This window comes from Spea bombifrons, chromosome 1, assembly GCF_027358695.1.
Source record: "Spea bombifrons isolate aSpeBom1 chromosome 1, aSpeBom1.2.pri, whole genome shotgun sequence".
Classification (NCBI taxonomy): Eukaryota; Metazoa; Chordata; class Amphibia; order Anura; family Pelobatidae; genus Spea; species Spea bombifrons.
Genome location: NC_071087.1, coordinates 31,992,203 through 32,043,492, shown reverse-complemented (window position 1 = coordinate 32,043,492; position 51,290 = coordinate 31,992,203). Strand labels below are relative to the sequence as shown.

Here is a 51,290-nt window from a genome sequence, read left to right as displayed (position 1 = left end):
CTCATGAGCTCTCTGTCTGTTCACTGTTTGCTGTGGGCAGTTCGATGAACCTGCACCTTGCTCTGAACCATATGAGCCTGTAGCCTGCAGGATTCTATTGCCCTTGTGTTTTGCTCTGGCTACCAAGTGCGTTTCCATGTTCCTGATTTTCCTGTGTGTGACTTGGCGTCATGTCACTACCCTTCTGGCTCCTGCTTCCTGGCTATTGCACCCTAAAACCACTGACTTCCATGGCTCGTCTGACTACCCGTTCCGATTCTTGACCCCAGGTTGTTTGCATTATGTTTTTGCTACTTTACTGTTTATTCAATAAAGGATCTTTTCATTTCACATTGGTCCCTAACACTCTGTCCCCTGACCCTCGATGACTTGGTGTCACCCTTGACTCTGACCTTTCATTCAACCCGCACAAAAAACAAAATACTGTCTGCGCTTCTCACCCTAATAAAGTTGGCAACAAATATATAAACATAATATAAATGAGAGGTTTTGGTTATATGAATTGGCCAAAGCATAATTAAGCTCACCCGCCACGTCAAGGCACACTCTCAATAGGGTGAGAACCTACTCTCACCTCCTACGTAGTGGACACACAAAGCAGTTTATACTGCTACCAAAACCTTATTAACGTGTTGGGGGAGGTGCAATTAAAATTAATTGCACCTCCCCCAACACATTAATAAGGTTTTGGTAGCAGTTTAATTAATGTGTTGGGGGAGGTGCAATTAAAATTAATTGCACCTCCCCCAACACATTAATAAGGTTTTGGTAGCAGTATAAACTGCTTTGTGTGTCCACTACGTAGGAGGTTAGAGTAGGTTCTCACCCTATTGAGAGTGTGCCTTGACGTGGCGGGTGAGCTTAATTATGCTTTGGCCAATTCATATAACCAAAACCTCTCATTTATATTATGTTTATATATTTGTTGCCAACTTTATTAGGGTGAGAAGCGCAGACAGTATTTTGTTTTTTGTACACATTGTACAGCCAACACACTGTATTTGCAGCATGCTTACACTGTTTGGTAGGATACATATTATACATATGTATTATCTGAGCCTGAGACTAGCTTAGCGCACCGACATTTTTTCTTTTCCCTATTCAACCCGCACATCCAGTCTGTCTCCAAAAACTGCAGTCTCCATCTTAAACACATTGCCCACATTTGTCACTTCCTAACTCAAGATGATCTTGTCCATGCCCTCATTATCTCCCGCCTTGACTATTGTAACCCTGTCTTAGCTGGTCTCACTCACACACGTCTCGTTCCTCTATAATCCACCATGAATGCTGCCGACAGACTTTTCTCCCTCATCCGCTTTACCAATACCTCTGCCATCTGTCAACCTATTTACTGACTGTCTGTGCACTTACTTTCAAATTTCGTCATAGGTGTTACCCCACTTACATCTCCTCGCTCATCTCTAAATACACTCCTAACCGGTCTCATCAAATGATCTCTGTTTACCGTCTCATCTAATTTCTAGTTCTCATTCACACTTGTGAGATTTCTCAAGGGCTGCCCCTATACTATCCACCTTTCCTCTTGCCTTCGGTCCTTCAAAAAGTCCCTCAAGGACGCCTTTACTACTGCTGAATCTTGCAAGATCTATAGCCGGACATATATACAATGCACTGTACACTGCAGATGTGCTTGCTTCTAAATGAGTGCTTTTGGTTAGACATATAGCAGGAAGATACATATAAACAATACATATGGCAGGGTGGTTTAAGAGAACTGAAATTCAAATGAGGATGTCCTCTCTCATCTTTATTTTGGTCATGGGCATTGATCACACAGAATTAATTAAGTTCTATAGAACCCGGGGGAAAAGTTCCAAAATACAGCAAGTGGTGTGCAGCTGTCTAAAGAAATTAGATCTGGTAAAATCAAACTGTTTCAGTCTGCAATGATTTCTAGTGACATATTTCAACACAGCAAAATACATTTTACTGAACAGATCTATTAGAAAGAAAAAGACATGATTTAACTTTTTATTTTTTACTACTATTAAAAGTGTTTTTTTCTCTATCCACATTATACATAATGAGGTTAATGCAATGGCCTTATGAAACCTTAATTGGCAACAATGGCTAAAAAAGCAATTCAATGGCCTGAAAAAACCTCTTAGAATGATCATATAGTTGACAGCACAAACACACAGAAAATGCTACATTGGAATCATAAAAAGCCTTCCCTAAAAACAATTCAGGTATACAGTTTATAAGAGAACCTAAAATGCATAAACTTTTGCCAGTACCTTTCAGATCATTACATTTTTCGTTTAACCTCTACTAGACCTGATTAAACGAAGTGTGGGCACCACACAAGAACCAATTAAGCACAATGCACATGCACACTCAAACATTTTTAATGCTAACATCATAAGATATCATGTGCTCACCCCTGGCTAAAATGTCCCATTACACTGTTTACAGGTCATAAGTTTTGTCCTGCAGATTCTTTTTAGCTCTTTTTAGAATACTCATGCATTCAGATTCATAAGAATTTCAACTAAACTTGCCAGTTTCGTTCATTTCTAAAGGAAAGGTGAAAGTGCCCATTTTCCGTTTGAATTTAGTTCTTAATTTTCTTATTTAGTTTCCAGTGATCAGCTGAGTTACCCTGGCTTCCTGAATTGCTCCAGGACACCGGAAAAATGCAGACAGATCCGTAGAGAAATAGAAGCATTTCTGTTCCATGACAGCACTGATGTGCACATGCAACACATTCAAAAGCATAGTCATTGTTTCTGGAGTGACTGTGCTGCTAGAGGCAAGGCCTCCAAATAACACGTTACAATTTTATTTCAAAGAGAAGGCAAAGAATCAAAGACCACACTTTAACAATGTGCAAGAAAGCCAGGGTTTAAATTGTATATAAATTGCTGTGTATTTTTTTCATTAATAATTCAACTATCAGTAACACTAACACCTTTTCTGTAGGTGTTATTTCTATTGTCAGTAGGGTACTTGGCAATCTGTGCTAAATATGCTTTTGAAGCACAAGAAAGTTCATGTAAAGCTTTGCAAGTGACTTGTTTTCCGAGTGTGACTTTTCCCCAGTACATCCAACGTTCGCTACAGTTGAAACTTGCCTTTCCTAAATAGACTTCAGAAAAAAATAATTTCCAATGGTAAATATGAACTTGATTTATCTTTGACATTGAATCTTTTAACTCACAACTGCTCTATTATAAGTCTTCTGGATAGTTAACATCTGGCATAAGATGTATTTGTGTATTATTTGTACTTTTGATATTTGTAAAAACATGAATAAACACAAAGTTTGTGACATACAGTTATGTGAAAAAAAAAGTATTTGTCCCTTCCTGATTTCTTCTTTTTTGGCTTTTTGTCACATTTAAATGTTTCACATCATCCAACTTTTCATTTATAGCATTGGTGCTTAAAAAGGACATTATGGAACTAGAAAAAGTGCAAAGTATGGCTACAAAATGAAGGGGATTAGAAGATCTTAGTTAAGAAGAGAGACTAAAAAAGTTGCATTTATATATATGCTAAAACGGCATCTTAGAGGGGATAATATTACATTATAAAAATTTGTGCAGGGCCAACATAAAGTGCTCTCCTGTGACTTGTACATTAACAGAAATGTGCAAAGAAAGAGGCCATCTCTTGAGACTGGAGGATCAAAGATTCCGTAGAAAGCAAAGGAAATGATTATTTACAGAAAGGACAATAAAGGTATGTAATTCACTGCCAAGAGAGGTGGTGTTATCAAATGTAATAGATCCCTTCAAATAGGTCTGGATATTTTTAAAGAACACTTAACATACAGGGATATAAATAATAGAATAAACATTAATATTTTAGAGCTTCTTAATGCAAGGAGAAATCTGATTGCATTTTGGGGTGCAGAAGAAACGTTTTCTACTAAGTGGAACTTTTGAACCACTCTTCTTGGTATAATTTTTTAATTCAGTTACATTGGAGGTTTTTTAAGCATGAATTTTTTTTTTTAAAGGTTATGTCACAGAATCTCAATAGGAGTCAAGTCAGGGCTTTGACTAGGTCACTCTCAAAACTTCATTTTGTTTGTTTTGAGCCATTCAGAGATAGGCTTGCTTTTGTGCTTTGGATAATTGTCCTGCTGCATAACCCAACTGCGCTTGAACTTTAGGTCACAAACTTATGGACAGATATTTTCCTTCAGGATTTTCTGGTAGACCACAAAATCACTTGAACTCGGGCAATATGGCAGCGCATACGGTAACATGCTCTTTTCAATCATCCAATCAAGGATGTCACCACAAACGCAGCCATTTTGGTGGAGGTTCTTGCCAGGTTATGTCCGCAGAGATGAGGACCAAGATAGAAGACAGTAGACTAAAGATGGAGAGAGAGGATAAAAGCTAGAAGACAGAAGATGAAGAAGATGCCAAAGTGTTCAGCAGAAGCACAAATGGTCGGCAGAGAATGTGGGCAACAGACAACAAATTTCATTCCTGAATAAAAACTGCCTTTGAATTTTCAGCAGAACTGAATGGGCAGGGAATGAAACAACAAACAATGCCAAAGCAAAAGAAGATAAATCTGGAGGCTGTTCCAGAACTAGATTTATGGAAAAACAATAGGAAGGAAGACTTTGACAGATGTTTCCCTGAAAAAATAAGTACTATCTGTCACCAAACAACAAGATTTGCAACAAGGGTAACATTTCCACAACAAGATTTCCAATAACATATTTGATTACAAGCAAAGAGGTCAAGGATACTCTAGATTTACATTCATATCTTGTTTATGTTTTTACAAAATGATGTCCGTCCTTGTAGCTTCTGGAGCAAGGTCATAAGAATCATTGCACTTTAATAGAAGCACTCATAAGAAAAACCCCTACAACTAATTCTCCTGCCATGTTAACTAACAAAAAAAATGTGCAATGTCCCAGTTGAATATAACATTAGTGGGAATGCGTACCTTTATTCCATTGCAGGTAAAAGGTGAAGGACTATGAGCGATAGAACATGTTTATGCAGAGAGGCACTGTCCGAACCATTAGATACTACAAAGCATGAGGAGCAAATAGATTCTGCACATTTTTAAAATTCAGACCTGCCATGTCTGCCATAATGTTCTGCCTATTGTTTTATTTATGAAAGGGTGTTTAGCAATTCTTATGAACGAACACAGTGCAACTATTTACACAATCGTTGGGGATGATCATTTTCCAATAACATTTTCTTTAAATAAAATCCATTTTGAGGACAGCATATAATAAAACACTACTGGGTCAATGGAGAATAAGCAGTCTGTTAAAAAAAAATATGTAAAAGTGTGCCAGTGATATAAGGTTGTGAATGCAAGTGGGAAAAAGATGAAAAACTGTTAATTAAAATATATTACATAGGTGTTAAATGTTATCCATGATCTGTTAAATAAATCGTTTGCAGTCTTATTAAAAAGCTAATATATGTAACTTTACTTAGTCTTATCTGTTGATGTTAGTGCAACCTGACACCATGGTTCCCAAACCATGTGAAAACAATATTCTTCATCACTAAGTAACAATTTTAACCAGTGAAAAAGGCTACTACAGTCTTGTATTTTTTATTTGTGTGTTTTATTTTGGAAGCAGCGCTTGAAAATGGCCATTTAAAGAAACTATATATATAGAAGCAAATAATATTTAATGAAATATCATTCAGGTGCTTTACAGATGATACTCAAATGAATCCACCCTTTCATTTTATAATGCCAGTGACCTGCACAGAGCCCTGACCTTAACACCACCTGACCCGACACATTTGGGATTAATTGGAACATTGATTGGAGCCAGGCCTTCTAGTCCACCATCAACGCCTGTCCTCTCAATTGCTCTTTTGGTTGAATGAGTAGAAATTCCCACAGACACACTCCAAAATGAGATGTCCAACAGGCTCACTTATTAAATGGATCTTATATACATAATGTACAAATAATAAAACTAGAGCATTTTCTACATGTGGTGTACAATGAGAATGATGATGGAATGTCATATTCTCAGTGCTTGAGGTACATTGTGGACTATATTTAACCGTTTTCAAAACGTTTTGCCTCATTACACTGCAGTTTGCCTGAATGAAATAAATATGTAATGCATGGTATAAGATCACAAATATATGCACACATAGAGCCCTGTGCCTATTATATTTTATCATTTAAGTTTAAACAAATATGCATGGTTTGTTATCCTTTAGTAATATCTGTGAGTAGAATCGTTGTATTTCAGGAGAATCATTGTAGGTTACATTTAATTCATTTCTTCATAGGAATGATTAAAAAATGAATATGGTATACTATGATTTTTCTTTTGTGTCAACTGTTTTTTTTCTTTACATCTGTTTTTCTTTTGAATATTTGAAAAATTGAAGATCAAGTGACATATGGGGTTGGAGTGGTTAGGTTTTTTAAATGTATTATTGTCTTTATTAAATTAAGCTTAACTTAAATGTATTTTTATATATTTATACATGTTACATCTACATTCATGTATTCCCTCCTATATATAGTGGGGCAGACATAAGGAGGCATTTTATGTGAGTAGCAGGTTGGAACACTCTTTATTTGCAGTACCTTGTTCAGATGAAGGTAATGAACTTAGACTGCAAATGTTTACACAGCATCTAATTGATGGGAAGTGGATTAGATGGTCAGTTGATAGAATTACTGCCTAGTTAGTCTACAAACTGAATTTAAGGTGTTTTTGTATGTTTTTCACACTGTTAAAGCATTAAATCACTGTAAAACTGCATCATGACAGCTATTTTTGAAAATCTTGGCCATTCTGCCACAAATAGTATAAGAAGTGGGATTAACGTTGCTTGGAACCCTTTATCAACAATCAAAACAGCAGTTCAAAACCAATCAAAGCAAACTAGTATCTGCAAAAAATGATGCAACAAAATGATATGGGAGCTTACCTCATAGCCTTTGAGAGTACTGCAACCAGGAAACAATACAGCCCAGCAAAGCCTTAGTTACTTGCTTTTGAGTGTGTTTTTGAGTTTGATGCCCATAATTACAGGAACCATCTCTACCATTTATTAAGACACATTTTGAGCACATCACTATGGATTTGGTGGGACCTCTGTAAAAATAATCTTAGGGTAATCAATACATTCTGGTTATATTCGGTTATGTCACCCTCTATCTGGAAGTTATACCACTTCTCAACACTCCTTGTGTTTTCTCTGGTTGGACCAACCAGGATACTCCCTTTGTAGCCCGATTTATGAAAGAAGTATGGTGATTATAACAGATAAAAGCTGTGAACCACCCTCAAACTAAATGGCACGTAGAGAGAATTAATAGAAAGTCATGAGTCTGCATGTAATCTGGGTGCTGGGCAAATCATGTGGTCGAAATCTGGGTGCTCAGGCAAGCCTTATAGGTGCAATCTTGTGCCAAGGCTGGCATTTGGGGTGTCTTATAGGTGCAACCTAGATGCCAAGGCTGGCCTTTGGGGTGTGGGACCTGTGATCTATGTCTGCAATTTAGGGTTTAAAAATAGTGCACTATTTATTTGATCTATACCTTCAACAATTAATTTGCATGTGATTTTTCAGTTGATCTATACCGGCAAGACTGGTTTTGTAGGCTATCAGAGGAGACTGGTGGTCTCAGAAGAGAAGACTGGTGGTCTCAGAAGAGTCCTTTGTACTCCAAGTGGATTCGTGTTTTTTTTTCGTTGGAAAAATGTTCTTCATATTTACCGAAATGCGATCAACATTTTCGTTTTCAGAAATCCCATTTGTTCGTCCGATTACCATGGAAACAAGAAATAAACCTTAGAAGAAGTTCAATAGGGAATTTGAGACCAAGTGATGGAAAAAGGGTTATAGAGTTAAGATTAAGGATAATAGTGGACTGGTTAAATGATGCTAATTAAATTAATGAATTCAATTCAATATTAATTAAATCAGTTTTAAACACTTTGAGGAATGGCAGGCTGAGGCTCACCAAGTCTCACAGAGAAGACTCTTACTCTGTAAAATTCTCAGATGCAGCACAGCAGTATCACATAAAGCTGTCACAATCAAATGAATGGTTCCCCTGTCTGCTCTGCTCTTATATAGGCTATCTTCATACTAGTCAGCTTTTTCTTTTACGAAAGATGCAGCACTGCTATTGGACAAGCCCTCAGCATGATATGACAGGAGTGAGCTGATTGGACAAACGAAGATCAGCTCACTCAATGCCCCTTCTCTAAATGCATAAATGGCAAAATGGAGATATTCTCCTCCTGTGTAGTGCAGTTAAAATGGCGGACGTGGTGAAGGAACAAATTAACGAAGATCATCACGGGTTGCCGGCCCTTCTTGTGGCAGCAGTTGCCTTCCTCCTTCCCCAGTTCTTCACTCCCTGCGTCCTCGCTGGGAGCTGGAGACAGCGGCGCTTCTGTGTGCCGTGAGGATAACTCCTCCCTTAATCCCTTTGTTGACGGACCGAGTGGGGGCGGAGCTATAAAGGGAATACCTGACGGCCCTACAAAAGCTCCGGGAACCATGATGTGCCCAGGCATTCAGAGCTGTTTAGTTGCAGTCTGTGTCTCCCTGCTGCTGTTTCCCTGTCCTTTTGAACCTTGTTTTTTGACCCGGTGTGTGCCCCGGTTTTTGTTTTCTCGACTACAGCCTGCCTCTGACCCCTGGACCGTGACCTGGATTACTCTTGTCTGCAGCCTGCCTCTTTACTCTTTGGACTGGTTCTTTCTATTGGTATCACCACATTGTGGTGCTGCCTTTACTCCCGCATATCAGTTTCCTACTCCTGAAACCTACCCCGGGTGTTACAGCGCAAGTCTATTAAACGCTTGAGAATTGAGAATGCAGATCATTGTTTAGAGTGCATGGCCGCTTCACACTTCAGTGTTAATCTGGAAGTAGGATAAATTAAAGAAGGCAATTTATGTGAGTTGAAGCACACTTTAGTCCCAGTATCATAGGGTTAATAGATTGAATGCAGCCTCTTCCAGCTAGTGGCAAATAACCAGCACTGCAAGTGTTTAAAACATAGCCTCTGGGAGCTGTAGTGGGGGGATTAGGCAATTAATATGTGGAAACCTGCTGAATAGATGTTACTTGGAACTGGGAGGTCGATAAGATGGCCACTTGGTAGATAGAATTACTTTATAGTTAATTTACAGATTGGAGTAGGATTTATGATGTTTTTGTTGGTTTTTCACAGTGCTAAAACAGTACTAATGAATTTGTGAATAAATCACTGGGCATTGCATTTTTAACCTGTTTAGCTATAATTTTCCTCTTTCGCATGAAGGTTACCTATCTATTTATTACATGTAACACATAATTATATATTGTATTTTTCATGACAAATAGGGCTTTGTTTAGAAAATATATGTAGCTATATAGTAGGTGTGTGCGTGTCATACCAAGTTAACCGAACATATGATTCTGAATCATTGGGTTTGAATATATTCTATCTAAAACATTTTAATTATTAACCTTCAACTATTCTGAGGCACATTTCTGTTGATAGTCACAATAAAACATTACCCAATCTACTGAACATGACAGATGTGTTTAGTGTGTATTAAGCTGTCTTCTCTATATTGAATGTGGGTATTCACTCATATAAACATTTTTTTAAAGATACTGCTATGAAGCTTATCCCAAAGCTTAAATATTTCAATTTAGGAACAAGGACCAGATTATTGAATAACAGACTACCAGATGACTGCATCATAAGTAAAAATGTAACAATGAAAGAGCGTAAAAGCTAGAGGAGGTCATATTTGCTCTTATGAACCTTGGTTTTGCTGCGTGAGGTCTGAACAGAATGAGTACTTCTGCTGCACAGAACCATGGCAAGATTCTTTCTGGAAACAATCTTATTAGTGTAGCTTCCCTGCTGTTGAGTTAAAGATACATGAAAAAAAAACAAGGTATGAGTACATTATGAGCATCTGGAAAATAACTACTATTGATAATAAAATGATGACTGACACTAAAATTTCTTGTTCTTCCTGAGGAAGAAGTATATTTTCATTGAATGCATTACTTTAAGTAAACCTTAATACAAACCTTTATTATTTATTGTTTACACTGTCTTCCATAATATACTTATTCTACTTGATTATGGTCTGCTTCTACTATTCTTTCCTAATAAATCTGGTATTAGTTCTAGGATTACAGTATACGGCTGCTAAAGAACAAGTCATCTGTGTGGGCGGAAAGTATAAATTGATATTCACTACTCTAGCGACAGCATAGAAAACAGTAGGAGTTGTTCTCAATTGTTAATGGTCAACAGTCAAATCCGAGAATCAGCGTTCAGTAGAGACTATTTATAAATCTCTTAATAGACTTCATCCAAAAGTCTGCATTCTTTAGTTAAAAAAAGCAATCTAGCGAATGTAGCAATACATTGGCTTGATAAGATATTTCACATTATAAAGTTAATTACATATTCTGTATCCAAAATAGTATTTTAACAAACTGAACTCTGTTGTGCAAAAATGTAAAGTAAAGTTAATTTAATATGTTTTACAGAGATATTTTGTAGCAGCACAACAAATGGTTATATACCTAATAGGTAAAGTTGACACAATTATGGTAAAACAGAGAGCAGCTCAGGAGAACAGTGAACTACAGCTAGGTAGTGATCTGGTTATAAGCTTTGGTTGCTTCTTATTTCACAGTGATATTTGGTATCACTGCTGCCACCTTTCCCTTGCCTTCCCTCCAGTAACTCACAAATGTACACATTTTTTACACACTCCATTTCCACAGACTTACACACTCATGTCAACACACATGCGCTAACACACACTTATACATACATATTAATGCTCACAAACATTTACACATCCATGCCCATGCTCACACATACATGTGCACACGCTTGTATATACACAATCATGCTCACACTTACGCATACACTTCCATGCTCACACACAAACACACACATACATGTCCATGCTCACAAACATACACGTCTGTGCTCACACATACATATAAACACAGGCATTCATGCTCACAAGTGCTTGTACACTTTCTCATTCCCCTCTTATCCTTCCCTCACTCACCTCCCTTAGCTCAGCTGCGAGCAGGCCCTTTGTGAACAATTGTGGCCCAGCCTGAGGGGCAATTGTGGCTCCCCCGTGAGATGCACGTGGGGCCAAGGGCATCGCTAGGGTTGGCTACTGGGCCTGAATCCCTGAGTCTCAACTTCATAGCCCTGAATGGAGACTCTGCATACTTTAGCCCTAAAGTCTCTATTAGGGGCTATGTGCCTGCTTGGGAGATCATAGATCTCCCTTTAACCGCCCCCAAACTAATGAAGAGAGCCGGGATACAAAGCCATATCCCAGTGCTGGGCACCAGGGGTGCCATTGACCGCGTCACCACGATCTGTTCCAGGAGCGTTCCAAAATTGTTCATAAAGCCTCTCCCACTAAAAATATAGATTTAAAAAACCTTCCTGTCCCCAATCAAAAGTTAAGAAAAAAATTTGTACAACATAAGGGAGTATTGTACCCCCTTTGGAGAGAAAAATCATGAATGTAGGGTATTATTCTACCCAGGGAATGGGGTTTATCAGTGGGACTTAATTTGTGGAAGAAAAAGAAAAGTAAAACTGCACTAAACATGGAAAAGAGAAATCATGGTTGAACAAAGATATGCTAAAAAAGAAATAAAAAATTGGTCATTTAGAAGGATAAACCTCTCTGTCACAAAGAGGCTACCGCAGACTGCATAAGACAAATTGGGCTTGTTTACTTTGTTGAAAAAACGCCAGGAAGTATGATTAACAAATACAAAATGACAATAAGACATTCTTTTTCGGGGTCTTTCCATTTATATCACTTTACACACAGCCCAGTAATGTCCTCAATGGTTAGATGAAAAGCTCTTTCATCTTAAGCAAAGGAAATGTTTTTTGTTTTGCACTCAGGGCAGTTAAAACATGGAACGCGCTTCCCATGAAGTGGTTTCGTGAATTTTGTTACTACTGTTATTATTGTAGCGAACACATCTATTAATGGTAATAAACAATGCAGGATAAACATTTACTGTTACTAGGAGGAGTTGAACTAGACCAAAGTTTACAGGTCTGTTAACCAAAAGGCTTGACAGTTCCATTCTTACAGTGGCTAACCAAAAAAGCTTTCTACAGGCTACAAAAAATGAGATATATGTCACAATTACTTCATGACAACTGAGAAGAAAAAAATACACACACAATTATCTTTACAGGAAATTTGTGGTGTTATTCAAATTTCAGTCAGACACCATGAACAACTCTACATTCTATAATAATTCATACTGCCGCTAAAAGTATATATTAGATGCGTGTGTAGTGCGAGCAAGATTTTATGAAAAATAGCACATATGAATTTGCCTCAGCTTCACGCGTCTTTCATCCCAGTCTGTAGAGGAACTGTTTGTTCGGTCTGTGGTGTTCGATCGGACTGTTATTCGGAGAGCACTCGTTCACTTCCGGTAACCCACGTGTGAACAGTCTGATGTACCCTACCGTACTTTGCTGCGGAGATCAAGCGCAATTTGGAATTGTTACCGGAAATCGTCAGAATGGTGAGTGAAGTGTCTTTATAGACATTATTAACTGCATTTCACGCTATTATCTCTTTCTATCTCATATAGCGCTGTATTAAGAAACGAAAGGGGATTTAACATTAGGCAGGATTAGTTAAATAGAATGTTATGAAGCTCAGAGGTTTCATTTTGCTACCCTCTTTTTAACTAAACACATGTTTAGATACAAATAATCCATTTAGCAACAATGTCTTATTGTATACAACACTTACAGCTACTTGGGGCTTTGCCGTTAAACCTTTTCATTTAGCAGGCTCAGAGGTTCTTTTTGGAACATATTCCCAAATAATAACAAGATATTTGCATATGCCTATACTGTAAGCTTGATTGAGCACGGCCCTCCTTACCTGTTGTTTCTGTAAGTTAAATTGTTATATTGTTTCTGTAAGTCAAATATTATTTGTACAATTGTTAGGCAGGACATACAAGTATCTCACAGAAGTGAGTACACCCCTCACTTTTGTAAATATTTTATTATATCTTTTCATGTGACAACACTGAAGAAATGACACTCTGATACAATGTAAAGTAGTGAGTGTACAGCCTATATAATTTGCTGTCCCCTCCCTCAAAATAACCCAACACACAGCCAATGTCTTAACCTTGGCAACAAAAGTGAGTACATTCTGTCACTAAATACCGTATTTGCTCGATTATAAGACGAGGTTTTTTTCCCCAGAGCAAATGCTCTGAAAAATACCCCTCGTCTTATAATCAGGGTCGTCTTATAATCAGACTTCAACTAGGTCTGACTATAAGACTAAGATCCAGATTCCCCTCAGCGATGCAGGGGACCTAGATCCTCCTGTCTCCCCCCCACACACACACACACACACACACACTTAACGGCGCTTCTGAGTCCCCGGGGCTTAGTCCGGGCAGCGTGTAGAGTGCTACGCGATTCGCATAGAGCTCTACACACTGCCTGGACTAAGCACCGGGCAGCGTGTAGAGCTCTACGCGATTCACGTACACAGCTTCCGCTGCAGCCTGGAGGAGGTGTGGTTAGTAGCGGGGGTTGTCTGCGTCCATCGCGCATACCTTCCCCGGCTGTCAGAGATCAGAGTTCCCCGTGATCTCTGACAGCCGGGGTAGGTCTGCGCGATGGACGCAGACAACCCCCGTTGCTAACTGCACCTCCTCCCGGCTGCAGCGGAAGTTGGCTACGCGAATCGCGTAGAGCTCTACACGCTGCCCGGTCTGCGCACCGGGGACTCAGGTAAGCTCACGTAAGTTTGGAGGAGTGAGGGAGTGTTAAATGGGGGGCATAAGGCAGAGTGCTCTGTGAAATGCCTTTTAACCCCCTTAATGCCACTCTGCCTCCAGAAATGCCCTTTAACCCTTTATACGCCACTCTGCCTCCTGAAATGCCTTATACCTCCCTATATGCCACTCTGCCCCATAATATGCCTTTTAACCCTCTAAATGCCAGAGTGGCATATAGGGGTATAAGGCAATTCTGGAGGCAGAGTGGCACATAGGGGGTCAAAAGGCATATCATGGGGCACAGTGGCATTTAGAGGGTTAAAAGGCATATCATGGGGCACAGTGGCATATAGGGGGTATAAGGCATTTCTGGGGCAGAATGGCAAGCCAGGGGGCAGATGTGCATAAATGGGGGGGGCAGGTTGAAAAAAAGGAAATAAAAACAAAATATTTTTCTCAATCATAGCTTTTATTAAAAAAAAATGTTCACATAGTTTACATGAATTAACATTTACTGGTAAAACTTTTTTCCTACAGGGTCGTCTTATATTCAGGCTTTTTCTTTTTTTCATTAATATTCAGATTTTGCCCTCTCGAGCAAATACGGTATATAAAACAAACCGATGGTTGTAAGTGATGTGCAGACCCCATACTGCTGGCAGCATCAATACACTGACAGCTAGCCAGGTTTCAGCATGTACTGGCTGACTTGGCATGATAGGAGTATAACAGCAATCACCCTCCTATCATGCCCAGGTAACCAGTACATGCTGGAACCTGGGTATGTCTGTGCATGATAGGAGTGTGATTGCTGTTATACTAAGTAACACACCACAATTGGAGAAAAAAATACAATAACAATATTAATGATTGTTAACAGCAATCACACTTCTATTATGCCCATGGTTGACTACCAGTACATTTTGGAATCTGGGTATATTTTATATATATATATATATATATATGTGTGTGTGTGTATGTAAATTTTTTGGACAATTTTGGTGTGTTACTTTTATTAAAAGTATGGTTATTTGTTTTAAAGGTGTTTGGGGGGGGTCATTTTTGGTTTCGGCTAAGTGAACCCTGAATTTTCGGTTTCGGTCCAGGACTTTAATTTCGGTGCATCCCTAGAATAAATAGAACTATTTCATTTTTACTTATCCTGAATCTGTAGTAACTTCAGAGGATAAGACTTTCTAGGCCCAGAATTCAGTGAGAGGAAAAATAAAGGTTCTGTGTCTTTTACATTATTTCAATCTGCATTTCTTATTAAAGGCCATATTTTCTCTCAGTGAAAAATGCGTGCGGCCCACGCACATATACAATGTCATATTACTTAAGCATCATGCAGAGCCAACCCATGATGCATCTTTAGCTGGCTTTTGTTAACTTTTACTATATACCTGTTATCTAACTGTAAGAGATATTAATACAAATAAAATGTTATTAGATGATGTAAAACCATGTACAGTGCAGTTGTACTTATTATTGGTATGAGTTAACATAGGGAATAATTCAGACTATATTAGACTATACCAGGTGGACCTTTTTTCATCAAAACAACCATGTAATTCGAAAGTCTCTGAAGTGTTTGTTGCAGACAATTGAGTCTCCTCCTTTAATTAGAACTGGGGTTTTGTTTCGCTGGTAAACTAAAAGCCTCTGTACCATTTTAGTAGAAACAAATGGATGAGGTATTCATCGCAGATACATTTTGATCTAGTATAATTAGACAAGGAAATCTTCCATCCGTTTTCATTCTGTCCTTTAAATTTATTGCAGAGCACATCACTGTAATCCCTTTAATCCACGATCTCTTCTGTTTTCTGGTTGAATCAGTCAAAAGAAAATAAGTAAAATCCATATTCTCTTAAATCGTTGCCAGCATTGATGCTCAATTTATACCAGGTTATACAAAATAGTATGTTGTACTGCTTATTAAAAAATATATATATATATTTAGAACTCTTACATTGAAACTTGAAATCTATTGCTGTTGAGTTACTGTTTTATCTTGGTAAAATTTTATGGCCAATATAGTTTATATTGAGAAAATAAATTAATTGACATAGTTACTTTACCATAAATTTCCATCTGTGAACCATGAAAATTACTATCAAATGTCAAGATACAAACTCCATTATTAAAGGATGAGCTACAGAGATCAATAGCTGAGACAGGAGTAATGGTGCACCAATGAACATCATAACTGCTCTGCTTAACAGTAGTCTATAGGGCAGTGTGGCAAGACAGAAGCTGATACTTAAGAAATATCATATGATAACATGTCTGGAATTTGTTAGGAAGCACGAGGGGGTGTCTAGCCGCGATGTGGGCAAAGTTTTTTTTTTTTTTGCCCAAAATGCAAAGCAGAGTTTGTACCGTGTTCATCCAAGCACACCATCTCTGGCAGTGTAATATGTTTATGGTTATGTTCAGAGCCGGCCTTAAGTGTTCTGGCGCCCTGTGCGGACTACTCTTCTGGCACTCCCTTCTCACTATCCCCCCCCTCTGCCCCTTCTCACTATCCCCCCCCTCTGCCCCTTCTCGCTATCCCCCCTCTGCCCCTTCTTGCTATCCCCCCTCTGCCCCTTCTTGCTATCCCCTCTCTGCCCCTTCTTGCTATCCCCTCTCTGCCCCTTCTTGCTATCCCCCCTCTGCCCCTTCTCGCTATCCCACTCCTCTGCCCCTTCTCGCTATCCCACTCCTCTGCCCCTTCTCGCTATCCCACTCCTCTGCCCCTTCTCGCTATCCCACTCCTCTGCCCCTTCTCGCTATCCCACTCCTCTGCCCCTTCTCGCTATCCCACTCCTCTGCCCCTTCTCGCTATCCCACTCCTCTGCCCCTTCTCGCTATCCCACTCCTCTGCCCCTTCTCGCTATCCCACTCCTCTGCCCCTTCTCGCTATCCCACTCCTCTGCCCCTTCTCGCTATCCCACTCCTCTGCCCCTTCTCGCTATCCCACTCCTCTGCCCCTTCTCGCTATCCCACTCCTCTGCCCCTTCTCGCTATCCCACTCCTCTGCCCCTTCTCGCTATCCCACTCCTCTGCCCCTTCTCGCTATCCCACTCCTCTGCCCCTTCTCGCTATCCCCCCCTCTGCCCCTTCTCGCTATCCCACCCCTCTGCCCCTTCTCGCTATCCCCCCCCTCTGCCCCTTCTCGCTATCCCCCCTCTGCCCCTTCTCGCTATCCCCCCCCCTCTGCCCCTTCTCGCTATCCCCCCCTCTGCCCCTTCTCGCTATCCCCCCCCCTCTGCCCCTTCTCGCTATCCCCCCCCCTCTGCCCCTTCTCGCTATCCCCCCCCTCTGCCCCTTCTCGCTATCCCCCCCTCTGCCCCCTCTCGCTATCCCCCCCTCTGCCCCCTCTCGCTATCCCCCCCTCTGCCCCTTCTCGCTATCCCCCCCTCTGCCCCTTCTCGCTATCCCCCCTCTGCCCCTTCTCGCTATCCCCCCCTCTGCCCCTTCTCGCTATCCCCCCCTCTGGCCCTTCTCTCTATCCCCCCCTCTGGCCCTTCTCTCTATCCCCCCCTCTGGCCCTTCTCTCTATCCCCCCCTCTGGCCCTTCTCGCTATCCCCCCCTCTGGCCCTTCTCGCTATCCCCCCCTCTGGCCCTTCTCGCTATCCCCCCCTCTGGCCCTTCTCGCTATCCCCCCCTCTGGCCCTTCTCGCTATCCCCCCTCTGGCCCTTCTCGCTATCCCCCCCTCTGGCCCTTCTCGCTATCCCCCCCTCTGGCCCTTCTCGCTATCCCCCCCTCTGGCCCTTCTCGCTATCCCCCCCTCTGCCCCTTCTCGCTATCCCCCCCCCTCTGCCCCTTCTCGCTATCCCCCCCCTCTGCCCCTTCTCGCTATCCCCCCCTCTGCCCCTTCTCGCTATCCCCCCCCTCTGCCCCTTCTCGCTATCCCCCCCCTCTGCCCCTTCTCGCTATCCCCCCCCCTGCCCCTTCTCGCTATCCCCCCCTCTGCCCCTTCTCGCTATCCCCCCCTCTGCCCCTTCTCGCTATCCCCCCCTCTGCCCCTTCTCGCTATCCCCCCCTCTGCCCCTTCTCGCTATCCCCCCCTCTGCCCCTTCTCGCTATCCCCCCCTCTGCCCCTTCTCGCTATCCCCCCCTCTGCCCCTTCTCGCTATCCCCCCCTCTGCCCCTTCTCACTATCCCCCCCCTCTGCCCCTTCTCACTATCCCCCCCCTCTGCCCCTTCTCACTATCCCCCCCTCTGCCCCTTCTCACTATCCCCCCCTCTGCCCCTTCTCACTATCCCCCACCTCTGCCCCTTCTCACTATCCCCCTCCTCTGCCCCTTTTCACTATCCCCCCTGCCGCGGTGCCGGCATTTCATGTTGAGCCGGCGTCACGGATTGTGAGGAGCACCGAGCGGTTGCTAAAAACTTCACTAGCAACCGCTCGGTGCCCCTGCCCGTGACTTAAATTAAAGCATTTTTTTTTTAACTTTATTTAACATGAAGGATGTTAAAGTTTAAAAAAAAAATGATGTTTTAATTTAATCACGGGCAGGCGCCCCTGCTGCCATGGCGCCCTGTGTGGCCGCACAGGTCGCACACCCCTAAGGCCGGCCCTGGTTATGTTCATTTTGGCCATAACTATTATACCAGATAACAGTAGGTGGTGTCATGCAGAGTCTGTGTTGGGTTAAAGCAGGGGATTGGCATTGAAAGAGTTAACCTAGCTAGATGTGTTTTACAGCAAACAGCTTGCCCTCTTTAGCCACACAGACTCATGGACACCTTGCACATACCAGAGCCCTGCCAGAAATTAATTCAGGTTCAGACTCCATGACCATTAGTGGTAACTCCCCCATGATATGGAATTTAGGGTGATGTCTTCTATGCTGGGTTTGAGTCATCTTGAGGACACAATGGGATCTGTCAATCTTCAGATGTATGTTAAGAGTATATGATTGGCCTGGGACATCTCTGTGTGACACTGGGGGGGGGACATCTCAGTAAGCTTAAAATATAAATTGGTGGTGGCAGCGTACTACCAGTCTGGTGTGGTACTTGTGGAGTGTTTGGGGTTAAGTGGGTGACCAAAGGACTGGTTTCTTTAACTCTTGCACACCCACACCCTATGTGTCCAGTTGTCTGATAGATATCAGATAATTAGCATGGGGAAACAAGCAAAACTAGGCAGAGGCAAAAGATTAGATGAACTTGGTTAATTTGTTAATGGCCCAATGAAGCTTAATTTATCATCCATTAAGTTTATGAGAAAAGGAATAAAGTGGCACAAATATGTTAATTGTGGTATTTATATGTGGGTTCTTTGGGGGTTTTAAAATTATTTTTGGACAATATATACATCATTTTATGTTTTCCAAGAGATATTGGAGAGAACTAGGTTCTCATTGAGTTTGTCTCTTTTTGATCAAGATAATTTTTGCGTCTTTATTAATTAAAGGGGAAGAATAGCCTTTCCCCAAGACATAAGTAGACAGCGTTTGCCTCACAGTCACCTTCTTTCAGTGAAACAGGTGGTTCTTAAGTGAGATACATTGGAAGTTTCCTTTACAGATTGTAGTGTCTAATCTAAGTATGCAATGGCTGCATAGCTGCGGAGGATACACAAAATTCCCCCTTCTCACGCGTTTTCCGTTAGAAGTACTGAGCCCTGCTGGGGGCTAATCTACGCATTTCGCCAATGTCCCGTCAGCCAGTCATAAGGAGGTTGAAGCCAATGTTTCACTTAGACAGACCATGCAGAGCATATTAGTAATTGAGTATATTTACACATTTAGGATTATTATATTATATATCTTATGTACTGTTGTGATTTTCTTTATTAAATCATTCGAATAACTACTTAAACGAAGACACAGGGATAGCCACGATACCCCGAGGAAGCTTATGAACGAAACGTGTCGGGTTGGTAGAGTACACTACTTACGTACTGACACATACAGTAGTTCATTTGTCTATTTAGAAAAAAAATATTTCTTTTAGAATATGAGACATTTCTAACTTTTGTATAGGAATAGTTAGATTCCCTAGGAAGTCTGTCTTTGGAAGCAAGTGATGTTGCTGTGGTAACAATTTCTAAGTACAAAAGGGCAAGAAAAAATATATTAGCTCTTTGTGTTTCTCACACTTACAGCTTTTTGAAAGGGAAAGGGTAACTTGTTTTGCAACAATGTCTTTTTTTTTTTTTTAAATAACATCTCCTTGATTGCATTAGTGTTACATTTGTTGCACTTTACGCAACTATAACTTCTGTGCCCAAGACATCTGTTCCAACTCTTAGAAACCAGCTTCATGTTGTTGGCAACACATTGGACTTGTAATAAATTCTTAAGTTGATAATGAGTTTATTCCCGTTAAGTGATAAATCAAAGTGACAGGACAAATTTATATACAGGCCTGCTTACAAATTGAAATGGAAATGAACTTGTCAGGAAGGATGGAGGCTACGCTGGTTTTAATCATGTGTAAGAAGAATGCAAAAACCAGAGGAACTAACAACCCTATCAAAATGTCATTAATGCTGTGCATTTGAATGTGGATTTTGTACACAAAAGTTCAATCATGTGATGTACAGCACCACCACCACCTATATTCTTGAATTAATTATTGCATGCTTTTAAGTCATTACATTGTTTAATCCAGATCAAGCATATTCACATTGAGGGAGACGAAAATACTGAAAGTCAGTGCCATGGCTCTCAATTTTTACCGTCGGTGCCTAAATCATTGTGCTGTTTTATGTAGCTCTCTGTGGATGAGTTCCTTTACTGGCGCCTACAAAGGTCAATTCAAGTTGGCTCCAAGCATTATCTGTCTGGCTTCTAAATTCTGCTTGTATTTTTGCAGCCCCATTCGCAATATATATTTTGTTGCACACAATGATGCATTTCCAGTATTATTTAAAAGGTTTCAATTTACGCTTTGTGTAGGGTTAAATTATCTCCGTGTTTAACTCTTTGAGTGCATGAGGGATAATCAGTTAAATGTCATGCTGGCTTCTTGATAGATGTTGCCTGCGTTTTTGTTTTTTTTCCCCTCGCCCTTTTTAAATTTCTGTGGTAGAAAAGAAATTTCTTGACAGATTGAAAAATAGCAGCTTGCACTTAGCAATTGTAAGCCAATTAGTCAGTCTCAAACCACACTGAACCGTTTGATCTCAATTGTGCATTCTATGGTGTTGTAGTGGATAAACAGGTGAAAACAAAACTTAGCATTCACCCTTTGAGTGCCAGCCATGTATGATATATGTGGTTAGCAAAGTGGACTATGGATCCCATACCATACAGTAGCAGTGTAGAGTCTCCGTTACATTATGAGTAGTCTTCTCCTACCTCCTCTGCTTGAAACCTTGATGCTCGAGTTTATATTTGACTCCCTTCAGGGGAGAAAAAAGTGTGTGTGTATATAATATATATAGCACAAACCTTCAGTACAAGGATACCAGTCTCTTTAAAAATGATGAGTACCAGTGTGGCATTTAGTAAAAAGTCTGTTTCAGTGCTTACTGCTGCCTTCTGTTGGTTAGATTTCTAAAGATTTCATGGACACTACTATGCAGAGTCTGTTTAGACAGTCAGCCTGTATGATGCTTCGGGAAATGTAGGAGTTGAGATGTTTAACTCTTATAAACTCCTTTTAATTTCAAGGTTACTAACTGCATCCCTTGGCCTGTATTTACTTTAGGATATTTATAATGCCAAGCATACTCCTTAAATCCTTTTTTTAATGAGATTGTTTGGGAATAGATATAGATATATTTGCGGCCCTTCTATATTTAGAGTACGAACACTATTGCTTAACCACCCCTCTTGACAATTGCTGTTTTCTGTGGGACTCATGTTTAGCTGTAATTTATTTACTTTACACACAATTTTATTTTTCCAGAACAAGAGGGCTTTGTTGCAATTATTTCAATCAAATCATGTAATAATTTTATTTTTTTAAACACCTTTTCTGACTTTTATTTGAGTTTTTTTAATCTTGAAAAAAAGTAATAAAAAATAGCTAAATGTATTCCAATATTTGTCCTGAGTTTTGAAATAGCCAATGTTTTTTTTTTTTATGTATTTTATTATTCCGAAGCTCCTTTGTAGCAGAAGGGCGGCACTATATTTGAATGTCATGTTGCCTTTCAATATGGTGTATATGGACGCTCTGGAGACTGATCATACAGCACCCAGCCATGTTTTTTGTTGTTGCTGGAAGTCTTGGTAAATAGGTGTTTCATCCGTTCCAGCTAAGAAGAAAAAAACTTGTCAAAATCGTTGATTGTTTTCTAAGCGAATTTCACTACATAACGTGCACATCAATTGTCATTGTATTTTTTTCGTGACGTCAGTTGTCGTGAGTAGGTTAAGTAAATATGTTTGTTAGTAAATTGTCCTTGAAGTCATAGAAAAATGATTGTTTGATAAAATGTATGAGCATAAGGTTTATTCTAGTATGCAAGATTTAGTAAACCTTTAGCTTGTAGATTGACTGAACTGAATGCATAGAGTACATTTTATTCTTTGTTTTTTTTCCTCCAATCTTTTATATATATATGTATATATATATGTATGTATGTATATATATATATATATATATATATATATATATATATATATATATATATTTATTTATTTATTTATTTATTATTAATGTAAGCAGATGCCATATGCTGTGAAAGCTTCATGCTGTTGCAAAAACAGTCAGGCTTCAAACTGTTCCTTCCTACAAATGAGTACCAATAAAAACTACAGCTCTGTGTATCTGTATCTGTAATCTACAACATTACGAGCAAATGTATTTTTAAAGAAGAAAAATACATGTACTTTTTCTGTGGTTGTCGAAACTGAAATTTGGCTTCAATCCCTAATCTAATATAAATTCTTGACATGGTAAAGACAAATAAGTCCATTAGGATTTAAAATATTGTGTTTCCATGGAAATGAACACAAGCTCTAAATTTAGCAGCTGAAAACTAAAACAAACCAAGCATGGATTTTTTTCACACACAAATTGCACACATAAGCAACTGCTTTACTATCTTGCTACTGATTCCATAGCACTGAGCAATATTGCCCAGAGGTCACAAGGATGGAAATAATAGTCCTCATTGCAGAAGGAGTCAAGCTGATTACTTAGCGCAGTTGTTTTAGCGAAGCTATTTTCAGTTCTTGCCTGTTGCAGATGAAACTATAATAATCAAAATAACTGCTCGTTCCCTGTTGTAAATGAAATCCATATATATATTTTTTTTAGAATTAAACTTAATGCAATCATTCCTTTAGGGTGCAAATGTTATTTTGTCATGTGCACGTTTTAAAATTGCTTGGCCCCCCCCCCCTTTTTGTATTGTAGCCCAAGGCACAGCAGAATAAGGCAAAGCAAGAGAAGAAGGTAATCCACCCATATAGTAGGAAAGCGGCCCAACTTGCACGAGAAGGTCATAAGCAGGACAGAAAAGAAAAGTAAGTTATACCATTTGCACGTATGTGTGTATGGCATTCACATTTTTCCATTTTTGTATAGCATTAAATTAAAAAAAAAATTTTGGTTATTATTTGATTCTGTTCTATATGTTCTACAATCAATTTAATAGTTTGGCCTTTTTTAGCGTAGACTACATCTATTTGCTTTATCCACCGTTGTGTCAATTAACAGATCACAAAACTGTTCAAGAATATTTAATATCCATTTTAAATCTTATATCATTGGATTCTCATTAAAAAAATGTTAGTATATTTTTAAATTCTGATTTATTTTTTTCTTCCTTAAACTAAGGTTAAAGAATGAGAAGGCTTTGCGACTAAGCATTATTAGTAAGTATTATTTACCTGCTTTTGCAGATGGCTGGGAAATAGCAATGTAATTGTACCTTGTCTGGTCACGCTTTTTTCCCGAAATTGCTTGAAAAGTTGTGCATGTATGTAAAGTGCCATACATATCTGGGCCATACATTTTTATAAACTGCATAGTACTCCACTATAACCAGGGCATGTGATTTTGTGATTAAATGGCATACTCTGACGTATTAGCTGAAACACATGGGGAACCACAAAATGCGTCTCAAAAATGTTGCAAATAAATATTCTCCCTACTGGAAAGACTTTCCCCTTTCGGGTGACCCGCAGTACAGTCAGAGTTGCGTCTCAGTAGTCACAGATGTGCACCTTCACCAGTGAAACTTTCTGTGTTTATTTACTACTGCAGATTTGATTCTGCTGTAAATCCCATCTAATAAATAACATTGCAACCTGCTGGGATATGTAGCATATATATACATTTAACCGTGCAGATTCAATAAAGAAGTACAAGGGAAAGCTACTTATTACATTACTTATGTGGCATGTAGACCCTCTTTGTAGCAGACCTTAGCGATACATAATTGTTAGGAAGAACCATCCTTTACATACTTCCAGGAGAAATTCAGCACGATTGACGCTATAATGCGTAGCATTAAGGCAGCTCACAATACAACTCTCTACCCAAAGAATTAAATATGATCCAGATGATATATATTAATATACCTCAACCCCATAATTCAAAGGGAAACATTTCTCTTTTATTTGTATGCCAGTTTCTGGAAAAGCATTATAAAAAAAAACAAGATAAAATGGAACCAAACGTAAAATCACACAGGAAGGGTAAAGATGTGAGCTAAGATTTCAAAAATGTCTGTTAAGAAGATTGTTTCATATGATTGTGGGATGAAGAGAATGGATAAGGTTAATAAGAACGGTAGTAGGAAAAATAAAAAGTAAATGTTTGAAACTGGTGCTTATCCTGTTTAGTAAGGGATGGAAGCCATAGACAGGGTAAGATAATGTTTCTTCCTTTTTTGTTGTGTTAACTTAATCAATTAATACTTTTACTACAAAATAATCTATATAAGATAGATATAGTTGTGTACCTGCCAGTTGTCTATCTTGTCACATAGTACAACGTTTAGGTTACAGTAACACCAGTTAAATGAGTATGAACTCTTCACTGCTCATCACCAACAGCTTCTTAAATGTGATGTCACTGGTAACCATAGACAATGCTTTTATTTTAGGAAAGTTCCTATTTTCCCCTAAACTAGTCATAAAAATGACTTCAGCTCTTTTTTTTGTATGATTTTATGTGGTATCAGTTTTTACTTGTAAATATATTTTGTGTTCTATGTATTTTCCACCATAGGTGAAAAGCTACAATGGTTTCAAAATCACATTGACCCAAACAAAAATGAATATACAAAGAAAGAAGCGTGTGAGCTGATCGAAAGGTAAAAGTTGCAAAATATGCACAATTGCTTGATCCAGGTGTGCAAAGCTAGACTTACCCAAAAATAGTCGAGATTGTTCATTGCATTGCTACCATTGTAACAATAACATTATATTGCGTAACCATTCTACCAACCAGTTATCTTATATGTGGTGGCATATCAGAGTTAACCCACCATAGTATATTGGAAGCTGTCAAGCTGCTCCTGAGACAACTGGCATCCATTTTTCATGAACCTAGTGGAAGTCTTGCACGTTTAGCAGTACATACAAGGGTAAATAGGTCTGGCGTTTACTGTTAAACGTAGAGACTTCCTCTGGGGACAGGAGAAAGCTGCAGATCAGGCATAGACCGTGCTTCTTGAAGCATGAAAAAAGTAACACATAACCATAGTAGCCAATTGGAAGTAAAAAGCTTGAGCTGCAATTCAGGGTCCTGTGATATCACATATGGCCCCCCGGCCTTGAAGTCCAAACCTTCCTCTTCCCATTCAAAGTATAAATTAAAAAATAATGTGATAATAAAGACACTAAGAAACATGAATTTATTTAAATGCACGTATTGCTATGGTTTTCTTCTTTGACTTATTTGATTACTGGTTTAATGATTCAGCCAGATTCAAACAAGGTTGGCTTATTTGTGAGCATGTGTTATTACTATGTGTTTGTTTCTTTCTAAAAAATATGGGATTAAATCCTTTTATGTGTGTGTCTAAATCACATTATATTGTATGTTGCTGCCTACATAGACTGTGGCTGCCATATACATATATTTGCAACAGCATCTATTTGATACATTTATTAAGTGATGGAGAAAATGATTTAGTTTTAGATTTTAATTGCTTTAATCATGGTATCTATGAACTGCGTACCTTGTCAAAAAATATATTATAAATGTCACTGCATGCAAATCCATGCTTGTATCTTAGTTAATGGAGTTTAAAAAAAATAGACTCCTTGTGTATCGAAGTTAGAAAATTTCCTCCCCTGGCTGCATCTACTAAAACCATCTACTAAGCATGATGCTCATTTCCTTAGTACCAACAGCCAATCACATGTAAGCTAACAAAAACATCAGTGTTCACATAGCATACACATGATTGGCTGCTGCTACTCCAATTATTTCAATCGGAAGTTAGCACCCATTGACCTGGTTCAAGAAATGTACCGATAATGTCATGTATTCTTGTTGCATCATGGGTGGGGGGCATTATCGGTACATTTCTTGGGGGGTTAAATGAGTGAGCAATAACAATGCAAAGGATGCGTTCATCAATACATTGGGGTCCGCACAAAGTGACTCCGACGTACGCATAACTTGAAAACGAGATTGTGTGATGTTCTAAATACTATGACTGATATCAATCCATGGCTAACTTAATGAAGCTCTAAGTTTTCGTACGGTGTTTTTTATTTTCCATGCCACCTAATGTCATGTAATGGAATTCTGAGTCATTAATGCACACATTTTTTCTCTCTCAAGTTGGAAGTGTAAAAGTAAACATATTGCACATGTGGTTTGCAGTAACTGTATAGTTTTAGCATGGTACATTATTTGTTGGGATACCTATACATGTATTTTATAGAACTAGCTTTAAACCGGCTACTTTTTGTTCAAAATTTAGGCAAATAGTACTATTTCCTTTTTCAATATATGTACACAATGGTCTTATATAGCCTTTTCTTTCTTCCTTGATTTTTTGTTTTGCTTCACACTAGTAATAAATAAACATCGGTGCATGTCATGGTCATCTCTCCATCCATCAAGATAACAGATAAATGAATATATAATTGTGTTTTGTACTATATTTTAAGGATATATTCTGCTTGTAAGCTGTAAAATCTTAGTTCTGCAAGTTATGTGTCGTCCTTGTACTTTCCTAACTTTATTTTAATGGGTTACCTTGTGAGAAGGTATAGAGCTATAGTTAAAAATCAAAGACTTTTCTTATCTCCAATACTTTGACTCATGTATTGTTTTTTTCTCTCTTAAATATAGCTTATTTCATTTCGTTCTCCTGTCTGTGGCAAGGTTTATGTGAAATTAAACTCTTTATCAGCTCCTAGCAGGAGTATCTGTGCGGTGTGCACTTGCCAAAAAAGATCTCCTCTATAACTGATGTGTCTGTAGATTTCTGCTTTCATCCCTGCATGATACGTGTTCTTATTAGGTTTAACGTATGTCGATTGATACATATGCACACAAAAAAAACAAAAGAGCCAAATTACTTGGACTTGCACAATAATAAACGTAAATGTTAAATAATGCAACATAAGTACAAGTATTACTATTTTTAGGCTTTAGTGGTCGCATTGCTCTACCAGTGATTGAATACTTTCAGAAGCTCTGCAATTACCTAAAAGAATGCATATTAAAGTGCTGACAAAGTATGTTAATTATGTATTCATCATTAAGAGTGCACTAAAGTGCCCCTTTTTAATTACTCAAAATATGCCATACAATGTCATCAAAGAAACAGAGCAGTTAAATCTTGGTTTTGATTTCCTGGTAAACCAAAACGTTTGAAGTCCGTAAATCTCTTAAACATGAACATGAAATATTCTGTTCAAATATTCCTGACCTCGACCAATTATTTTCTTTTGAAATAAGGTCTCTGGTATCTTTGTGGTCACCGTTAATCAATATACCGCCAGACCTTTTGTTGGAAAATTGCTACTCTGCCTCCGTGTTACATTTATATCGCTTAGAAGCAACATTGCCATAAACTATCTTTTATGCAAAAGTAGTCAGTGGTGACGTGCTGTTGAGTCCTTCACCGCACACTTTAGCTATATCAAGGCATATCCCGCAGAGATGTTTTCATCTATATGAGTCTTCTGTCACTGTAAGCTTTGTTTAGATGTCAGGAAAATTATGAACGTTTATGATGGTAATTTTCTCTGTCTTCCAGTTATTTGCATCGGTTCGATAGTGAGTTAGAGCAAATTGAATTACATAACAGCATCAAAGGCAGGCAAGCGAGACAGCACGGATCCCGCGAGACAGTCATCAAACAGACAATGGAGCGTGAAAGAAGACTGTACAATGGATATGGAATCGGTATGATATCTTGAGAGTTTTCTGCTTGCATCTCTGTGAGGATGATTTTCCAAAAATAGTTTATGCTGCAACAATATAGAGGAGTCTGTAATATCATGAGCCATATCATTTGTAAAAATAGGCTAAATTCGCCAATCTGCTTATTGCACAATAGCTTTGGTTCCTTAATGTTTTTATTTTCAAAAATGGATTCACGCGCAGCCGTTAAAGAATGTATTTATCATATAGTGTGGTCTCATACTACAGGTCTCAACAGATTCATCCTTACCCGCTTTTTTGCCTTGATCTAGTCTATCGATGTTCATAGGGCTATAAATTCAGTAGATATATTGGTACTATAGTTATAAGGCCCAGTGGGTAATACGGTTTAATATGTATACATTTCTTGTTTAATAATTAATATCGAATTCAGACGATAAAAGGGGTCTTGTGTGTTCCCTTACCTTTTAATAGGCTGTAGAGTAGAAATATGAAATGTTTTCCAAGGAATTTCTTTAATCAGGAAGTAGTTACATTTTAAGAATACTGTAGAGGTCGAATTTTAGATTTCTTTTATACAACTTGTCAAACAGCCTGTTTTGCTACTAGTCTGTCTCATTTGACATTGGAAGCCCCAAGAAACCTTTTCAAAGCTTACCCTTTGGCTGACTCTGGTTTACTAGCTTTAACATTCCTTTAGGTATTTTTATTTTTAGTTTTGTCATTCTTCACACATTTAACTTCTGAGGTAAAAAATGTTTTATTACCTTTAAAATGAAATGTTTTCCACAGCAGAAATTATCACTCAAAATGCTTACATTGCAAATACAGTGAAACATATAGTAGTGATTTACAATTACATTGTTTTGTACAGAATGGAATTTATTTAGACTAAAATTACTTGCCGAAAATAGAAGAGCTATTTGTGTGCGTTTGAATGATGCAATGTTCTCGCTAAGTCATTTTCTTTTTACTATTTTGTGAAACTAAATTCTTAACATGTGTGTTTAAATAAAATAATAATCTAAGACATTTCAAGAACACAAAAGCTAATTGTGCATATTGTATCACCCGGAGTTGATAAGTATATTGGGTTTCTTTGCTTCGGTTATCATTTTTGGAAGAACTGGAGAAATACATAATATAGAAATACATAATTTAGCAACAGAAAAGTACTATTCAGCCCATCTATCCTGCCTATTTTTCCAGGTGTAGAGACTCAGACCTTTATCAGTCCTTGGTCTTGTCTTAGGCTCAGTACAGCTTTATGCCTATTGCATGATTGATTGTCGATTTGAATAATAACACAAGTTAGATGAAGTGAAGGACCCTGAACCTCCATTGCTCTTCATTCATAAGTTCCTGCTGCAATGATATTCTTTGTAGAAACAGTGGTCATTTTTTATTTTATTTCAACAATTGAAGTCTCTTAGCCTTGGTGCATCCTTCAGAGTGGTTCCTTCACAGAAGAGAGCGCGTTAGCCTGTATCGCAGGCTTTCATCCTGATGCAACATGCATTCCCAACACTTCAAATCCTAGTCGAAGGTTTCAGGATTGAACTGAGCATCACAGTTTAAACTGTTACTGGAATAATAACAAGTTCCACTTGATTTCCTGAGACATCAGGCAAGTTTACACCCCAAAAATAGCTCTACATGTGGAGTATTTTGTATAGAGCCTCATAAAGACATTATAAATTGTAATTTAGTTTGCCAAGAGCATTTCTTTGTGACCTATGCGGCACTAAAAGTACTTGTAATCCAGCCGAGGCATTTTTACATTTTAAAGCACATTCTGCTTATTTACACTGAGTTAAGGAAATTGACGGGTTGAAATAATTAGCTATAAGTTATTGGTCTTATGTAGAACCGTCATTAAACAAAACTCCGCAATCCGTCTAAGGAAAGAAGACAGCGATTTAATTCAATCTGTCAGTTTCCAATATGCATGCTTGTCCTGGGCTTTCAATCTTTTTGGCTTTAGGTTTTGTGAAGAGGTTGTAATGTTTATCATCTACGGTTCTGTACCATAAAATGTTTATTGCATTCAAAATCAATGTGATTGGAGCCTATTTTTAAACAATGATTAAATACCCAATATTCACAGAGGTGCTGTTGTAGCACTTTTTACCACGTGACAGGTAAATTAATCAGTGTTGGAAAGAATGGCAGAGGCTTACTTTCTTCCAGCATCTGTCAATTTGTTTCTAGTCTTAATTACAGTATACAAACATTAAATGTTTAAGAGGAATGTCTTGTGGGAAATATATTACATTTTACTCTAGCTACCACTGCTTTTGTGTGTTTTTTTTTATTTTTTTTTTATTTTTTTTTACAACTAACATAATTGACTTTTGATATCTCATTTCAAAGTCTGATATCTGTATTGTAGGTAGTAAAATCAATTCCTGCCCTAATGATCTTCCCGTTCTACTCACCCTTACAAAGGTGGTCTGAACCAATCAAAACCAATATCCGACAAGGAAAAAGGTGATATCACTTAGTAGAGGTGGGGTAATCATGCAGATCGAAGCATAGATAGTCAAGATTCAATATCCTGAAGATGTGTATAAATCAACATATTTATAAATGACCTGGCAATAGGCATAGAATGTTATGTTTCTGTGTTTGCAGATGACACTAAACTAGGTAAAGTTATACAGGGCGAGCAGGATATTACTGTATTGCAGAGGGCTCTAGATAGACCGGGGGACTGGGGACACAAATGGCGGATGAAATTCAATGTAGATAAATGTAAAGTTATGCACTGCGGGGTAGTGAATGCACAAGCAACCTACACCCTAAACGGTAGTGAATTAGGAGTAACGACAAATCTGACTGCCATTTTGGGGTCAAGAAGGATTTTTTTCCCTGGTTAGTGCAAAATTGGAAAGAGCCAAAAAAAAAGGTTTTTGCCTTCATTTGGATCAACAGCAGCAAATTAAAGGCTGAACTTGATGGTCTTTTTTCAGCCTATATAACTATGTAACTATGTGTATATATCCTTTTCCAGGAAAATTATTCCTACTGTCGCCTGTTATGGTGCTACTTGCTGTTGAATGGTTCAGTCAGGGTTTGTGAGGGTAGGATGAGAGGGGATAGAACTTATAATAATGTATGTTTGTCCTGTGACGCAGACCTCCACCTCCACAAATTCCTAAATGTCTCCAGGATAATTACCCCGATTCTCACACAAAATGCCAAGCTGTAAGTAATTTCAGTAGGAGAATTCAGTTATGCTAGAAGCTATGACTTTTTTTGAAAAAAAAAGACATGATCAAAGATTAGACCTTTTGGTTATTGAAAAGTGAAACAGCAGACTGTTATCATGCAATGAGTTTTTAAAACTTTGAAAAAGGTTTCTATCTCTCAAGCAAGTACTACAGAAGATGGAACATCATTGTAGTTGAAGGTGTCTCCCCATACTAAATCAGTAGATCTCTTAGAAGAAATGCCTTAATGTTGATATTTAAGCATACATTTGTTGTTTTTCATTCGGTACCTGAACTTAAAACAAAAAAAACAACACATCTTGTATGGAGACAAAACCTTGATCCACCCAATCCACCTATTTTATTTGCAATTTCTTATAAATGGTATACCCTCAATACCTTTTATGCTCTCTGATACTTAAAAATGTGCTTGAGTGTGTATGATCAGATGAGCACATAACCAGTCTAACCAGCTAAACCTAGGGTACTTCAATTTTCTTATAACTACGTAGGGGTAATTCTGGTGTACTGTGTGTTGCCGACAACTATTAGCACCCTTGCTTTACCCTCTTAAAGTTATCAACAGGTTAACCAATGAACACTTTTCAAAATGTAAATGAAAAAAATCTATCCTCGCTATGAATGAAGTATGTTTTCATCTGTCTTGGCATACACCTTTATTGTCTGTGTAAGATCACTTTGAGCCCAGACTCCATATTGCTATTATTTGGATCACAACATAGTTGAAAGGACTTTCATGCGTATAATAACTGCGTGGTCACTTTTTCGTGTCATCCCTTTTGTAAATGTATGTGGGTACTCTGCAGAATGTGCCTTATGTATTTTGCACCTTTCCCAACCCCTCGGCTATTTTCATTGAAGGAGATATGTCTGGCCAAACACATCTCCTTGTACGCTGCAGAAGGCAATCTGTTTAAACCCCTATGCGCACGCGTGGGAAGCGATCCCATTGGTTTCAGTGGGATCAATTTCCAGTCAATGATTCAACCATTCAGTGGCAAGAAAAAAAAAAGGGCAGCTTCTGTGCCAGTTAAGTGCTTTTTCCCTTTCTTAAGAATGCATATTAAAGTTCTTTCATACGCATTCTTTAGTAGGGCTATTGTGGACAGTAAACTGTCCCATTAAATGAATAACATTATGTTACTCAATGTATTATGCAAGATTGGTAGCTTTTTCTGTCTTTGTCTCCCATTTTGCAAAATTGTATTAACTGCTTTTTATAAGAGCTCTCACACATTCTTAGTATCTCATAAGCTTTTTATAATAAAGCACTCATTTCTTGGAGTGACCTTTTGAGCCCAATGTTAAGTAGATAAAATGTAGGATTACGTTTTTCTAAAGGCCATAAAGAATAATGATTTGAATGTGTGATCTTTATAAAAGTTTTTTTTCTGCATATGTGTGTATTCAATGCACCAAACAAGGATTTATGATGTAGTGATAACATTGTCTGAAGCGTAACTGGCAAGGTTCTAAAGATTTATTTTTCTATCCTTTCGGTAAAATGAATACACCGGTACTCATCTGCATGTTTTCTGTATTTTTTAACCTCAATAACATTTGTTAAAATAAAGCAGCCATTACGAAAGATGGAAAGTAATCGGCATCATCTCTAAAGCTGGATTATGTTTAGGTTCTTAAAATGCTTTCCTTCCTTTAAATTGCATTTTTATGTAAATTTTATACTGTAAAATATTCTATTCTATGTTCTACATATAGACATTTTTTTCTGGGAAAAAGGGTTTTCTGTCTAATGGAATGTCACCCAGTGTTAGAAAAAAATACTTGCCAAGTATGTTATCCAATCCTGACCTTTCATGAAACCTATTAAGTCAGTCATCCATCTGTTTTCTCGTGAAAAGCCAGTGTTTCTACGTAAGAGAATCACTAATGTAAGTTCTTTGCTGCTAAAAGATCACTTCATAGATCTGCTGTTATTTTTTGTGTCATCAAGTCATTTTATGCAATTTTATGTTGTATGTGTAACAATCCAGGATGTACCACTTTCTAATAAAATAATATCCCTGTTGGTGTCAATCAAATGTATCTCTTTCATGCTATTTCAAACATAGAAATGTAGAATTTGACGGCAGATAAGAACCATTTAGCTCATCTAGTCTGCCCATTTTTTCCTGATGTGAGGGATCTAAACCCCCATCAGTCCTTGGTCTGGTCCCATAATGAGGATAGCTGTATGTCTATCCCATGCTTGTTTAAATTCCCTCACTGTATTAGCCCCCACCAATGCTGTTGGGAGAACGTTTAATTTATATACTACCCTCTGAGTAAAGTAGAGCTTCCTTACGTTACATCTAAGCCTCTGGCCTTCAAGTTTTAGACCATGACCTCTTGCCCCAACATGGCTACTTCTTTCAAATTAGCTTCCTGTACTTTGTTAAACCCCTTTAAGTATTTAAATGTTTCTGTTGCATCCCCCCTCGCTTTTGTTTTCTCCAATCTATACATATTAAGATCCTTTAACCTTTCCTGATAATTTCTTTCCTGCAAACCACTTACTGTTTTTGTAGCTCTCCTCTGAACTCTCTCCAGTGTGTCTATACTCTACAGATCTCTGGTCAGACCTCACCTAAAATGACATACCTAAAATTTGAATATTAATTTAGAAAAAAAAGAAGAAAAAGCCCGAATATAAGATTACCCTATAGGAAAAAAAGTTTTACTAGTAAATATTCACTTCTAAACATTTTTTTCATATTTAATAAAAACTGTGATTGAAAAAAATGCATTGCTTGTTTTTATTTGCCAACCTGTCCCCCCATTTATGTCTTGAAATCCCCTATTTGACAATCTGCCCCCAGATATGCCTTATACTCACCTATATGGCACTCTGCCCCCCTTATATGCCTTATGCCCCCCCCCCTTACTTACCGATGCATCCCCAGACTTTCCCCTCGTGCTCCAGACTCCCTGGTGTCTAGTGGAGGCAGCCGGTGAACATATGCGCGATGCTCACAAACAACCTCAGCTGCTGTCCAATATTTCCACTGGAGCTTCTATGGTGGCGCACCGGAAGGTCATGTCATGCCAGTAGTCCATCATAGAAGCCCCGGCAGAAGTGATGGGCAGCAACGGAGGTTGTTTGTGCTCAACGTGCAGACGCCCACCAGCTGCCAGAGAGGAGAATCCAGGTCCCCTGCAGCGCTGCGGGGGATCTGGATCTTAGTCTTATAGTCAGACCGCTGTTTGAGGTCAGATTATAAAATGACCTTGAATATAATACTAATGCCTCTCCCTACGCAACCCTGCATCATGCTTGCTTTATTGGATTGTCTGCATACCTTTAATTCAAGAGATAATTACTCCTAAGGCCCTCTCTTCTGTTGTTACCGATAGTACAGTACAACCAATGCTATATTCTGTCTTGGTAGTTTTACCTCCCAAGTGCATTGTTTTACGTTTATTAATATTAAACGACAGCTGGCATACTCATGACCATTCTTCTAATTTACTTAAGTCATTCCCCATTTGAATTGTTCCACCTGGAATGTCTACCCTGCTGCAGATCTTTGTATCATCTGCAAAAATACATACCATTAAGACCTTATGTAATTTTAAATTATTAAAAAGTACTGATACCTGAGGTATCCTTCTAGTGACAAGCCCTTCCTCTGAATATACACCACTAACTACAACCTTCTGACTCCTTTCACTCAACCCATTGGTTTATCCATTTAACTATTCTGGCATCTGTACCCATTTAATGCAATTTATTTATGTGTTCTATGAGGGACAGTGTCAAATGCCTTACTAAAATCTAGATAGGCTCTATCAGCACCTCCTCATTGGTCTATTATCTTAATTACCCAGTCAAAAAAATTGTTTGACAAAAATCTTCCTGTAGTAAACTCATGCTGTTTCCCATCATGCAAACAATTTATTTCCAGATATTTAACAATCCTATTCTTTAGCATGGTTTCCATGAATTTGCCAACTACTGATGTAAGACTTACTGGTCTGTAGTTGACTGAGTCTTCCCTGCTACCTTTTTTGTGCTGTGGTACTATGGTTGCCAACTTCCAGTCAGTAAGCACATTTGCTTTGCATTTTATTTGTCAACATCTTGGCTTCCAATAGGAGGGAAAAATGAATGTTCAAAGATGATTTACTTTCAATTACATACAGCTAAATAATCAGGGTTATTTTTACTATTAACGCCGAATGAAACTCAATTGTTTCAGAAATATAGCTACATTGGGCTATGTGTGTTTATGATACTGAGTTCCCCAAGTAGTGACCGAATATTTTATCAGTCTATCTGAAGGATCTGTGATGTTTAGCACTACTATATTTGCCTCTTTGTACATTGTGTATGGTGCTTAAGATTTTATTTTTGAAAATCATATTCCTATGGCACAGCCATGCATAAAGACGTTGATATGTTTGTTTGTTTTTTCAGAGATACCAGACATTGTAAATGCAAAACATCTGAAACAATTCAAGTGAGTATATTCTATGTTTTCTATTCCCATTTTGTCTAACAGGTTGAGTAGTTCCTAATCAACAAAATGTTACCAATCACCAGTAAGCAATCTATCTACAACCCCTCCCTACCCTCCCTTCTCACACTATCTACCCTCTCCCTACCCCCCTTCTCACTAGCTACCCTCTCCCTACCCTCCCTTCTCACTAGCTACCCTCTCCCTACCCTCCCTTCTCACTAGCTACCCTCTCCCTATTGCCCCCTTCTCACTAGCTACCCTCTCCCTACCGCCCCCCTTCTCATCAGCTACCCTCTCCCTACCCCCCTTCTCCCTACCCCCCCTCTCCCTACCCCCCCTTCTCACTGTCTACCCCAGTGGGCCACTTCATCAGAATTGTATACATGCGCGTGCCGCACTAATTTTTCACTGTGAGAAAATATGGCCTTTAATAAAATATGCAGATTAAAATAAAGTAAATGACACAAAACCTTTACTTTTCCTCTCGCTGATTTCTGGGCCTAGAAAGTTTTGTGACTACAAATTCAGGACTCAGGATAATTAAAAATGAAATAGTTCTATTTATTCTAGGGATGCACCAAAATGAAAATTCTGGACCAAAACATTCACGGTTCACTTAGCCAAAATGACCCCCCACATTTAAAAATAATAAAAACTCACATTTTTAATAAAAGTAGGTAACACACCACAATTGGACAAAAAAAATATCAATATGACTTGGCATGATAGGAGTGTGATTGCTAACAGCAATCACACTCCTATCATACCCAGGCAGCCAGTAAGTGATGTGCAGACCCCATATTGCTGGCAGCATCAATACACAAGGGGGCAGCTAGCTAGGTTTCAGCATGTACTTGCTGACTTGGCATGATAGGAGTGTGATTGCTAACAGCAATCATAGTCCCATCATGCCTAGGTTCCAGCACTTACACATCCATGCTATCACACACACACTCATTCATTCATATACTCATTCATTTACAGATTAATTCCCTCAATCACGCATACTCATTCAAACATCCTCCCCCACCCCCTTACCTGCACTGCAGCTCCTCGACTCCGCTCACAGACTTCAGCAGGGGGTGTGGCCTCCCTCTGCGTTCTCTGGTACTGCACAGAGGAAGCAGGATGTGATGTGATGTCTTGTGAACTCTGCTGGGTTCCGCTTCCTCTGTGCAGTACAGAAGACCCTCCCACAGGTAAGTAGCAGGGCTCTTGTTGTAGCAGGGCTCGAGGTGCGGACCCCGTAAGATCGGTTGCTCTGGCTGCCGATCTTACGCAGGCTGCACCTCGAGGTTTTGCGGGCCGCATTTGCAGCATTTTTATTGGGGGGGGTCCTACGGCCCTGGGGGGGGATTTCTTCATTATCGCCCCCCCCCCGCATGAGTTACTGGGGGGGATCTGTCCCCCCCGTCCCCCCCGGTTCCTACGCCCATGTTGCCATACAAAATCAGCTCAGTGTGGTGTTTGGACATGAAATGTCATCCGAAATATAGCATGACTGTCTACAATGGCAGCCTAATTGTTTATAGATAAAGGAAGATTTTTGGAACAAAATAAAAAAAACCTACATTACTATGTAACTAATTACATTACGTTGAAGCTAAAGACAATATTTTATTATATTTACCCTCCCCTTAAAGCTTATAGATCTGGACACTGTGTGTAGTGATACAGGCAGTTGAGCACCTGAATAAAAGAAATCTTATCAGGCATTGCCTATAGATCACATGTAAAGTTGATATGTGACATTATCATGTGTAGTGCTAGGTTAAAGAATGGAGCAGAGAGATTAACTAAAACCCAGATAGGTTGGATTATTATCCAAGGAAAGAGATATAAACAAAAAAGGAATATTCAATCCAGAACAAAACCATACTAAATGCAGTCTTGGGAATAGGGAATGGTCAACCATGTCCAAACTAACAGTGTGATCACCAACAAACTCAATAGAAATATGTTCCATGGTCAGTGAGCAAGTTATTGGCATCCTGAGTCAATGTTTTAGTTGAATGTTGGCTGTAGCATCACGATATAAGAGGTCAGAGTACTGTTACTTTCACTTTTCAACTATCTTGCCAGTGTAACCCATCCATTCTTATGAATCTGAGTAAAAATATAGTCTGTGTGTTAAATGTGATTATTTAATTGAAAATGTTGTTTAAATTGGTGTTTTATACCACAAAGAGAGTGGATTAAATAAATTTAAACGCCACAAAGTAATATTTGGTAAAATCCAGTGAAAGTTAACTTGTCAAGAGGCAGACTGGTGGTAATTCCTGTTAAATTCTTTGCTAACCTCCTATCCGCTTTAATTAAAGTAATCGTAATGTCATCAGTGTTGTCAAACCATACCACAGTGTTGTGATCTGAAAGTAATTAATTTTCTGTGGCTTTCATGGAGATTTGGTATTATCAAATAAAGTATTGATCCAAACGAGAAGGTTGAAATGGTGGGGAGTGGGGTCTGACCTGGCATAAATATCTAAAAGCACTACCCAAAACTTTGTTTTTTTTCTAGTAATTCCACCTACAGCCACTATGGTAGGAGTAGAATAACAATGACTTTTCGCAGCATTAATTCTCTAAATGGATCAGGGAGTTTCTTTTGATTGTGCTTTCCATGGAGTCTTTTTCATAAATGGCGCCCCTTCCGCCAAATGTTTTGTTCTACTTTGTATTTATTTCTTGCCCTCTTAACTGGACTCACCCGCAAGGATGTGTTGCCAGCCCTCCTCTGAATCCAAGAATGTTGAAAAGGAGATTGACAAGCTCCATGGGCAAGATGGTATTGGGACCAGTGTTCCCAATAGGGGTGTATGCCTCCTACAAGTATGTCGAGCAAAGGGGCCTGAGTAGGGAAAGCTGGCCTCCCTGCGCTCTCGCCCGAGTGGGGATGCATACATCGGTGGCCGAAATATATTGTCAGAAAAGGGCACTTTTGGTAAAATGCCGCAATAAAAAAACAAAAAAATCCGAAAATAATCATCCGCAGGAGCCAGGCTGCTTACCTGTGCATCTCTTGTACTGGCCAGGAGAAGCAGGAACCCAGCAGAGTCACATGAATGCACGTGACATGACTCTGCTCTGTTCCTTCTTCCCTTGAGGGCGGGACAAGAGAAGTTGCTCGCACAGAAAGCCCCTGCAGGAGTCTGCAGAGAGATCTGCAGTTCATGTAAGGGGGTGGGGGAGGGTGTATGAGCAAGTATGCGTGATTAAGGGAATGAATGAGTGAATGTTTGTAAAGGAGTGTGTGTGTGATAGGAGTGTGATTGCTATCCATGCTATCATGCTAAGTCAGTCAGGACATGCTGGAATCTGGGTATGCCTGAGCATGATAGGAGTGTGATTGCTGTTAACAAGTATATATGTGTGTGTGTATAATTATATATATATATATATATATATATATATATATATATATATATATATATAAAATTTGTTTTTGTCCAATTTTGATGTGTGGGGGGCTTTTTAGTTTCCGTCCAGAATTTTCATTTCGGTGCATCCCTAATATATATATATACTGTATTTCCCCAAGTATAAGACGCACCTTAATTTTGGGGGCGAAATTTAAAAAAAATATATATTACATAGTTATTGTACTGGCTGCCTGGCATGATATGAGTGTGATTGATGTTACCTGCTAGCAATTGTTAGCAATCGCACTCCCATCATGCTCAGGCAGCCAGTACATGCACATTACTTTCAGCCTCCCTGTGCCCCCTACACATGGATCCATGCTATCACACACACACACATTCATTTACTCCCCCATCTTACCTGAACTGCCTTAAACCTCCCTATATGCCACTCCGCCCCCAGATATGCCTTATACCTCCCTAAATGCCACTCTACCCTCAAATATGCCTTATACCTTCCTATATGCCACTCTGCCCCCCCCCGATATGCCTTATACCTCCCTATATGCTACTCTGCCCCCAGATATGCCTTATACCATTATGCCTTATATCCCTATATGCCAATGTGTCCTCAATATGCCTTATATCCCCCTATATTCCAAAGTGCCCCTAAAGGCCACTATGCCCTCCGATATTCCTTATGCCCCCCTGCCCATACTCCCTTGTGTCTAGTGGGAGCAGCTGGTGAACCTCCACTGCTGGCCAGCACATTCGCTAGAGCTTTTATGACTGAGCACCAGAAAGTCATGTGATGCCGGTGCTCCATCATAGAAGCCCCAGCAGAAGTGATGGGCATTAGCGGAAGTTCTCTGTGCGTATCGCACAGATGCCCACTGGCTGCCAGATAGGAGTATCCTCCGCAGCGCTGAAGGGGACCTGGATCCTCTCTGACAGCCGGCAGGGCATGTCTGTGCGATGCGCACTGACAACCACTGGTTCTGCCCTCCACTTACGGTGGTGCTTCTATGATGGAGCACCGGAAGGTCATGTGATGTCGGCGCTCAGTCATAGAAGCTCCGGCGGAAGTGGAGGGAAGAAGTGGAGGATGTCTGTACGCATCACACAGACATCCCCTGCCGGCTGTCAGAGAGGAGGATCCGGGTCCCCTGCAGTGCTGCGGGGGATCTGGATCTTAGTGTTATTATCCGACCTCTATGTGAGGTCGGATTATAAAGCAGAGAGTATATTTCAGAGCATTTGCTCTGGAAAAAACCCTCATCTTATAGCCGGTAAAATCGATTCAACTAATCGATAATTAAATTTGTTGGCAACGATTTTCATTATCGATTTTATCGATTTGTTTCAGTATAAAAATGAGCAGTCATTTGCTTGAATTATTCACTACAAATACCTTTATATTTTATAAGCTTCATCAAATGTGATATATATATACAGTTTTATGCTATGATTTGTAGAATAATAATTTGAATAATCTTGTTTGGGGTAATGAGGATTTTATGTCCAGTTACTTCAACATCAGCTCATGGTTGGCCTGACATTGTCAGATGTAAACAAACTAAAATGATCCTTCCACATTGGCAGATTTTCCAATTCCTGAGCCAGTAAAGCATTTCCAAATAGTGACCGTGACCCCCTTGTCTCATTACCTGGCATCTCAAATCAATGAAGCATGCCACGCTTTGGCATAGCCTGTTATCAGAAACTCAATCTGTACATAGTTACAGCCCACAAAATGATTTGCACAAATGAATGTGAAAAACATAACCGATACAGCAGATCAGACATGGGCCTAATACTTTTTTCACTTTGTGTATTTAAGGTTTTGGTGTTAACTTCATGTAAGTGTGAATATTCCTGTAAGCAGTGCATCAAACCTGATAATTTAAGAAATGCCTCCTTATCTTATAGGGAATGGGACTTAGATCTGAAGAAGCTGCCAAACATGAAGATGCGTAAATTATCTGTCACTGATGTTCTTCCCAAAAGCAACAGAGATTCTAAGACAGAAGGTGAAGAAACAATGGAAAATGCTGGTGAACCTTTGCCAGATTCTGAAGAGGATATAAGCTAATAAATTACCTAGAGACTATTGAAATGTATCCCATGATAGAACACTTATTTTAATTAAATTTGCGACAAACTTCTCTTCAGTGTTATCATTAGTTCCATTATTGTTACGCCTCATATAATGAAGTTTTAAAGTGTGGTTTTAGTTTTCCAAGTGCTTGCTTATATTTTAGACCTTGGGGAATTTATGCAAGATCAATGGGGAGGAAATTCCTTGATTTCTTCGTAAAGATGATTATAAATTGAATGACTCTAATTCTGTAAGTATTAGTTGCAGTTCATTTGTTTAAATTAATTGGAATTTTGGAATTACATGTTTGCAAAAGTTTCTTTGAAATACTTTTGTTTATATGTATATTTATCTTTCACGACTGTGCAGTTCTTCCACTCATATGGCGTTGAAACTAGTGTAAAACGAAAGCACATTTTATAAAAACCAGAGCTGCTTAACCATGGATGCTGCAAGCTGTACCTTCTGGTGCAAGTTTCAATTCATTAAGGAAGAACAGCACCAACAAGCACCATAAGATTAGTTCTAGGAACGCTAGCAGAGTATACTGAAAATAAAGCACATTAAACTGTGAGTGTTATGAGGTCATATTTTCTACTTACTAACAAGTATGCTAATCCCTTTGATCATCTCCTGTAAAAGGTGCAACGTAAATGCTGAATGTTACATAGTTTTTATTTGTGTTTGTGTTCAGCAGTACCAGTGTGGCCCTTTTTCCAAGTAACTATTATTCACCCTTTGCACAGTGAAGACTACATATGGTAAAGTCCTTAACCTAAATTGGTCTTTGGAATTGTCTTAGCCTAATGCCATTCCCAGTCTTACCGTCCACTACCCTTGCATTTAGTCTTGTTTCATGTATCTACAACCTTTGTTGCTCTCCAGTTAAATCTCTTGTGATTCTTTAGTCTTCTCTTTTCATAATTTTCCCTTTAAACGATGCACCATTGTACTTACCCCTCTTTTAGTTCTCACAATATCGATATACTTTTTGAGATGGTGTTTCCAGTGTGATAAAAATGGTTCTCTAGGTAAGGACTGACCAGTGTTACTGTCTTCTTTCTGATGCATCTCTCTGCACAACCAGTCATCCTGGTTGCTTGCCCCCACCAATGTATCGGCTCGACAAAATAATGTAGTGAAATGTACTAGAACCTTTATCTGCATTACTTGTCTATATTCAAGATTTGATATTGGAAAGCTGCTTGAAATCTGTATAGCATTCATTGTAGCCCGTATGAAGATTTAGAAGGGCCTTGTTTGTCCTTATTTAGCAATAAGATATATCGTCCTGCATATATGGTAATTTTTTTTAAGGAATGCTTGATGGTCCAGAAAATAACTTACATGAAATTTGAATCAAGATCTTTTTTTCCAGTTTCTAACTGTGCATTAGGTGGATATTTGTTTTGACCTAGATTTGAGGATTGTTTTGCTGAACACGACTTTTCTGTAACTACATAAGTGCCAACTGTAGAGGAGGAGGGGAGAGAGACTTAATAGCTTATTGAGAACAAGTGGTTTAATGGGCTCTGGGTGGATATAAAAGGATTCAGAAAACAAATAATAAAAAAAATAAAGTGGACAGAGCAGCTTTGTATCAACAGAATATTCTGTACTGCTAGTGGTATAGATGATGATCTAATAAAATTTCCTATAGCTGAGTCATCTCTCCCCCTCACTCATTTTCTGGGTCATTGTCTTAAAGATGTTACTTTTGTTGGAGCCAGACAGGCTTAAACAAGCCATAATGGGTATTTTGGCAATGTTACCAGAAAATGTGTTCAAGGTTCAAAGTGGGTACAGTTAAGCATTTATGAGTCCAATAAATCTAACGAGTGCTACTTACTAAGTATTGGCACATCCCCAGGAAACAAGACCAGGATGCAAAAAACAAAAGGTTGCATACAGCAAGAAGGGAAAAATGCTATAGTAAACCATTGAAATACCAGAGATATCTATACTGAAAAAATCTCAGATCACTCTAAAACTAACCTTACTAATACATTTAAAAGCTGAACCTAAACACGTATAAAAGAGAGGTGCAATAAAAATCTCAGGGGTTCCGTAGACCTCAAGCTACTTATGCGGGGACATGGTGCCACATATCCACCACCCTCCCAGTAAAGTAAATCTTCCTCACATTAAGTAAAACTTTTACATTAAATAAAACTAAACAAGTCAGGGTTCAGCCCCAGCCCTGGAAACTGCCAGACATGGCCGCCCCTTTAAGAGGTCTGCCTGGAGTTGAACTCCTCTCCACAGCTTGCTGTCCTGTTTATTTGTGTCTATTTTATGTACCTTTGCCCTCTTTCCCTTATTCATCTGAGGATCTCGGCTCCTCACTCCATCCCCTGTGTTCATTGCCTTGTCCCCTGTGCTTTGCGGCATCCTGTACCATGTTTGTATTATCTGACTATGTATATAATCAGTGTTCTGTGTATTTATGTTCAGCTGTGTTTTGTTATACTATTACCCTGCCTCCCTCACCTGAACCCTAGACAACTCACACCTGATCTAATGAACAGGCTTTATATCCCTGCCTCCCAGTAACAGAGCAATGAGTTCATTAAGTTATTTGGAGCCATAGTTCATGCCAGACTCTGGATCTGTCTGTTGGATTTACCTACCTGCCTGCCTGCCTGCCTGCCTGCCTGCCTGTTACCTTTTTGACCCGGACTGCCTTTTGGATTTACCTTTTTGCCAGCCTGTTACCTGTTAGACCTGGACTGCCTAATGGATATCCCCTTTTTGCTTGCTACCTGTCCCAGACCCTTTTGGCTACTTACCTGGATGTCTCTACCTTCATACTCCCAAGTAGTCTGCATACATGATATGCCTCCTACTCTGCTGCTTATGGTGAGATTCTGCTTGTGAAGTTTGTTTCTATCGCTACGTTCTTACACTCTTGTGCTCTGGACTCCAACATCCAGTAAGGGCTGCAATATGATGAGCCTGACAAAACATCTCAGGGATTCTGTGAACCTCAAGCTGCTGGAATAAGGGGCAGCACTAGATTCCCCAACCTAATAAACAGTGTCTTGAATTAAAAACTAATGTTGCCTCAGCTGCCCTGAAATATGATATGATCCTGACTAACGAGGAGTAATGTGTATGAAGTGTAAACCATTAAGGCCAATGCATTTCCCCATGCCCTCATCAAGGCATTGTCCCTTCCTTGTTGCTGAGAAAACATAATTTTTCCCTGCCATCCCAGGTGACACTATGAGAGACTGCTCCTCCGTACCTGAGATAGGGCAGGACTCAAACATTTAAAAGGCCCCTCCCCTCCTAGCACCCTCAGTGTTTTTCCTGCCCTACATCAGGTAGGGAGGACTCGTCTCCCGTTTGTTATTTTATTTCGGCTCTAGGTTGAGCCGTTTCTCCCTAGGGCTAAGCCCCCTCGGGTGGGGGTAGCCTCTGCACCTTAGCCGGTGGCTGGTGCTGCGCGGCCCGGCGCTTACTTACCCTGGCGGTGCGGTGTTCCGTCCGGCTTCCTTCCCTCAGCTCCCCGCTGTTTCCACTGCCGCTCGCTGTTTCTAGACGCCGCGGCTCGGCGTCTCAGCATTTTTTAAAGATGGCGTCTCGGTTTTTTCCGGCTCGGTTCGCAGGCATGTCCGGTATGCGTTCCAAGCCTCGTTTTCATGTCAATTCAAAATTTTGGCGCCAGATTTGCTGCTGTTGCAGCTTGTAGCCTGATTTGCAGCTATTTAAGCGGTGTGGTGAGTTGACAATGGATTATTATATATTTTTCTGACGGTGCTGTTGCATTTTGTCTGATTATGTCTGCTCCAGATAATTCTGAGCCTCCCTCTGTTGAGGAGAGACCTAAAAAGGCTTTAACTAAATCAAAACATGCGCAGTGTTCTGGTTGTCACAGGCCTCTGCAGGATGCTAAGAAAAAGCTCTGTTCTGCCTGTCTAAAGTCCGTTGCGGATTCAGAAGCCTCTGGTGGGAGAGAGTTTTTGGCCTGGCTTAAGGAGGAGATGCAGTCCACCTTTTCGGCTTTTCGTCAATCGGTTCCTGCTCCTTCCCATCTTCCGGCAGTTCGGGAACCATCGCTCCTGGGTTACCAGCAATTTTCTGACTCCGAGTTAGATTATCCTGAGCTGGAGGAATATTCTTCTGAGGAAGGTGAAATCCGAGAGGAAAGTTCCTATTTGTTCCCGGTGGAAGAGATTGATACTCTCATTTCTGCGGTAAAGTCTGCCATGAACTTGGAGGAAACTGCGACGCCTAAGAAGGATCACTTCTTTGCCGGCTTCTCCAAGCAGTCACCTTCTTTTCCTGTGCACCCTGCCTTATCCGACATCATTAAGCAGGAGTGGAATCATCCAGAGAGGAGGGTTAACCTGTCTAGGCGGGTGAAACGCCTCTTTCCGTTTGAGGAGGACTTTGAAAAATTTTGTGCAACTCCGCTGGTTGACACCGCGGTAATGAAAGTTTCCAGAAAGACTGCCTTGCCGCTGGAGGATGGCTCTCATTTCTCGGATCTGATGGAGAAGAAGGCTGAAGCAGCTGTTAAGAAATCTTTTGAAGCTTCCTCTGCTGCTTTTAAACCTGGCATAGCATCTGCCTCAGTGTCTCGAGCTGTTAAAATCTGGCTGTCACAGATCGAGGAGGAGGTTGCGGCAAAAACGCCTAGAGAAACTATCCTTAAGAGCATTGCTGCTCTCAAATTGGCAGTGGATTTTCTCTGCGATGCCTCGGTTGAAAATGTCAGGATGTCAGCCAGGGCCTCTGCACTTTCGGTGGCGGCCAGACGGGCCTTATGGCTTAAAGCCTGGGGGGCTGACAATGCCTCAAAGAATAGACTGCTAAATATCCCTTTTAAAGGAGGGTCTCTGTTTGGCGAGGAGCTGGAGTCCCTGCTTGAGAAGACGACTGGGGATAAACATTGGATGCCTCTACGCAGAACTGCTCCCAGGAGGCGGCAGTCCTTTCGTCCATACTTTCCAGGCCAGTCCAGGGGTTATGGTTCCGGTTTCTTTCGCCCTGCAAGGGAGCATGCCTTCCGGGGCAGATTCCATCGTGAGAGAGGTAGACACGACAGGTTCGCCTTCCCCAAAGCGGCCCAGGATCCCAAAGGTTTTGCATGACTCGTCAGTCATCCCGGTGGGAGGAAGACTTCGGCATTTCATGGACTATTGGTTCCTCATCACCAAGGATTCCTGGGTGAGATCCATCATATCCCAGGGTTATCGACTGCAATTCGAAAGCAAACCTGCAGACCGGTTTTTGATCTCCCACCTTCCGCAGAACCTGGAACAGCGGGGATTCCTGCTGTCTGCTGTCCATCAATTTGTACAGACAGAAGTCCTTATTCCTGTACCCCGGCAGGAACAGGGTCAAGGAGTTTATTCTCGGGTCTTTTTGGTTCCAAAGTCACCAAAGGGGTTTCGTCTCATTATAGACCTACGTTTCCTGAACCGTCACCTTCGTTTCCTAAGGTTCAAGATGGAGACCATAAGATCAGCACTGGACTCTCTAAACCTCCAGGACTTCATGGTCTCCATAGACCTAAAGGATGCGTATCTTCATGTTCCTATGCATCCCTCCCATCATCGGTTTCTGCGGATAGCTATTCCTTGGGGTTCAAGAATCAGTCATTTCCAATTTCAAGCCCTGCCATTTGGACTGTCTCCAGCCCCCAGAGTGTTTACAAAACTCCTTGCAGTGGTGGTGGCCCATTTCAGACGTCAGGGCATTTCGGTCATCCCTTACTTAGACGATTGGCTCATTCACACGCATTCAGCGACTCTCCTTCAGTCTCACCTGTCCCGGGTGGTCCAGACGCTTCAGGATCTCGGCTGGATTCTAAATTGGGAGAAGTCCAAGTTAGTTCCTTCTCAACGATTGGAGTTCCTCGGCCTTCACCTGGATTCCTGCGAAGGAAAAGCTTTTCTTCCTTCGAGCAAGATCAGCGGTATTTACTCCCTAACCTGCAAGGTGCTTTCTGCACGAAAAAGTCCACTAAGGCGGTGTATGTCTCTTCTCGGCAAGATGACTTCAGCAAGATATGCAGTTCCCTGGGCCCTGGCTCACATGAGGGTCCTTCAGAATCATATTCTTCATTTGATGGAACAGAATCCATTCGCTCTGGACAGACTGGTTCGTCTTCCTCCGCATGTCAAGGCATCCCTCTCCTGGTGGCTCCTGCGAGATACTCTGGCCTCGGGAAGACGATGGGCCTGGTCATCCAAAGAGCTCCTGACGACGGACGCAAGCAGTACAGGCTGGGGGGCAACTTATCGGGACAACTTTGCTCAAGGTCTCTGGTCGCCTGCCACTCAGCTCCTACCCTCGAACTGCCTGGAGCTGCTGGCAGTGGAGAATGCCCTTCATCACTGGGAAAAGCATCTCTTTGGCGGCAACATCCTGCTTCGTTCCGACAATCGGGCGGTTGTCGCCTACATCAACAAGCAGGGGGGTACAAGAAGTCCTCGCCTACTGCGTCTAGCTCTCAGGATTTCCTTTTGGGCAGAATCACGTCTCATGACTTTGTCTGCGGTTCACCTTCGGGGGGCTTTGAATTTCCAAGCCGACTTTCTAAGCAGAACTCCTGTTCTAAGCCACGAATGGGCTTTGCATCCGGCAGCCTTCCACATGATTGTCCAACGGTGGGGAATGCCCGAGATAGATCTCATGGCCTCCAGGGACAATGCTCAAGTTCCGGCGTTCTTTTCTCTCAATCCTCGGGACCAGCCTTTGGCGGTGGATGCCTTCGCCCAGACTTGGAGTTTCAACCTCGCCTATGTTTTCCCTCCATTGCCTCTGATATCCAAGGTTCTGCAAAAGATCAAGTTCGACCGGGCATCAGTTATTCTGGTCGCCCCGGACTGGCCCAGGCGTGTCTGGTACGCAGGCCTAGTCTCACTCAGCCACACACCACCCCTACGGCTCCCGGCCTGGGAAAACCTGCTTCACCAGGGTCAGTTCCTTCATCCAAATCCTGCGGTATTTCAGCTGACGGCTTGGAGGTTGAACGGAGGATTCTGAGGTCTCGAGGCTTCTCTGAGTCGGTTACGGAAACTCTTCTGCGCAGTCGTAAGAAGGTCACATCCATCAGATACATTAAAGTGTGGAAGAAGTTTTGTAGCTGGTGTGGATCCAGGAAAATTCTTCCCTCAGAGTGTTCTCCAGCTGCTATTCTGGAGTTTTTGCAGACGGGGTTTGACCATGGACTTCAGCCTTCTACCATCAAGGTTCAGATTGCTGCCATTAGTGCTTTACTTGGCTTTAATTTGAGTTCTGTTCCAATCATCAGGCGTTTCTCCAAGGCTATGGTGCGTATTCGTCCTCGCCCTGTCTCCAAGATGGTTCCCTGGGACCTGAACCTGGTCCTTCGCAGGCTCATGTTGCCACCTTTTGAGCCTCTTTAATCAGTGTCCCTACACCTGTTGTCTCTGAAGACGGCCTTCCTGGTGGCCATTACCTCTGCGAGGCGTATCAGTGAACTCCAGGCCCTTTCTATGAAAGAACCATTTCTGCGTTTTTTTCCGGATAAGGTCATCCTCGCCTTGCCCCCGGAATTCTCACCCAAAGTACAGACGGCGTTTCACAGGGACCAAGAAATTGTGTTGCCTACGTTCTTCTCGTCCCCCCAATCGGCAGAAGAAGAAGCGCTCCATACGTTGGACTTAAAAAGATGTCTTTCTATTTATCTGGAACGCACGCAGCCTGTGCGCAAATCATCTAGTTTGTTTATAGCCTCTTCTGGTCCCAGTAGAGGTCTTGGCATTTCTAAGCGTACGGTGGCGAAATGGATTGTGTCTACTATCTGTTTAGCTTACACAGCAGCTGGCGGGGTTCCCCCTCCGGGGATTCGTGCCCACTCTACCCGCGCAGTTTCCACTTCATGGGCTGAACGATGTCTTGTCTCGCCTGAACACATCTGTAAAACAGCTACGTGGGGATCTCTCAGTACTTTTGTTCGACATTATAGACTCGATCAAATGGCTCAGGAGGATGCCCTGTTCGGTCGTACGGTTCTTGGGGCAGTGTTTTCCCCCTGAGTGTCTTTGTTTCCCACCCTTCTTCTTTGTTATATCTCTCATAGTGTCACCTGGGATGGCAGGGAAAGATTAAGTTCTACTTACCGAGAGCTTCTTTTCCCTGCCAATCCCTGGTGACACGTTTTGTTCCCTCCCTTCCTGTCAATAAATGTTTGTTTTTGCAGCGATTCTGTTTTCCTGTGTGGTCTTTGATATTCACTGAGGGTGCTAGGAGGGGAGGGGCCTTTTAAATGTTTGAGTCCTGCCCTATCTCAGGTACGGAGGAGGAGTCTCTCATAGTGTCACCAGGGATTGGCAGGGAAAAGAAGCTCTCGGTAAGTAGAACTTAATCTTTCATTTCTTTTGGGGAATCTTGTGCTGCTCTAACTTAAAGTCCACAGAACCTCTGGGATTTTTACTTTTATTTAATGTAAGGAAGTTTTACATTACTGAGGGAAGTGAAATCGCCTCCCAGCAGAAATCGTAGAGGCTGTAATACAGTTAGATAAAACAGGCAGACTAGATGGGCCGAATGGGTCGGATCTGCTGTGAATTTGTTTTTCTTTATTTAAATTGTTTTTAGTGTTTCTCTACAAAAAATTCCAGGGACGCTTTGCCTTCGAGAAGGCGCGTTATTATTTCCATAATACTGGGTATTGGAACTAAAAATGCACTTTATGGGCAGAAGGACAAATTTTATCAAGCAAATACATCTTATAAGAACTGCCTAACAGAGCATAATTAATATTCAATGAAAATTAACAGTTAAGGAACCTGTGTGTTCATTTACCTCTACAGAGAACCAAGTATTATATAATAATTTAGGTCAGCTTCTATTGCAGGCACTGTGTACACTACAAGCTCCCTGCCCTTCTCCTGTCTGTATCTTCTCTGCAGCTTGATGCTCTCTCTCACACTGACTCCCATATCATCTGTCAGTATCTTCTCTGCAGCTTCATTGAGAGAGATCAGAGACCGACAAGGGCTCGAGAAGGTGAGCAAGTGGGGGGAGCACAGCCAGAGCAAGGAGGGCAGAGAACGGTATGGGTAACAAGTTAAAAGAAGACTAGGGGATAAGAGCAGGAAGCACAGAGAGACACACATACTTTTTGTGGGGTGGCACATTTTAGCTTCCCTATAAAAAAGCCCTCCGAATTTTGTCCAAGCTGAAAGGACAGGAAACAATCTGTTGCATGAGCCTAAAAAAATGATCTGAAATCTTTTGGGGCCTCATCCACAAGTCTAGAAGGCACCCACCCTTCTCAAAATACAGATCATTTTGGAGAGAGCTCCGAGGAGGGCTAGCAAAACAGTGTATAGCTTACAGTATAAGAAGAGACAAGAATCTCAACATCTATAGCTTTCAAGTGAGACAATGGAAATGAAATGTGAAACATATATATATACATTACATGAATTGATGAAGTACAAGTTTTAGTTACTGTTTCATATCGGGTGAAATGTTAGAATAAGCAGTCATAATCTAACTGTAGGGTGTCAGGGGCTTAAATATAAGGAAATGTTACTGTACAGGACGGGTGGTAGAGAAATGGAATGTCCTCCGCAGAGAGACACTTTAAGAATGCATATAGTTATACTGAATGTAAGACGGGATCAAGGACTGATTAAGATTTTAGTCTCTAGAGCAGGAAAAGACAAGCAGATCTGGTTCCCCAGGTTCATGCACTGTGACACCTACTGCACTTTGTGTGAAAATGTAAATGCAAAAGGTACAATTGCTTGTGTAGACTAAATTTCCAATTTATTTCTTTTTAAATTTTTTTTAAACTTTTCATAACAAGATAGAAGAGGTATCAAAGATGACATATTTTTGTGTGTTCGTGTACCCAAGAACACGTGTCCTTTCCTTGGCCTTAGATGTTAATGCCTTTTAAAATTGTCATATTTTCTTGTACACCCCATGGCATGGTAAACTGCATTCACTGTAATATCAATGCCAAGCGAATCAATCTTACCTGACATTTCTTATTTTCCCCAATATTGAGAAAAGCACAGCATTTAACACTGCACTGCTTGTAGACCATGTGTTGCTTTATATTCTCATTCCTGCTTTAAATAAGCACACATCTGTTACATCTTT

At 40.3% G+C, this 51,290-nt stretch overlaps 1 protein-coding gene across 1 annotated transcript; it reads left to right on the top strand.

The window, feature by feature from the left end:
• Positions 1-12,419: 12,419 nt before the first annotated feature.
• TMA16 (translation machinery associated 16 homolog) lies at positions 12,420-41,514 on the top strand. The gene is made up of 7 exons (XM_053460088.1): positions 12,420-12,557; positions 23,099-23,208; positions 23,522-23,559; positions 24,920-25,004; positions 27,915-28,063; positions 35,693-35,735; positions 41,027-41,514. Exons 1-7 carry the CDS (start codon positions 12,555-12,557, stop codon positions 41,187-41,189), a joined length of 591 nt encoding a protein of 196 aa, XP_053316063.1. The 5' UTR covers positions 12,420-12,554; the 3' UTR covers positions 41,190-41,514.
• The last annotated feature ends 9,776 nt before the right edge of the window (positions 41,515-51,290 follow it).

Excerpts from the sequence above, each read along its gene's own strand:
- TMA16 (XM_053460088.1), top strand. Across the intron at positions 23,209-23,521 it reads AAGCAGGACAGAAAAGAAAA|GTTAAAGAATGAGAAGGCTT; the intron begins GTAAGTTATACC and ends CCTTAAACTAAG. Across the intron at positions 23,560-24,919 it reads TTTGCGACTAAGCATTATTA|GTGAAAAGCTACAATGGTTT; the intron begins GTAAGTATTATT and ends TTTCCACCATAG.